General features: G+C 35.4%; 1 protein-coding gene and 1 pseudogene across 1 annotated transcript; one reads left to right on the plus strand and one right to left on the minus strand.

The window, feature by feature from the left end:
• Window positions 1-2,425: 2,425 nt before the first annotated feature.
• Window positions 2,426-2,827, minus strand: LOC124974222 (40S ribosomal protein S6-like; annotated as a pseudogene).
• Window positions 2,828-21,594: 18,767 nt separating this feature from the next.
• On the plus strand, window positions 21,595-29,046 carry LOC124974195 (putative ankyrin repeat domain-containing protein 19). The gene is made up of 5 exons (XM_047537647.1): window positions 21,595-21,773; window positions 23,759-23,873; window positions 24,040-24,213; window positions 27,482-27,588; window positions 28,905-29,046. Exons 1-5 carry the CDS (start codon window positions 21,595-21,597, stop codon window positions 29,044-29,046), a joined length of 717 nt encoding a protein of 238 aa, XP_047393603.1.
• Window positions 29,047-67,521: the final 38,475 nt, after the last annotated feature.

The raw sequence follows: 67,521 nt of genomic DNA on the forward strand, positions 1-67,521 counted from the left end.
TTGCTCTACCAGCTAAGCTATCTCCCCAGCCCCTTGTGTTCTCTTTTATTTCAACTAAATCCATGAGTGAAAAGACAGAATTGCCTAAGCAAAATAGATACATTACTTGCAGTTTAAAAATTGGATTGAAAACCATAAGATGAATATGTAAATCATATTTTCAATTTAACCTTTTTCTCATTTTAATATATATGCTACATATCACTTGCTTGACATTTTAGTGTGATATGCCCTTCATAATTTTATAATATATTTGTCACTGTTGAATTCAATGGTACTGGTAAAATATGCCATACATAATTTTTGTTAGTAGGTCATTGTCCTAAGACTATAAACCAGAAGCTATGCTGTGATTATTAGTTTATTCTGAGGAATTAGTTCTGTCACTCACTATTTTTACCATCTTAGGAAAAGTACCCCACCTCTTCATTTCTTAAACTCCCCATTTAAAGATACAATGACAAGCGTGGTACTCAACTTACAGAGCTGTTGTTAAGATAAGATAATTCGCAATAGGCCAAATACCCCAAGAGTGCTTGATAACCTTTAATGAATTAAATATACTAATCATTATCAAGATAATTTTCATCTTTAGCATCAGTAGCAAACACTCAACTTTGCATTTTATCTCAATTAAATTATGTAAGATATTTCTAAAATTTAAAATTGAACACATTTCCAATCTTATCTACTTTTCTTATCTTATTTTCTTTTAAAAATGTTGATTAAGATTCATCACAGTCTATTTTATAAGCGCATACACACACATATACACTTGCACATAAACATGCATGCATGTACTGTATATTTTAATGTTGGGGGAAGAAGGTTGGAAAATTTAAAAATATGATTTTGCATGTCTTATTTTGATTGCTTCAAAATTGACTTTCATAGTATAAGAGCACAGTCCTTATGACCCAGTGCAAAATTTTTAAATCTTTTGTAATACATCAATAAAGTATTGTGAAGGACTGACAGGGTCTAATTTCTGTAATGGAACCATAGGTATTCAGGTTCTGGAACATGGTTGTGTCTATGTGGGGATAAAATATGAATCCTAAAGCCAGAGAAGGGATGAATATTTAGTTGAAAATTGCCTTACATATTGTAATACATGAAACCATTTTAAATTTGGGGGAGAGTAAATAGCAGTGGAGATGTTTTCAGGCTTACTGTCATGCTAAATCTCCCTGTTGGTACAAATGAACTAAGGGAAAACAAAAATAGGAAAAGAATGGTATGAACTTTCTGCATTTTAATAATTCCTATCATTGGATGAAAAGTCTTTTTCATATGTATTGCTTTTGTTTTAAACTTGGAGTTAGTTGTACAAGTTTGCTCTTTTATATTGTGATTGATATCAATAGATACAGAATAAAATAAATATATTACTTCCAATTCTTCATAGAGAAACAATTTTACCTAGGTCAAGTTATCAGCTTAATAATAATTCTAATTAGAAAATTTCCATGTAAGAAAAATTAAGTTGCCTAGTAATATCAAGTATGATTGTCTCCTTCTTAGAACTTTTCCTCCCATTTTTTTTCTTTCTTGTGTTTTTCCCCCTTTTACTCCTTCCTCTAACTTTAACTCAGACCTAGCAAGAATTTTGTACATTGTTGCACAGGATGTGACAAAAGCATTTTATAAGTATTAGCCATTTCACAGAACAAATTCTCTCTGTCCTGTGGATAGGACTGCAACCTGTCCTCTGCTGCAGATTGGTATCTGAGTGTCTATTCTGGAAAAAACAAGGACTCAGGCAACATGACTTGGGAAAAGTCTCAAAACTGTGATAAATTTCTCACTGAAATCTTTTTACTAGGTCTTAAAATGAGTTAGTCTGCCTAATTAAACCCTATTTTTCAGGATTTAAATGAGTCAACTGTACATATCCAAAAACTCAGAAATCAGTGGAGATTCCAATCCTTTTATAAAACAGGACAGATAATTTCATAACTCAATAACACATCTGGACAAATATGTATGCCTGACTAAAAACAAACATTGTTAAAATGTGACATTTATTTATTTATTTGTTTATTTATTTATTTATTTATTTATTGAGACTGGAAGGAGTGTGTGGAATCTAGCTCTTTTTCTCTAAAGCAGAGATGAAGGACATTAGATATCATTTTCACATGGGAGCATATGTAGCTATAAATACAATGCATGCACATTTGCAGATGGGTAGATGGATTTTATTACTTTAAAAGTGTTTTATGGGTCACTTCATTTATTCATAGAATCCCAAAGCTATGTTTCCATAATTATATAAGCTGCAGTACACTTATAAGAATATGGATCTACAAGCTATTCCGTATGTGCTGTAAGCCTTTATACAAATTATTACAAATATGAAGGACAAAAAAGACTATTTTTTTTTGAAGGCCAGATCTTATTTATTTGTTACTCTTAAAAATTCTTATTTTTGACCAGACTCAGACTTAGAAGTAGAAGCTCTCAGAGAGGACAGCCTGTGTCTCTTGGCAATCTGTTCCTGGCGATTTTCTTTGACTTCTTTCATTCTCTTGCATCCACAATGCAGCCTCGAACAGATTTGCACTTTCTCTCTCCATTCACCTTGGTCTGTAACATGAGTGCTCCTTACTCAGTAGCAAACGAACATGGCCATGAGTCATGGGGAAGCCTTGTTTGTTGTTCCTGCCACTGATTCGGACCACATAACCCTTCCATTCTTCACCCACAGCGTCAGCAGCAACTTCTGTGGCCATAGCTTCTCATAAAAAGTGCGAAGTTTGCTTTCATAGTCCACTTCAATGAGTTTCTGGCAGCCAGTGGCTGGGAAGGAGATATTCAGCTTCATTTTGGAGCAGCTGATCTCCCACAAGGCGCCACCAAGACTGACTATTAATACCAACATATACCTCCTCGATGCCAGGATATGGAGACAAAACTCATCCTAAAAATGTTTTGCATAGAAATTACTCCATGATAAGAACCTGAGGGAAGATTTTTAATTTTTTCAAACTTAGTTTCTGTAAGTATAAAATAAGGATCAATATCAATCATTAGATGAGTGTGTTAAAGTTCATAAAGCACCACTGATTCTTCGGGTGCTTTAATGGAAAGGGTTACTGCATAGGAAACTGAGAAAATAAAGGAGAGTCAAAAAGATCACCAACAACTCAACCCCCTAAACCAATGCCATTATTTTGGATGATTTCCTTTTGTGACAGACTTTTTATTTTTAGGGGTTGTTTGGTGGTGGTTATTGTGTTAGGTTGTGAAGGCAGAAACTGACCTATCATCATCAATGACAATAGAAAGATTTTACATTAATGAACCAGTCAATACCTTGGAGCTCATATGTGGGTGTTTTTTTCCATATTTTTTTCTAGTAATACAATTCTGAAGACTCTCAAATAGCCTGGAATGTTCTTTTTAAAACATTTTAATGTAGCTTTTCTATAAATAATATAGATTATTTTTTATTAAAAAATGATTTATTTACCAATAATGGCAGTGTAAGCCAGTTTGAAAATAGCATCTATCATTTTCAGGAATTTAATTTGTGGTTTAGTAATTTACACCTCTTTCCCACCTGGAGATTACATGTTGTTGATTTCATGGCTGAATAACTTGAGAAGACTACTTCACCTCAGTATCATCTAGTTAAATTAGTTTTTATTTTCCTTCACATTGGAGCGTTTGACTTTTCTCCAAAATAATCTAAACTCTCACTTCTATGTGTAAACATAATGGTCATATAATCAGTCTTAAATTATATGGAACATTGTGGTGTAGTATATCTCTTCTTTATTATTAGTCATTCATCTGTTGTACCATTTTTCATTTCAACAAAAAATTACAAATTTATTTATTTTATTAATAGTTTTTACTACATTAAATCAATGAAGACATGAAATAATTTTCAAGTTCACTGTTTTATTTAGTTGTGTGACAATGCCAAGAAGTACTATACACCTAATTATAGCATGTTAATATCATAGATGAGAAGGTAACTCAGTTATAATCAATGGAATTATTCACATTATCTATCACATTAATTACTGCTAATTTTACTAAATATTGATATATGTGCTCAAAACTCAGTATAGAATGACAAAATTAACAACATCTCAGTATAGATAGTTCTCATTTTGAGGGTTTATGTGAATAAAATGATTGAATTTTAACTAGTTGTAATAATATCAAAATGCCTATAAGTTTTCCTGAAAATAATGACATTTCTGTAGTCATATTCTCATATAGTCTAAGCTGTTCCTCTATGTTCTATCTCTGTAACTTATTTTATTTAAAGTATCTTTAAATTCTTGGGAAATGGTTGCATGTTGCAAGTTTCAAGGACACATTTTAGAGTGTCTCCATTACAGCTATAATTTTGAGTAATAAACATGTGTCACAAAATAATAGAGTTATGCCTAAGGAATTCAAAATTAGAGTGGATTTGAAATCAGTGAATGTGTGAACAAAGGACACCAGATTCTGCACCTGTGCTTTCAAGTACCATTTGGTTGCATTTAAGTTTGCTCACTTGGTCTCTTAAGCTGAAAGAAGAATGGCTGAATGGAAGATTAATACCCTGATCTCAAATGTCAAAAATGACTCACTGAACCAAATTAATTTTGAACATAAAATGCTATGTTTCTTTGAATGTATAGCCCATGAAATTATACTTAAGGTTGCCAGTACATTAACAATCATATTCCAATGTCTAAAACTTATGAATTCACATTTTCTATTCATAAATTTATAAAAAGATACAGGAAAAAGACGAGTCTCTAAATATATTTCCCTCACTTTGTGTGAATAAAAGTGCTTATAATCAACAACGAAAAAAAGAAAAAAAACTAACTAACAGGTGAGACTAATGCACAAGATGAAATATCAGATCAGACTTTAATAAATAGAGATCCTATTTTGCTAATAATTTTAAAGATACTGGCAATGAAGAGACTTAGAAAAAGGAAGAAGTGGTCCAGGTTCTCCAGACCAGCTTTCTATATCTTTCCTTTCCAGACATAGAGTTTTGGACAGAATAATTGAAAAGATTCATAATTGAGACTTAGTGGTTTTACCCCATATGGCATGGTATTGTTTTAACCATGTATTAGTCTTTGTTATTGTAATGAAATATAGTAACATAAAGGCAAGTTAATTCACAAATGTGGTTTATTTAGCTCACAGTTCTTGAGGTCAAGGGCATGTTGTGGACATCAGGTTGACTCCAGTCAAGGCCTCAAGGTGGATGGTATCAGAATGGTGTGAACACAAGCAGGAGACAGAAATGATATCACCATCAGGAACCAGAGGGACGCTGCAGTCTTACAAACATTTTTAAGCACATGCATCCCATTGACCTGAGAGCCTTCCACCCAGACCCGTCTCATAAAGGTTCTATACCACCCCACAAATGCCACAAGAAAGCTTATGGGATGAAGTCACCATAGCAATCTATGGAACACCATTCTCCTTCTCTCTGTTTTTTAAAAAATGTAGCACACTGTTTTCTAGGAAACAATGTCCCACATATCTATGGATTTTGAGTTCCTTTGTTACAGTATTCCTAAGTATCTACATCCTGTTAAGAGTGTTCCATAGGCAAGTAATTTTCTCCTAAAAATATTTTTCTATATTTTCTGTCTCTCTCTCTTTTTTTTTTACTTTGTTTTTAGATATATTACTATTTGGTAACTTTATGAAACATTATGAAACTCTATGACCATTATACATTATATTATTTTATTTATATGCATTTGATGGGGGATTTTATGATTTTAGTGCATATATGTATGTGTGTGTATATATTTTGAAGTTACCTCTGATTTCAGAAATTCATTTGGCCATATATAGTAATATTATCTTCCATTTGTTTTATTTCTGGTTTATGTGTTTCACTACTTTGCTGCTCTGCACTCTGTTTTTCACTGTTATCTTTAGTCTTATCCTTCATTTCACTAATTTTTTCTGCCACTCATTTTTTTTCTGTAGGGTTATTCATTTCTTAAACTTATAATTATAATGTTCAATTGATCTATAAATATTGTATCAGTCACTTTTGAAAAATAAGCCATGTTCTATTAAAATACTTCCTGTCCTTTGCTATTAATTGTTTTCTATTTTATGTTATATAATTGATGTCTCCATTAATAGGAAATGAAGGACATTAACAATGACCTACTTTTTCTGAGGACTCTATGGTATAATTTATATATTAATTTATGTTTAGCAATTTGAGACTGTGATCTCTAAGTCATGAGTGTTGGAAACACTGACAACAAGAGGATTTTGTTTTTGCATTTGCTGGACCACATTGCTATTAAAACAGGTGAGTTCCATAACTACTTTTTCAATTTCCAGCTTTTGAGATCTACATATTATTTATGTAGGGATTCAATAATCACAATATCATTGGAAGAAAAATTTGTAACTAAAATTTTGGGGAGAAATATTCCTCCTTAATCAAATACCAGATAATATAACTTTCATTTGAAAAAAAAAATTCTTCACTCCCTTCCTCCTCCCTTCTCCTACCTATTACTCTGTATCTATATCTCTGGTTTTATTGTTTTTCTTCAAGGTTAATCTTTCATTAAAAGTAAAACTGTCAATGAGATCCCAATTATAAGTTATACTCTATGCAGTATAATATGTCAAAATACATTTTACTGTCATGTGTAAATATAAAGATCAAATTAAAAGAAAGTGAAAGTCTCTTAGCTTGATCAAGGATTATGTCCTTATAGCTAAGGACTATCAGCATTGCTTTTCTTATAACTTTCTCTGATAAGGAGAAAATAAGTGGTTTCTAACCCATTTTCTGCTTTGATTGGTATTATATTGTGTCCTTACTACCCAGTGGTAGCCAGCTAATGTTCATGATACACAACTCCTGCCATATGTAAAATGGCATTCTTTCCTTGTTGGAAAGAAGCATTAGATATGTTATTTCATTTACATTCTCTAGCACTTGCTTTTAACTATTGTATAGACTGAGTTATCTGACCATGTGAGGAAGCTTCCATAGAGTTTATAGGGTACTCTTTTCAAATAGATGACCAGCTGGGTGCAGTGGCACCTGGTTGTAATCCAAGCAGTTGGGAAGGCTGAAGCAGGAGGATTAAAAGTTTGAGACCACCCTCAGCAACTTAGCAAGGCTCTCAGCATCTTAGTGAGACCCTATGTCAAAATAAAAACTAAAATTGGCTGGGGGTGTGACTCAGTGTTTAAAAGCACATGGGTTCAATCACCAGTATAAATAAATAAATAAATAAATAAAATGACCAGATTTCTGACACATTGTGTAGTTTTTTCTTCATTGGACATTTTTAAATTTATTTCACTATTTCTGCAAGTAATGGCATCTGCCCCATATAAATTAAAAAATAGATCAGAAAAAGTTAATTTCCTTCCCCAGGGCCACACAGTAAATCAATCAGTTATAAACGGATTCCATGGCAAAAAATCCATGGACTCCATCTGTGGAAATAGAACATATTTAATGTCAATTAAACTTTTATCAGTCTATATAATATGAAGTCCTAAAATCAAATGTCTTTAAAAGCAGCTGTGCAAGTAAAAGTAGAAGAGGTGTTGCAATTAAACATATTCTTTCATTTTGTTTAATTTGAGAATAACCTATGACATTACTTTTGATAAAAGTATTGCATTAAATGAAAAATCACCAGATAAAAAGTGCTTATCAGAGTTAAAAATTCAACTGCCTTTTATAAGGCCTGAAATATTAGAAAACATTTTAATTTTTTTAAAAAAGGTCCCTGTCATCTCAATACAGTACAATATCTCTTGCTGTTTGATGTTTAAAGTAAATATCATTAGCTTTTCATGTGCTTATTTATTTTAGAATTTATTTTTATGAGTTGTTTTTCTGACAGAAATGGATTCAGAGACAATTAGGACTCCAAATTTGCCAACCAATTGCTTGTTAATGCTACATTGTTTCAAGTCTGTGTACAAAGGGGGCATACCAAGGAAAACACTTCTTTTTCTACTGATATTGGGTGTTAAACCTCCATGTAAACAGCCTATGTGGGGGAGCTGGGACTGGTCTTGTGAGAACTGCACTTACTCAGAAGCCCCACTGAAGTAACTGTATATGTTTTATGTCATAATGCATATAACAAGAGTTCCTTTTTTAAAATCTCAAAAGAGAGATCTGACAGCCTTGCAAGTAAATTATTAGTTATATTCTTTACAAATAATAAGACATAGACAATTTTAAGAAAAGAAAATCATTGCAAATATGCCACTGGAAATATTTCTTGCCCATGATGCTGCCCTTAATTACTGCTTTTTCTGAAAATGCTTCTGTTTACCTGCACTTTCCCCAGAGTTGGATTGTGGGGTGCACATTCTTCCACATTCTTCATAAGTTTCTGAAGCACCTGGTGATGGGGAAGTATCACACTACTAAAATTCCTGTGGACATTGAACGAGAAGAGAAGGCAAGGACAGGAATTTTCATGAATCTTAAGGGACAAGGAGAATGTAGCTGTTCACTTAATTCCTCTGTTCATTGACCTTTCAGGGGAATAATTTATTTTCTCTTTTATTCCTTTTCTTTTAAAAAAAAACCTGGTATGTGTCGACTGATATAACCAAGACAACTGAAATTTCAACCTTGGTAATTGGCACTAGATTTCTAAAGTATTATTATTATGTGAGTGCCTGGAGAAGCCTATTTCTTCTTTCAATGATCTTCCGAGACATGGTATTCTGAATTTAGTATTTGCATCAGTGTATCTTGCCACCTTAACCTTCTTCTAGTGCAGTTTGTCACATCATGACTTCTATATACCTTATCTACAATCATAGTACTTTTGAATTAATAACTACAAAATGGTATTTAAAGAGCATTTTATAAAATCTTATCATATTTTAGTTATCTGAAGCATAATTATCCTATCTCTACTATCTTTTCTATTCAAATGTACAAAAAGGAAAAAGAAAAATAGTTTTTCTTCAGTGATATTTTGATTCTGTCAAGGCATCCACTTCTTCTATGCTTCTTAACTGCCTGTTACTTGAAATTAAAACATTTAATCCAGGACAAAAATTCCTCTTTGTTCCATTTCTTATTAAAATAGTCACATTTCTATGACTTCTTAGATGTCTTAAATCCATCTCAATTTATGTATTATGACTTGAGTACATTTTATGATTCCCATTCCATGTTTATAGTAATCAATTCTCAACTGCAGGCATCAAAACATTATTTACATTTGACTTTACTCAAGAAACTTACATTCTAACATATTAAAGAATACAATAATATGCTACTTCCCTCTTGTCAATAAATCTAATTTTTTTAGAATTGTACTTTTCTCAATTTAGTCATTTAACATTTAGTTAAATATTTTAGTAAACCATATGAAAAATTATTTACCATAATCCAAAATTCTCAGACTGTTGAAGGAAACAGTATACTGCACTAGGAAAGCAAAGGCTGCTTTCCAGTGACACTCTAGATTGAACAAAAACAATGTCATCTGGTTGATAAAGGTGTACATATGTGAATGGTGGATGTTTACTTCTTAATTTCAGGTTCTTTGTATATTTTTGCACTTTTTCCTAAACATAGTTATATTTCATATCTCATTGTTAAAGTGGAATTTTGTCATTTCCTTTTTGTTTTTATTTGTTGCATCTTTCAGTACTCCAAAATATTATCTGTTCCTGATCTTGATTTCATGAGTTCATTAAATGGTTCAAAGTACACTTTTTATTACCTCTGAATATTTAGGATGACTGTGATTACAAGCAAACTTGAAGTTGTTCATTAGAACAGAAGATAAAAATATAGAGTTCTCTAACACCCCCAGATCCCCAACAATCTGTGGATAGATAATGTAGGCAGAAACAGTGAACAAAGCAGAAAGAAAATACCTCTGTGGAAAGTCTCGAGTTCTCATCACCAATATGCACTTATTATCTAATAATATTTGAGTCACTGTGATTTATAAAGTCTCAAGGGTTTATGTGGGGATTTCTCCTTCCAATTAATGGAAACTTTCTGTTATAGTAGTGCCCCCATAGTGAATTTTGCACAAGAATATATCCTACTAGCTAACATGCAACAAAGAACACACTTGAAGTTTGTTTGAAGATAAGAAAAATATCAGGTGAATATAGATTCCTTTTTTCTACAGAAAGTTTTATATTAGTTTTACTGCTTTAGACCACTTGTTAACTAACCTCCCTAAAGTCAGTTTCTTCATTTCTAATGTCAGAATAATGTAGCATCAAACTGGGCTGTATCAATACATAAATGAGCAGTATATTCACTCTTTACTATTGTATTGGACATATATCTATAAATGTTACATACAATTCCCTCTACCTCCTATTTTACATTCTGTGTCCTCTCAACCAGCTGATAAATTAATTAATGCAAATATGAAATTATTCCATCATACATCCAAAGTTGGTTTAAATACATTTTTTCTGCATGTGTGAATTTTTAATCATCCATTAACCCTTTACTTGGAAGTGATATATAATAGGCTATTTGTTCTCCAGCTACAGGAAAGATACTTTTTGTGTTGATAATCAAGAAAAATAATACCTTAACTGCTTATTTCTTTGGTTGTATAAGGAGTCTGAAACATCCAGGAGGAAAGGAGGAAAGTTTTAATTTAAAAAAATGATGTTGTTGATGAAGAAATCAGTCCTTTTACAAGGATTAAAAATTCAAATCAGTCCTTTTACAATGATGAAAAACTCAAATCAAATTTTAAGAAAACTTTGCAAATATGGCAGTAGATATTAAGAGTGAGAGTTTCCACTAGCCCTTTAATACATTGATTCCAGAATCAAGGTCACTCTCTATTAAACTATTATCCAGAACACATAATGTATTATTAAGAATAAACTTACATATTGCTGGTGGCTAACTGGTGCCTCATTAGGCATCAAGACACTTTCATTTCTGTTTCATATACAAGCACCCATCTGAAGGAGATGGGAGAAATACGGGTGTATGGATGTTGAGTATCAGTCCACAGTTCCTCTTTTCATGAAAATGTGTTCTTTGAATGGAAGTGGATTCCCATGGAATACTAAGTTGTAAAGGTTAAAATTAATATGCACTTTTGAATTCCTGTTTATTACAGACAATAACACAAATAACTCATGATGGAAGAGTAACAAATATATGAAGCCTTTCACCAGTATCTAAGTGATGGAGACTGTTGGAGACTATGTCAAAATGTAGAAAATATATTTGTATTCAATATATTTTTTAATACCATGTATCAAAATTAAACAAATCTCCATGAGGCAACCAATCATTGCTTGAGATCTTGGGACTTTTAGTATATGACTTATTAATATATCAAGGGGCAGAAAATTATTTTCATAATTGTTCTAAAATCTGAAATGTTACCAGATCCACAAATTATTAAGTGTTTCATGTTAATATTGAGAAATATTGTTGACTTGATTAACTTCTCTCCATTCTTTAAGAGTATGCCTTATTGCTTCTACCGAAAGTGATATTAAAGAATTAGTAAATACTTACTTGTCTGTACCACCAACTGGGAGGTGATTCCAAAGGCATATACTCAAGTATGAAATTGGATATTATATAAACCTTTTGCTTAATAGTGTCACGGTTACTCAGGTTTTCTTAGGAGAAATATTACAGAAATAATACTTGATTGATTCAATACATACCTCTCTTGCAATATTTTGCAAAGCTGATGAGTTTCATTTTATTTGAACATTCTAAATACAACTCAGAATTTCCACATACAGCTGCTGTCTGTCAATAAAACTCGTGTGAAAGCAAGCCCTGTGTATAGGCATACAATTGTTAATGAATATAAGAATTTAGGAAATAAACATTAAATGCTCAATAAAAATGAAATATTTCTTTTAGTGTGGAACATTGTTAAAATTGAAAATACATTGCTTAAAATAAATGTATGAACCTATTAATGAAACCTGTTATAAAATTTAATATCACTAGATATTTCACAAATTACAAAAGAACAGGTACTAGAACATATAATTATTAATACTATTAACCTACATAGTTAGGGAGCATATATGGAGTGGGTGGGAAATATGTTCACCATCTTCAGTGTAGTGATTATATATAGAAATATGGATTTTTAAGTTGTATCAAATGAAAAGGTATGACAATGTTTATAATTTTAATAACAATTATTAGGCACACACACATACACACATGCACGGTGACACCCATTCTATTTTTTCTCTGCTTTTTTCAATATTGAATTATTTTAAATCTAGATGTATGTATATGTAATGCATCATATATAACACGTTTCATATCATACATATTGCACATACATTGCAATAGGCAGATTAATTTTTCCCAAAAGATGTTTGTATAATTTAGGGTTCTCCAAAGAAACAGATTTATAGTGGGGATTGGCTTATATGAGTAGGAAGCTTGAACATTTCCTCAATCTGCTGTCTGCAAGTGGAAACTCTGGGAAACTAGTGGCATAATTCAAAGTCTTGAAGCTGGAGAACAAAAGTAAACTGTTGGTTCTGAAGACCTAAAAACCAGGAGTGGCAGGAGGAGACAACTTTCTTACCTCAAGCAATCAGGCAGAGTTAATTGAAACTTATTCCAACTTTTTGTTCTATAGCACTTCCCCACTTAACCACCATTTTACTCACATTGTTTCAATTACCCACAGTCAACCAAAGTAGTGTGAGTACAGAACAATTGTGATATTTTGAGAGAGGCAGAGAAAATCTACTCTCACCTAAATTTTATCACAATACATTACTATAATTGTTCTATGCTTATGGGTTATTATAGTCTCTTACTATGCTTAATATAGTAATTAAAATTTATTATACAAATGTATGTATAGAAAACTACATCAAAAATAGCTAGGATTTGTTATTGTCAGCAGTCTCAGGAATGTGCTGGGAATCTTGAAGCATATCCCCTGCAGATAACAGGGACTACTATATAGGTCTTCTTTGGGTTGGATGATGATCACTAACCCTGTGGAGGACCACAAAAAAAAAAAAAATTGGCCTGCTCGGAAGTATAATATGAATAGAATTATACATCACATCATGTATTTTGCCTGATTTCTTTTCTCAAAATTCCATGTGTTTGTAAGAATTACTGCCATTCATTATCCATTGACAACTGAATTAACTTTGTTGTCAGTAGCACACGGAACATTCTGTAAAATAGACCATACTCTAGGGCACAATGAAAATTTTAGCAGATACAAGCAAATTATAGAGAATTATTTGCACCCTATCAGATTGTTATTGATTGAAATCTAAAATGAACAAGATTTTTAAAAAGAAACTACTCTAACTCCTGAAGATTAAATGTACACTTTTAAATAAGACCAGAATTGCAGAAGAAATCAGGGGAGAAATAAGGTCTTAGAAACAAATGACAACAGAGTCAGAACATACCAAAATCTGTGAGACAGTGTGAAGGGAGTTCTATGAGGAACGTTTATAGCACTAGGTTCCTATATTTCAAAACAATAGATAGATACAAAATTAATGGCCTAATATTACACCTCAAAGTTGTAGAAAAAGAACAAATTAACACCATAATCAGTAGAAGACATACACAAATCAATAAATACTATTCACCACCTAAATACAGTTAAGAACAAGAATCACAGGATTATATCATCAAAGTGTATCTGATAAAAATGTAGATCTGATAAAGTGTTGATCAAAGCATATCTGATAAAATGCAGCACCCACTCAAGTTTATAAAACTAGAGAAACTAGGGAGAGAAGAAATTTTCTCAACATTGTAAAGACTATATATGGCAAACCCAGGCCAACATCATACTGAATGGAGAAAAGCCAAAAGAATTTCCTCTAAAATGAAGAACATGTCCAACATATCTGCTCTCCCATTTCTATTCAACATAGTCCTTAAAACCCTTGTTCATCAGGCAAGAGAATAAAATTAAAGGAATTCAGAATAAGAAATGGAGAAGTCAAATTATTTATTTGCTGATGGCATAATCCTCTATTTAAGAAAACCCCAAAAATTCTACCAGAAGATTTCTAGAACTGATAAATTAAGTTAGCAGGATACAAGAGCATGACAAATCAATCAATCATATTTCTTTACTCCAATAATGAATATGTGGATAAAGAAATTAGATAAACTATTCCATTCACAATAATGTCAAAATAACAAAAAACAAAGACAAAAGAACTTAGGGATAAATCAAACCAAGATGGTGAAAGATCTCTACAGCGAAAACTATAGAGGCATACATTTGTTTTTGAAGGTATTCATTTCTGACCACTCAGGGGAAGATCAGTATAAAGCTGCCAGAGCAGCTCTGGGGTTGTAACCCTGTGGAGATGTCAGGAATGGAAGGTGCCCAAAGTCTCCCCTCCTGATTATCCTGACCACTTCTTATCCATTGTGTGCACTACAAAATTCAGTGCTAACAGAATTCAAAGATAAGAACAATTCCACATTGGTTCACTTTACTTTTATGTAAATAGCATGAGACAGTGTGACATTTTCACAACCCAAGCCTCATGTGCTCCTTCTCTACTATGTTTAGCCGAAGCCATGCGGAGATTTGGGGTGTGTAGACAGGTGGTGGGTGCAGCCAACCACTGCTGCAGGCTAGCCACGTCTCACTTCCCTACACATGGGATTATGGAGATGATATGTTCTCCAATGCCTTCTCAGATGTGACTTTTCCAACTGCTGCCACCCACCCTCTCCACATACCTCAGGGAAGGACCTGATGACTGGGAGAGAGATTCCTTTTTGTCAAGGTCACCAGTTCACAGTAAGTCATGCCTACACTGGCTCAAGGGGAGTGAATCTCTGGACATATTAGATCAAGCCAAGTAAGTGCTCATCCACACTGACTCAAGGGAAGTATCTACCCTGAATAGGAGAGTGAAGAACAGTCATCTAAGATGTGCAGACAATGGTTGCTGTGCACCTGAGGCATCCCCTTTGTTTTTTAACCAGACTTTTATATGTTTTATCTTTGAACATCAATTATATTATATAAAAACAGGGAAACAATTTTTAAAGAAACATTTCTATCATCCTTGAAGCATGGGAGAAAGGACAGAGAAGTATAGGGCAATAGGGCAGGGAGGGGGTAGAGTCCCAGGGAAAACAGATCCTGATTTCTCTCACAGGTGGGAGAAGAGGAGACTCCTGATGTCCAAGTGGGTCCAGAGGTGCTCCTGGCTGGAACGCATGCAGAGAAACCTGAGCCAGTATGCACACCTGGTTCCTGCGGTTGTTTAGAGACCATGTGACTAATGCTATCCTATGATGTAAAGAATCCACAGAGCATAGATTCCTCTGACTGTCTGTCCATTGGTTTTGTCTGTCTCAGTTCTGCATTTATGCTGGAATCACCCTATTTCTGAATCTAGCACATTCAGAACCTCCCTGGATAAGAGCCACTTTAACTGACAAACAGCATGTTACAACACAGTTGTTAAAAGTAAACAGTAGTACCTCCTTGTCACCCTCTTGCATACTTTGCTGTTGTCCTGAGGTTGTCCTTGAGAGAAATTTGGGAGAAATTGAGGATCCTCCTGATTTTGACCACTTAGGACTCAGGGTCAGGCAGGGAGGCGATGCAGGGAGCAGAGGTCTTTGCATGCAGGGAGTGGACATCAATGAGTCCGGTTTAACCTTCTGATGCCCTTCTGCCCTAACTGCTTGGCTTCTGCAGGGAGTTGTTGCTCATAGGACAAGGAGAAGGTGTGGAGTGCAGACTCAGTGGCACACTTCTTTGATAGGACTGAGAAATTGGAAGGATCCATGTGTCATGATTGAGGCCCAACACTCTGATCCCCAGGCTTCTCCTGGAAAATGCAGTCTTGCCTCTGGGTGCATGTGGGACTGGCATATCAGGTGCATAGCCATTGCATCATCAAACTTTCTATTGACTAGAAACACCCAGGTCTTATATGGGTTATAACCCATGTCAAACAGGATTGTCATTATTCTGGGGTTTGGGTGTTTGGGGAGCGGCTCAATAAGTTGTTGGGCTGAATACTCCTTACCCTCACTCAGCCATGGGTGCTGAAGGATTTACTCTAAGGCAGGTCACTGCATGGAGGTTCTTGGTCAGCATTTTATGGATGAGCCATCCTTTTTGGGTGGGAACATGATCAGGAATGTGGTGCCTTGCCTCCATGATCTGTGTCACCAGCTCCCAAAGATCTTCATAAATGGTTGTCTCCATGAAAATATAACATACAGAATGACACCTAGGCTCCAAACATCCATGGGAGTGGGTGGAGACTTATATTCTTCCTGATGAGTGATTTCAGGGGCATGATATGGGAGAGTGGTCTGAATCCCAATCAGCTTCTGCTCAGCTGTGAACTTCACACCTATGCCAATATCAAGGAGTTTGAGGTTGTCTCTAGCATCCGCCATGATGTTCTTGACCTTCAGGTCTCAGTGCATGATGCACTTCTTGTGGTAGTTGCCCACTGCACACATGATCTTCCTGAATATTCCAGGCATCCTCCTTCCTCATGCCATCAAACTGGGTGTGGTAAAGTAGCTGTCCTCCCTCACCTGCATGCTCCATCATGATATAGATATTTTTACCTATTTCAACAAGCTGAAATAACTGAATCACATGGGAGTGTTCCAAGTCCTTCACCATAATCAGTTCAGAATGGACTGAGAAGTTCTCTTTTTCCTTTGACAGGACTTTAAGCACCACATCTGCCCCAGTGAGGACATCGTGGGCTAGTTTTACCTGGAAATACTCACCACATCCAATGGCCCTCAGAACCTCATAAAATCCCTGCAGGACATCTCTTCACAGGAGATGGGCCCCTGCAACACTACATCAGTTTGACTGCTCTTTCTACCCATACTGAGCAGGAACACCAACTAAGGATGCTAGGTGAAAAGAAAATACAAACCAAAACAATATTGTAAATAGCTTGTAGATCATGTAGCACCATGTAGAGCAGATGCCATCTACTCTGAGTAAGGAGCTTCCTCACAAACACCTAGGGACCACTAGGGTTGAGTTCACACACCTTGAGCTTCCATTGGTCTCTGCAGTGACCTGAGTTATGGTGATGGGGGAGGAGTTTGAGGTTTGGAGAAATGGAAAAGAGAAATGGGGTTTGGAGTTCCTGCCAGTTAGTTTTGTACCAATTTGCGTTTGTGTTAATAAATGTAGTGGTAATGTTTATAGGATTTGAGGATCAAAGTAAATGCCATGCAAAAGATACTTATTTACAGTCAGTGTGAATATAGAAATATGATATTTATTTCCTGCCATTTTCATTTATTTCTAATACTTAATTCAAACTTGATTCTCTGTAGTTTAGTATCCTTCTAGTGAGTTTCATTCCACTGCTGGTTGTGATGCTTATATATATATTTTTTCTTCAGCTTGGAATATTTCATTGTGTAAGATTTGTAGTGCAATCTATCTGGTTATATGAATTCTTTTATATTTGGCATGGAAGGTTTTTATTTAATTTTCAATTCTGAAGGACAATTTTGCTGGATATTTTAATCTTGGTATATATAATTCCAAACACTCCTTGCATTTAGGGTGTGGACTGTGAAATCATTTGAAATTCTAACTGGTTTACCTCAACATGTGACTACCTTTTTTTTTTTTTAATCTTGAGCCTTTAACATTCTAACCTTAGTCTGTATTTTAGGTATTTTAGTTATAATGTGTCTTGGAGAGGATCTTCAGTGATATTGCCCATGTGGAATTCTGAGATGCTTTTGAATTTGGATTTCCATCTCATTCTTAGTGTTTTCAATTTTTTCTGATATTTATTGAAAAGCTTGTACATTCCTATATTATGTATTTTGGGTCTTCCTCTGTGCCAGATATTCTTACCTCTGTTATCTAAGATTTCTTGGATATTCTGGTCTTGGTCTCGTAACATCTTTACTGTTGCTTTTATTTTTAAGATTATATAAAATGAAAAAATGTTCAACATCTCTAACAATTAGAGATATGCAAATCAAAACTACTCTAACATTTCATCTCATTCCAATCAGAATGGCAATTATCAAGAACACAAGCAAAAATAAATGTTGGGAAGGATGTGGGGATAATGGTACACTCATACATTGCTGGTGGGAATGCAAATTGATGCAATCATTATGGAAAGCAGTATGGTGATTCCTCAGAAAAATTGGAATTGTCATTTGACCTACTCCTTGATTTATACCCAAAGGACTTAAAATCAACACACTACAGTGACACAATCATATCAATGTTTATAGCAGCTCAATTCACGACAGCTAAACTATGAAACTGAAGTAGATGCCCTTCAATAGATGAATGAATAAAGAAAAAAAAATATATGATGGAATATTACTCAGCTTTAAAGAAGAATAAAATTCTGGCATTTGTCTTTAAATGGATGGAGTTAGAGAATATCAGGGTGAGTGAAATAAGCCAAACCCCAAAACCAAAGGCAGAATGTTTACTATGATATGTGGAAGTTAATTCACAATAGGGGGGGCATGTGGATAGGGTAGAATAGAGTTAGTTTATATTAAATAGAGGGGAGGGAAAAGGGCGGAAGGGGCATGGGGGGAAGAAATTATAGTAGAGGTGATCCTACAATATGTATAATCAGAAAAATGAGAGATTATCCTGTATTTATTATGTATGATCTATCAAAATATATAAATGCATTCTATTGCCATGTACAACTAATTAGAACAAATGGAATAAAAAAGTATAAAATGAAAAAAAACCTATTACTTAAAAAAAGATTATATTCTTTGTCTTCAAGTTCTGAGAATCTGTCTTCAAAGTGGTCTAGTTTATTGGTGATGGATTCCACTAAATTTTAAATTTGATTTACTGAGTCTTTCCAGGATTTGTGTTTGGTTCTTTTTTAGAAACTTTTAAAAAATCTTCTTTCGCTTCCTGTATTTTCTAGTTCCTTACATCTTCTTTTAGTTCACTGAATTTTTTTTTTTATAGAATGCATTATGATTCATTGTACCCAAATGGGATACATCATTTTCTCTCTATGGTTGTGCATGGATGTAGATTCATACCATTTGTGTAATCATACATGTACATAGGGTAATGAAGTCTGTCTCTTTCCACCAGTTTTCATACCCTTCCTCACTTCCCTCTATGTAATCTAAAGTTTCTTCATTCTTCTTTCACCTGCTACCTCACCACCCTCATTGTATATCATCATCCACTTATCAGGGAAAACATTCAGCCTTTGGTTTTTTGAGATTGGCTTATTTCACTTAGCATGATTTTCTCCAATTCCATCCATTTATCTGCAAATGCCATAATATTATTCTTCTTTACGGCTGAATAATATTTTAGCTATAAATTTTCTTGATTCTTTCTCAACATTTCCTTTACTGTGGAGTTAATTGGATCAGTTGTTGAAGTATTTTGGTCTATTTGGGGTAGTTGGTTTACTTGCTTTTTCACACTGTTTTTGTGTGTACCCATCTTCTGGGTTAATTATTGTTTCCACTTTCTCCCCGCCCCCACTTTGGTACCAAGGATTGAACCCATGCATGCTTAACCCTTTTTTTTTTTTTAATTTTTGAGTCAGAGTCTCCCTATGTTGCTTAGGGTCTCTCTATGTTGCTTAGGTTGGACTAGAACTTGTGATCCTCCTGCTAAACCTCCTGAGCCACTGGCATTACAGGCTTAAGTCTCCACACCTGGCTATTGCTTCTACTTTTATACAAGAGATAATTTAGTGAGCTTCTTTGTGTAAGTGCCCTGGGATAGGCAAATATCCAGGTATTGTTACTTTCACTCAACATGTGTCATATGCTGTTCCCAATTTCAGCATTACTGATAGAAGATACTAAACCGTATTTATTACAATGGATTCGGAGCAAACTCATGCACTAATAAAACTTAGGACATGGGGGACTTGAAGAAAATTTCTCTGCTCTTTTCATACTCTAGGAATAAAATTGTAACATTCTGGAATAGGTTGAGAATTGAGTTATTAACGTTAGTAAAATTACTATCACATTATGTAGGAGAAAAAAGAAGAGTAGAAATAAAATTGGCAAGAAAAAAATGAAGGAGAAAAGAAAAAATAGAAATGAATAATCCAAACCAAATTTAAAAGAAGAAAAAGATGGATGGAGGGATTTGTTGGTAGCAGGCAATGTTAGAGGGAGAAGAGTGACTAAGAGGAGCAAGTGTAAATCTGACCTAGGAAAACAAAAATAGAATAGTTTCCAGTTAATGCTTTAAAACATTTCAAGAATACAGTCAAATGGGTTGAGGGTGTAATATTGATAAAAGGTGAACATTTATTGATTTGCAATAAAAAGTAACATACTAGATCAAAATTGACATTAGAGCTACATATAATAATCCAGGTCAAAGTGGAAAATGTTCCTATTGAGTCTTGCTTGTGTGGATTTCATCAGGATTTGGGACCTTTAGAAGATGCCCACCAACCTTCAGCTTTAAGTTTGTTTCTCTGGGTGTGGCAATAGTGATCGCACCAACTCACTCGGAAACAATTCCAGGAGACTCCCTCTAAACTTTGGTTTAGCTAGGTACCTGTTAGCTTCCTGTCAGTTTGGAGGAGAGGATGTCTAATTTTCTGTGACTAAGCAGCCTGGTTACACCATGTTAGGAGGTATAGTCTTATGTGCCCTCCAGAAGGGAACTCCTGTCAAATCTAGGGTGTGGCACCCAGTGTATGTTTTGGAAAGTGTGAGGTGTGACTGTGTAAGGTGGAGGTATTTTGCCTGACGAGATGCTGGGTGGCCCACAGGGCAGGGTGGTATATGGTTGCTGCCGTCTGGGGTGCACAGGTCGCCACTCAGTACACTTGAGCCTGGGCACAGTGGGAGGTGGATGGTGTTTGTGGGGTGCTGCAATGTAAGTCCCTTTATGGAGTGGAGTGTCCAGTATGGATGAGGTTTTCGGTTGTCTGCTGTGGTTATCCTCAGAAATGACTTTTTCTGGGTCCTTGATGGTGCTGAATCTGGGTGACACCTAGTACTGGCTGTCCAGGAGCTCGGGAAGGACTTCTTGCCCTTCACACAGGATTCTTGGACTTGTATCAGAAGGTGTCTGCTTTCATTCAGCTCTACCTGAGCCGGCACTGCAAGCCCCCCCTAGAGGAGGAACTCTCCTACAATGGGACCTGGAGCCTTGCACCTCGAGTTTGGCTTCTAGCGCCTTTTCCACCACCTCAAGTCCTAAACCTCCACCTGAGGAACCCAAGTTGACTGAGCACAGGCGGTGCGCCTTCCCGGAGTGCTTGGCCACACTGGCCGCATAGGTGCTGGTCATCATGCAGGTGATGGGGGTTTCCTGATCGTGCACAGTTATCGACTCTCTAGCCTGGTCTGCCACACTCTGAGCAGGACAGCCGAAGCTGTCTGCATAGGTTCCAAGCGGGCCAAGGCCCTCAAAATGCGCATGCGCACTCAATCTCTGTGACGCGGGGTTGCTAGGTAACCATTCTTTTGTTGGGCTAACTGACCGGTGAGCGGTTCAGCCCGGACTCCTTGGCAATTCGTTGGCGAGACTAGGTTGGCTTTTCTGAATTTCAGAAGTATTGAAAAGCTCCGTGCAGTTACGGGGCCTCTGAGGCCTAGTCATGGACTCTAAATTATTTCCGGCCGAGAGTTTTATTGGCCGGAACTTCCGGAAAAGAGTATTGCGATATAAGGTTCCCTCCCGGATCCACAGGGCTGTGTGTGGGGGCGATGTGGAGAAAGTGAACCATATCCTTGCCTATGGGGAAGCTGGCGTGGATGAAAGGGACAAGAAGAACAGGTAATCGGGTGGGGTGGCAGGGGCCCTAGGGACAGGGTGCCTACCCAGGAAGGTGTGGCCAATATGGCAGAAGCCTCCTCCTTCCCACTGGGCCCAGGAGGAAGGAGGGAAATTGAGGCCAGCTCTCATTTCACAAGGAAACTTGAGTTTCCTGCCCTCACAGGCGCCTCAACACGTGGGATCTAGAGACTATGAAGGTATCTAGCACCCCGGCTTTCATATAGAGAACACTTGACTGACTGCAAATGATTTAAATCACAAAATTATGTACACAGCATTTTATTTTTAATGTAAACATTTTTAAAAACATGTACAGTGTAGAAAAGTGCAGGAGGAGGCAAAATGTTTCCCATAATACAGCAACTTAAGGGCAAAAATAATTCTTTGAATACTATCTGCAGTCCATTTGCGTCAGTGTACACCTGTGGCTATGTGTTCTCTACTGAGACCCTTACCAGGACATTTTGAAATGTCAAGATGACTCCTTGGTCTTTTCTGTTTTTTGTTTCTAATGTTATTTCACTCTAGCATATTTAGGGGTGCCAATTCCACTCAATAGACTTTCCGTATCTCTTGTATGCTCCACTTGGACTCATTCATCAACTTCTGAAAGGTTACTCAGTATTGTCTTGAGCAGCGAACCATCTTCATAACCAGATTTGTTGACAAGCCTGAATTTCCTGCAAGTGCTGCATTAATTGCCGTTAGTTCCCCTGAGAGAGACGAGAATTCACTGGAAGGTTTCACACTTAGTGAAGCAGCTAACACATCGAGATTTTTCAATGCATTCATGGGTGTCTGTTGTGCAGAAGGGTGGTATGGCAGCTGCCCTAGCCAAAGCCAGGGACCGAGCCTTCTCCTGCAGCCTCCTCTCAGTGTCCTTTGCCCTCAGGGAGGTCAGGGCTACACCTTGGAGAGGAAACCCCTGCCTGAGTGGGGGCCATTACTAGGGAGAAATGGACTGCGGTGCTGACACAGCCTGTCTCCTGGACCTTGAGGCCAACGCAGGTGCAGAAAGGGTATCCCTGGCATCCCACAGCTAGCTCCACCTGGATGGAGCATCCCTGACCACGACTCTGGGCTGCCTAGGATGCTAGAACCCAGGGACTCTAATCTTAGCCCAACCTAGTAGGACCAGAAGCATACTACTGCGTCTGTAGAAGACAGGCCCCTGGTGAAGGCCATCCATGATTGTGGGGTGCAGCAAAGCAGCCTCGATGTTGCTGAATTTGGGAGGTGTCTGGCACTGGTCTTCCACAACCTCACTTCTTGCCCTTCACTGAGGAATACTTGTATTGCCACCGGGAGGCGTCTGAATTCATCCAGCTCTACGTAGGTGGCCGCAGCAAGCATTGCTTGACTTTGCATAGCAAGGGGAACTCTTCTACAAAGGAATGGTCTAATGGGGCCTGCAGTCTTACACCTCTACCTGGGTGAAGGAGCCCAGTGCTGGCTGGAGTGCAGGTGGCAGGCCTTCCAGGAACCATTGACCATACTGGCTGCTCCAATACTGGCTCTTCTGCATGGTGGGTATGGGGGTTTCTTGATCATGCACAGTCAGCATGCTGCTGGATTGGCAGCCTGGATGATCATGAGTGGAGAAGGATCACTGTAAATCGTGAAGTTCTCTTGAAAAACAAAACTGAGTTTTTCAAGACCTCCCGAGTGTCATTGATTTCCAGTCGATCATGATGTGTTACATCTCAGAGCTATTCATAGTATTTACAGGAGAAGTCTCTCCTTTCCACAGGGCTGGAGTCACTTTGAGAGCTAAGTTTGAGCACGTACAGTGTCACTGTCCTCTGAGCTCTACAAGCTCACTTTAGCAGTGTCATTTGTGAATGACCATTCTGCCCTTGAAAGATAGCAGACCTTGGAGCTGCCTTGTTGGGATGCTGTGGCAGGCTAGGTTGGCTCACCTGTTGGATTCTGTAGTAGGTGAAAAGTGCTGTATGATCTCCCAGTGAATTTTCTTTCTTTCCTAGGACCCCTCTCCATTATGCCAGTACCTTTGGACATTCAGAATTGGTGAGCCTGTTAATAAAGAAGAAGTGCAACCTTGAACTTCTTGATAACTACTTCAGCACAGCACTGAATAAGGTACATACATTAGTAGCCTAGGGTTTCTGCAGGAGGTGGATTTGGTTGTAATGCTTGAATAAAAAGAGTTTAATATAACTTAAATATAACTAATTTGTGAACCCTGTGAAATGTTTGGCTTGCATTTCTTGAATTTATGGTATATTTCTTGGTATAATACCAACAGGCAGTAGAACACCAGCATGAGGAATGTGTAGAAATCCTTCTAAATAATGGTGCCAATCCAAATGTTCAGGACATTAATGGATACTCTTCTCTCCACTATGCCGTCTTTTGTCAGACAACAGCAATAGTAGAAAAACTGCTTTCACACAATGCAAATATGGAATTACAAAACAAGGTACATATCACCCAATTTTATTTCTAGAGTGTTTGAAATACATTTGTTTTAATAATGAGATATGTAGTGTCCATTTCCATATGTAGAAGCATAAGCACTCACTGCAGGAAAATGTTTTGAAATAAATGGACTGTCGAAGACTTCACTTTATTTTTTTAAATTTATTTTTGTTGTAAACAAATGGGATACATCTTGTTTCTCTGTACATGAAGTAGAGGCATACCACTTGTGTGTACATTTACATAGGGTAATGGTGTTTGATTCATTCCTTCCCCCCACCCCTCCCACTCCTCTTTTCCCTGTATACAGTCCCTCCTTCCTCCATTCTTGCCTCCCTCCCACCCCCCATTATGTGTCATCATCCACTTACCAGCAAGATCATTTGTCCTTTGGTTTTTTGAGATTGGCTTATCTCACTTAGCATGATATTCTCCAGTTTCATCCATTTGCCTGCAAATGCCATAATTTTATTATTCTTTATGACTGAGTAATATTCCATTGTGTGTATATACCACAGTTTCTTTATCCATTCATTAATTGAAGGGCATCTAGGTTGGTTTCACAATCTGGCTATTGTGAATTGAGCAGCTATGAATACTGATGTGGCTGCATCACTGTAGTATGCTGATTTTAGGTGAAGACTTCACTTTAAATACCAATACTGCAAGAGAAGAATTAGAAGGCACAGCTTTCTTGTATGCATCAATTGCAAATATTCGTGAAAACACTGAATGTTTAAAGGAAAAACATATCCTGTTTCCAAATTATGTGCACCAAAACTTTTTTATAAATAGTGTAAAACAAAACAGGGAGGCAAATTTTGCCCTGGAAATAGGCTTTATCTTAAAACTCAAACAAAACAAAAGCATTTTAAATAAATTGTGATTTTATTGCTGTGGGAAAAGGTACATAAAAGTTAATTATCCCTCTGTGGTAAGACTTGAGCAGGAACAATGGAAAAGTGGAAAATGTAAATCGTATTCAGGCCAATGTGGACTTTAGATAATTAAGAAAAAAGAGTTTTTTTTTGTAATTTTCCCCCCAGTTTCTGTATATGGATGATGTGCTATTCAATTTGGAGAATAACAGTACTTAATTTAGGAAAGGAAGATGCAGAGATGCAAACATATCTGAAGAGCAATTTTAGGAGGGTTACATATGAAACCAAGCTGCATTTTGAATTTACTGGTTCTTATTCTGTCACTGCCTAGGAAACTTACATAGAATATTTGGTAAATGACTGTCTCTTGTTTTTGTTTTTGTTTGGCAACTGCCCAAATTGTAAAGGGAATCATCCCTGTAAATGAGAGCTGAGATGAAGAGATGATTGTCTGCTCCTCTAGTTCTCTAGTAGAATGCTACCTCAAAGTGACCTGAGGAAGATTTTAACAATTTAGAAACCTAGGTTCTTCCTTGGAGGTTTATATTCAGTAAATCCAGGAGGACCTGGACATGGATATTTACAAATACATCCTGAGATTCCTACCCAACTCCTAGAGACTATTCACTAAATCGAGAAGTGTAATATAGAAATTCCCAGATCCCCCAAATCTGGGAGAATTGGAATTTGACTAAATCTCTACTTTCTGACAATATTAGTTTAACTTACATTTGTTTTTCTTTGTTTCCATGACTGGGAAGTTAAAAGAAGTAGGATTAGTGATAATTTTTTTGGCTTACAGAGTACAACTTTTTCCTTCCAACAACATTAATCATCCACCATCATTTAAAAAGTGTTGAGAAATTTTTTTATGGCCAGTCTTTCAATAAGCAAAGACTGACCTTTTAATGGTTTTATGTTTTTGTTATCATTCAGGTATTGGGTCAACAGATGCTGACTTTAAGGATGATTTTCTTGGTTAAAATAATACCAAGTATTGAAAATTTTAGCAGAGGCTTAATGCTAGACTATCTCACTAGATCTGTTATGTTTCTGGGACTCTAGCTTAATCAGTTAAGCAGTTTTAAAAACTGAAAACCATGTAGTAAGAACATAGAGGGGGGGATCCTCTTAATAACTTAGTGTCAGCATTCTGTGCAACTAAATTCTTATTAAAATAATAGTCTGGGAGAACAGTAAACAAATGGAGTGTTAGTTCATAGATGGTGTTGGAAAAAATCTTGAGATGACGATATTATGAATTTTTTGTATTACATTTTATGATCTCATTTTTGGGTAAAAATTGATATTAAAGGAAAAATTTTACATGCAAATACTTGCATTGTGCACGATAGTTTGGAAACATCCACAGCAAAGATAAAATTAAGGGCTTCAGACTAAATGTAACTCATGGATATTTTAAATTTGCTTTCATTCATTGCCTTCATTCATTCAACATTTAAAATCCAGGTGAGTTAGTGTTTTTCATGATGCTAAAATCAATCCATGTAGATTAATATAAACTTTTTGTTGATTCATAAAATTTTTGAAATAATAGTTTCAAATTGTAATTAAAATGGAACCAGAGTGAAATAGAATCTAAAAAGTAGATGTGCACTATGATAGTTATAATAATGAGAATCTAGGGTTATCATTTTAAGAGTGAATATATTTTGTGTTGAACAGGTAATAAAAACAAATTTCATTTTCTAATAGAAGCAAATGAAGGAACCAGTTAGAAATGAAATCAAAGTTATTTGAAGCCTCTTTTAATTCAAAACCCATTTCCTTGGTGATCCATTTGGAGCAGGAGTGCCTGACATTGGTATCTGGTATACTGACACCATAAATAGAATCAAGTGAGTTAGTAGCACATGGAGGAAGCTTCCTTCTTATTGGAAAGCTGTCAGAGCTATCTCCCTGCAACTCTTAATTCCTCCAGTGTGACTGTTTGATACACAAAAAATGGTCAAATTGGTATTAATGATGGCAAAGGACTTTAATACTGGATATACAATGAACAGTTTTATAATGTTTTCTCTAAGAATGGATCAAGGAATCTTTACAATGAAGTTGGTATTATTTGAAAAGTACTCATTCTTTGGAACATAGATGGATAAACCGTACTCTAGAAAAGAATATTTAGCTCATTAATGCAATAAAATACTTAAATTCTTTACCTTTTATATTTTGGGGTTTGGGATTATGGAGATAAAAGACTTAGTCCCTGTCCTCAAGAAGTTTTTGGTTCAGATGGAACCTGCAAACACACAACTTCAAGATACCATAATACTATGATAGAGGCCAAGATCTCTGGAACCTGGTAGGTCTTTTATAAGATTTCTGCTTCAGTTGAGAAATTTTGTGAATTATTTTGTTGTTTTCTAGGATGGGCACACGCCACTTTTACTTGCACTGAAGCACAATAAACAAGAAGTGGCAGAACTTTTAATTCAGAATAATGCAAATATACATGCCGTCGACAATGATAAAAGGTATAATAGTGATATTTTTTGAAGCTTATGGAATGATAATAAAAATTTAAGTAAATAATATTAAATTAATGGGAAGAAGAATATTATAATTATTGGGATAAAGTGAAATATATGAACATGAATCACCTTTAGAAAAGCAATTATTTGGACTAGGAAATACAAATAACATTATATAGTATGATTCAGATTTCATTATAATATTGGGTGATGTTTGTCATTTGTAATCTGAGTTTATTGATCGAATCATCAACCCTTTAGTCAAAGGAGTTTCACATTAGTTTCATCAGTTTTTAAAGTATGGGCTATTTGTTTACTTTTTCATTCAATACCGAAATGCTTAACCTTTTATCATATTTAAACTTCTGCTTCTTTGTATTTTTTCTTTAACAATGCTCTGTTGAACATAAGTAGGCATTGAAAATCATTTACTTTTGGTTGACCCTTTGCTTTAAACTACTTTCTTTGAAGAACATGGATTTTTGGTTATCTCTAAGTAAGTATTAATTACTATTGTCAGATTATGTTCAATTCCCCCTTTTCATTTCTAACATATTTTGATGGATGTATTTTTTAATTGACCTGAGCAAAGGGAAATAAGGTACCTTTATTGGGATAAATATATGCTAATAAACATAAGTCATATGTGGGTAAGAAAGAGACAAATGATAGGTTTAGAGCCAAACATGACTGGTTTGAATTCCTACCTTTTCTAATTCCCAGGTGTTTCACCTTGGAAGCATTACTCATCAAAATATGTTTCCTGACATGAAAATGTGGTTAATATATGCTTGAAAGATGGTTGGAATATTATGTAGATTGCATCGATTTCAGTTCCTAGCAAATGCTTATCATCATCATTACCTGAATCTGCAATGACTCTTATTATCACTGTTTTTATTCCTATTGTTAAGCCAGCAAATAAGCTTTTACTTTATAGTCATAACTGAGAATTATAACATATTACATTAGACTAGGGAAAAAAATGGATCATTCTTCATTTAGATCTTTACCTATCTCAGCTAAATGACCTCATCATAGTTATTGTCCATCAAAGGACTTCAAATTTGCCACTTCTGTTTATGTAATACCCCAGTGGGACAAGAGGCTTCCTGTTTTGGTTTTCCTATTTGACTTGGAGGTAATATGCAAAGACGAACGCTTTAAGATACTTATGTGTGTTAGTATATGTAAAGGTTTAGTTCTACACAACTAAATTAAATTGGTAAAATATATCAAATTATCTGTTTAAATAACTATATTAAAGACAATTCATTATTTAAAGTAACTAAGGTGAGGTTATCTCTTTGTTATTTTAGGACTGCCCTTATGCTGGCTACAAAATATGAAGCAAAACATATAATTGAGCTGCTTCTTCATGGAGGTATTGATACCTCTGCGAAAGATCAGTTTGGAAAGAACGCATTATCTTATGCTATTGCTAGTTGTTTCAATGTGTAAGTGTCTACATTAAAATACTAATTAAATGGAGGTTCAAAACTGTTACAACTATTGCATCTTACACATTAATGACATTTCATAGTTTAGGTACGTTTGGAATGCAGTGAGTTAGTCCACTTCTTCAGTCTGGACCCCTGCAAAAAGTCTAGAGTAGTTAGAAGGAACAATGTGTGCAGGATTCATTTCAGGACCTCTCTGTCTCTCTCTCTTTCTCAGTCTTGTTTTTCTTTTTCTTTTTTGCTAGGGATTGAACCCAGGGTCTCAGGCATGGTAGGCAAGCCCTCTAGCACTAAGCTATTCCACCAGTCCCTGTCTCAGGACTTTTAAAACCTTTATCCTTAGGAATCCCAGCAATAGCCATTACATTCCAAGTATAACCCCTTCATGTGGGGCAAAAATACCATCAAATCTTTGATTTTTCCTTTTGGCTATTTGGGTCATGCAGTGTCAGTTTAACAGAAAATCTCCTTACTTTTGCTGTGAACTAGCTGTTCACACATTCTCCTTGAATTTCTCTGAGGAGTTTCTTATGTCTAAGGAAGAAAATTTTCTTTCACCAGAGGGTGGGAAAACAAGGACTTTCCAGTCATTCTTTTGTTTCTGTCCATTCTGTTGCTGCAGTGTTGCATTAGAAGTAGTCCTGCAGTCTGGTAATGATTAACTTTAATACTAGGTTGTCCTGACTGATCCAGATCCCTGACTCTTCATGGTAATACCCCCTTAACTTAAAAGCCACAACATTTTTTCCTTTCACATGAACATTAGTTTATATCCTCAGCCATTGTTTCCCAGTAGGCACCTCCTTTGGTAGCTGGATTCCTAGCTTTATGGACCCCATAGTGAGCACAACAACGATCCTGCCCTTCAGCTTACAACCTAGACCTTCATGATGAGTGGTCCTTTGAGGCTTTTGTTTGTTATTTGGCCAGCACATATCATTTGGCATCATTCAAAACTATGGGATAGCCTCAAAAATGTTACAGGAAGAGGTGAGATTTCGCTTGTCTTTTTAACAGATCTGTACCACAAAGCCTCATTTTATCTTGTGAAGCACATTTTATTTGGTTGTGGGAGGCTCCAGGTCAGTTTCCAAGTGAGGGTGCCAGCTTTCAACTGGTACCTCATATGATTTGTTTTCCCTGTGAATGAAAATTTACCCAGCTATTTGGAGCTGTGCCTCATTTTTCAGAATATTTCAAATTCTTCCTCAAAAAGAAGACAGTATACAGAATTCTCAGAAACTAAAGTAGATTCATTGCATCTAAAAGAGTTAAGTCTCATCATGACTCATCAGTATCCATGTATAAAAGAGGGTTGTTTTTTTTTTTCAAGTTAGCTATAGATCAACATGGAAATTAAGCCTCACTCTGAACAAAGATCTGCTGTAATAGTAATATTCCAAGCCCAGTAATTGATTAGTTTCATTACAGTGAATATTTATGTCATTCAATTATATTTAAAAATAAATTGAGTTATAAATGATTAAATAACTGATTTGTCCTAAACAATAAAACACAGAGACTATCACTGCCAGTGACCCAATTGAAGACTCATTAGTATTTGTTAGTAATTATAATATCTGATCATTAGAACCTGTGAAAAATTGGATTTTACTCAGTTTCAAACAGAGTTCAACATTGATGTACAAATTATTATTCCATTACTTTACTATTTCTCTCAGCATGGTTTATATTCTCTCATTAAGTCTTCATAACAACATGGTGAACTAAAGCAGTACAATCCTTATTTTTTAGAAGGAGAATTTGAGCTAAGAGAAATGATGTGTGTAAGAACAAAGAGCTATTGGTTATAGAGAGAGGACATTTTCTGAGTTCAGGATACTTTCCTTTATGTCAGGCTAATTTAGTTAATGTCTTGAGTCTTTTTTTTTTTTTTTTTTTTTTAACGTTTACATAGGGTAATGATGTTTATTATATTTTTCCCCTCCCCCCCACCCCTCCCACCCCTCCCACCCCTCCCACCCCTCTTTTCCCTCTACACAGTCCTTCTTTCCTTCATTCTTACTGCTCTCCTTAGCCTAACTCTAAACCTAACCCTAAACCTAATGCTAGCCCGTCCCACCCCCCATTATATGTCCTCATCCGCTTATCAGCGAGATCATTCGTCCTTTAGTTTTTTGAGATTGGCTTATCTCACTTAGCATGATATTCTCCAATTTCGACCATTTGCCTACAAATGCCATAATTTTATCATTCTTCATTGCGGAGTAATATTCCATTGTATAAATATGCCACAGTTTCTTTATCCATTCATCAACTGAAGGGCATCTAGGTTGGTTCCACAATCTGGCTATGGTGAATTGAGCAGCAATGAACATTGATGTGGCTGTATCTCTGTAGTATGCTGATTTTAAGTCCTTTGGGTATAGGCCAAGGAGTGGGATAGCTGGGTCAAATGGTGTTTCCATTCCAAGCTTTCTGAGGAATCTCCACACTGCTTTCCAGAGTGGTTGCACTAATTTGCAACCCCACCAGCAATGTATGAGTGTTCCTTTTTCACCACATCCTCGCCAACACCTATTGTTGCTTGTATTCTTGATAATCGCCATTCTAATTGGGGTGAGATGAAATCTTAGGGTAGTTTTGATTTGCATTTCCCTTATTACTAGGGATGTTGAACATTTTTTCATATATATGTCTTGAGTCTTGAGCAGGTGAAATTAATTTCACCTTACCTTATTCTTCTTTGATTACAACTTATGGGTGCAGTGGCAAATGTTTCAACCCTGGCTACTTGGGATGCTAAGGCAGTTGGATCACATGAGCCCAGGATTTCAAGACCAGCCTGAAACCTCATCCCCAAAGGAAAACAAAACAAACACCCCCTCCTTAAACAACATAAAAGTGACTGTAAGGATAATAACCTGTAGTGAGAAGTTGCACATTTGTAATATATGGGGAAAGTACTGATATTAACTTTGATGCTATCTAAACACTATTCACAATTTGTTTGGTTAGTATTTCTCATATCAGCATTGATACTAATTTCATTACTTTTTCATACATTGTAATAGGAAAATAATTTTGGATCATACTAATGCAGAACATGCACATATGCAAACCAGGAAAGCAGGTAAGACTTCTCAAAAAATTTTTTTTACTTCTAAATGGATACAGTATTTTTACTTTTTTATCTGGTGCTGAGTATGGAACTTAGTGCCTTTTCATAGTGAATTACCCTTAGTATTCCTACCCTACATAAGAAAGAGTAAGAAAGTTTGATCACAAAGGAGTGGAAACAAATCAATGTGTACATGGCATTCATATTTTTCTTAATTTTCTTCTTAATATCCTGTAATTTAGAATTAAGTAATTGTAGGAAATTTATAATCTGAAGTTTAAATCTGTGCTTTCTGAAAAAAATTTTCATTATTTAAAATTTAGGCTCAGAAATCTTACCTGTCTTTAATATTTTAAAATTAGTATGTCGTATATTGCTTCTATAGTGACATTATAATAAATTGGGCTTGCTTTAAAAATGGACACTTTTTTGTTATAAATATTGACTCCTATTTTTTACACAAATGATTTCATTTCACTCTGACATTTCCATTCAGGGATATTATTCTTGAATCCTATCTATCCTGCCTACTTTGTTTCTCTCCCTTCTCTCTCCCTCCTCTAGTCTTCTTCCTCTTTCCTAGTCATCACTTCTATTTTTAGAGTATCCTTTTATTTATTGATTTTCCAAATTGCACATGTAAGGGAAAACACATGATACTTGACTTTCTGGTTTATTCTGTATAATATGATAAATGCCCTTCATTTTCCACTTTTTTCCCCCTCTTGGACTTGAAATACATCATTTTATACTGATTTGTTTTTTAAATTTTCAGTTTAAAAATATGTGTTCTTATAGGTTTGCCTGTATAAGTTGTTTGACCATTCTCTCTTGTAGCTTTCAATATTATTTCTGATTTTGTATTTTTGACAATTATATATGATAATATGATGTGGAGAGTTTCTTTTCTGGTCAGGTTCATTTGGGTTCTAAATGCTTTCTGTTCCTGCATGTCAATATCTTTCTGAAGACATGGTACATTTGCTGGTATTATTTTACAGAATAAGTTTGCTATGCCTACAGTCTGTACCTGTGCTCCTTTGTATGTACCCTTGATTCATAGTGCATTAATTGCCTATCAGTAATATAATTGATATCCAGTGTAGAATAATCTTCAGGAATGATCACAAAGGATTGCTTTTAAAAAATGATAAGTCATTATTTGTACTATTTTATATTTTCTATTGTTGATAACATATTTATTTCACCCTTTTCTTTTTTAGAGAGCGGTGACTCTTTAATCAGGTATGATTTTTCCAATTAAAAAAAATAATGACATTAATGAGGGCATGCAGACAAAAGGAAATAAAATTTGGTGGATATTCTAGTCCTAGCCAGACACCATAATATGTGCTTAAAACTTTCTTATAGTCATCACAGCACCTTTGAAAGAAGCTGTGCTCTTATAACTCATTAATCACTGATTAAGCAACTATCATTCAAACAAGTTGACTAATGGGCCCATGATCCCATAATTAACAAGTAGCTGGCCTGTGATTTGGTTATAAACCTGATTGATAAAATCATTCTATTGCCCTTTCCCATAGATTGATATGGACCTATGTGGCACAAAGGATCAAAATCCAGGTCCATATCAGATGAATTCAGGAATTCAAATTTAGTTGTCAGTATTTTTAAATTAGACATTTCCTGAAAATTGTGTTTATAATTGAAGAATTTGTGCTAATATTTTTGAAACTTGCAACAGCACACCATATATTTTTTAACTTCAAACCTTTTGGGGCAAATTTCACATAGCTGGGGTCATAGGAGCAATCATTTTATATAAGCAAAGTCAGGCAATTATTGGTGAAGAATTATTTTCACAAACATGAAGAATACCTGTGAATTGACTAATAGTATTAATTGCATTAATCTTTTAAAACACCTATTTAGAGAATAGTTTAATTGATTTTTCTAGTTCTTGATTTCTGAGTTTGATTTTCCCAACAGGCTAGAACACCTGTCTGGTTCCATAAACATTTTTCTTTTTTCATCTTTTTTGCTTTTTCCATGGCTGTAATATTTTCTTGAATTTTTTACACTTTCTGTTCTATTTCCTTGGTGTTTCTTTTGGATTTTTAAAAAATTACATTAGCTGTGTACCTCTTTTTTTCTATAGATACAATCAAAATCACAGAATAACAGAATTTAAAAGAATCTTAATAATTAGTCAAAGAAGTCTCTAATACTTCAAAATATTTTAAGCATTCTTCCCAAATGGTTGTTTTGATGGATAACCTGAAGCTTAAATATATTAAGGATATTATCTGGTTGTAGAAAGTAACAGCAATGAGATTTGAACTCATGTTCCTTAATAGTAGACCAATCCTCTCCTACATTGTCATATCACATATGAGAGTTTCAACAATAGAATAGGAGATTGAGTCTACTGAACCCAAATATGAATGATCAGAAGAGAATTAGTAAGTGAACCTGGAGGTAGAGAATCATAATAGAACTAACAGAGGGCGGGCATGTTTGAAGAGGAAAAACACTGAATTGGGTAAGAATCATTGTTTTTCCAAAAGCGATGAACATGTTGGGGTTTTCACCTGGTTTGGTGAAGACAAGATAGTAATTTGGGACGTGGATGTTGGGAACTGTGTAAAAATCATATTAAAAGGGAATTTGAAGGAGTCCAAAGCAGGTTGTTGCTTTCATGTTTGTAGGAATGACAGAATTCAGGGTTTCTGTTGAAAGTTATTAAAAACTTTTATGTTACTGGGAAGAATCTGTAGAATATATAGAAGTATGAGGGTGGTTTGCAGAACTTCAAGCACCAAGGACTAGAAGTTGCTGAACCACATGATCTATGACCCAGAGCAGACATATGCTCACTTCCACCACTTTTGTCAACTCTCTCATGTCCTTCCTATATACAGGTAGGGTAGGACAGGGGTACAATTTGGCAGAGCTATTGTGGAGTGTCAGTTGGAGGGTTGGTAACATTCTTATGCTGAGACCAGTGACTGAGACCCCATTTAGCTTGTTTTCTTGGAGCAAAGAAAGAGCAACTCCCATTTATGGTCCTTGAAGCCAACCTTGTTTCAGGAAACTTCATCTTCATAGGATGAAGATTTAGAGGTCCTGCCAAAGATGGACATGGGAGTGGAAACCCACAGGAAGGAAGATATTTAGGTAGTACTTGGGGAAACAGAAGTCCAACTAGCATTACTGTATTTCATAGGCAATCATTTGCATTGAGTGAGTGTCTGTGAATATTTTGAAGTGCTTGCTATGTTTTGTGACCCTGAATAAGGCAGGAGTTGTATTGGAAAATTAATTGAATTTTATAATTTATAATGTTTCAGTCTCTCTAAGAAAGGAATTCCCAGTAACAACATATACATTTGTTCTTTTTTTTCTTTTCTTTTCTTTTTTTTTTTGGATCTTCATCTTTCAAACCATTAAAATGTTTCAGGGAAATCCCTGTGTTGTTATTGAGTAAAGGAGTAAAAGGAAGCAAGAGAGACATTTTAGCAGGTGGTTTCCAGGCTGAAGTACCAAGGCTGACATTTTCAAGTTAGCTATCTTAGTCTCTTATCCAGGGGGAGACAATGAGTATATCTTTCTACTTTATGTTATTGTGTATGTGTGTGTGCGTGTGCGCGCACACGTGTGTTTTTTGTGGTGCTGAGGATTGAACCCAGGGCCTTGTGCATGCGAGGCAGGCACTCTACCAACTGAGCTATATCCCCAGCCCTCTACTTTATGTTAGATTATTAGGTTTGTTTCATTTCAGGCCACAAAGGTTATGTTGGCTGCTTATTGAATTTTTCAGTTCAGCCTTCAGGACAGACAGTTTTTGAAGATAAATTATTCTCAGACTTGACCAATATATTGGCTGTCACTCTTTGAAATGGAACCAAGTGTGACTTCACTGAATGATTTATAGAATGGAAAAAGCAGAGGCAGAAAGTGATAAACAAAAGTTTTCTTAAAATGGAGGTCATATTTTAATCCTATCAGTCAAAACCCTCATTTAATATAGTGATATCCAAACATTCACCAGATTTTATTACTTTAAAAACTGGACTAGACTCACCCATTTTTGTTATACATTTTTGCTCTCAAGATCTGCAAATAATCCTGATCCTGGTGATATCAAGACTACATCAGAAAAGGACAACAATAAATCTGATACCAAGGTAAATGCCCTCTTGTCAAATTAATTTTCTTGCTCTGAATTTTGTTTGTGAAGTGTTTAGTCTTACAGTTTAACAATGCTTTCCTCATCATCATCTTTGAAAATTTTCTCAGGAGAAATTATTTTGCACAATTGTGTTGAATTTTTATTTTTAACTGTGTAAATATCAATGTTCCATCTACTACTTTAGGGAAGGTAGGGGGCTTTTGAAAATACATAACAGCAGCAAAATTATACTAGGAGAAGCATTCGTTTTGAAAAAATATTTTTAGATGTAGATCAACACAATACGTCTATTTAATTTTATGTGGTTCTGGGGAGCTAACCCAGTGCCTCACACGTGCTAGGCAAGTGCTCCACCACTGAGCCACAAACCCAGCCCAGGAGAAGTGTTCTAATAGCACAGGAAATATGAGATTTGGTCAAGAATTATTTGGGTAAGTTAGTGTGACTTGTAAATGAACTTACATAATTTATTATACTCAGGACTAAGTAAATCTTTAACGGTTTGGATAAGTGTTTATGAGTCATGTAATTTTCCTGATGCCTTAGTTTGAATACTATAGAGAACATTGCATACCTTTTTTCTCTTGTATGCTTTATGTTTTAGTTCATAAACATTTTAGAAGAGCTTTTCTAAACCCACCTGGGTTCCATCCATATTTACATTTAAACTATGAGAAATTGTTAAAAAGGAGAAATTTAAAACCTGTTTCTCAACATTTCTATTGTAAAGGTATTGTGCTTCCTTTTCTGAACCTTCCTGTTAAAAGTGTATATAGATCTCTTAATCTAAATGAAGACTAGATATTTTCTGCAAATAATAACTAATTGTTGAAGCAGAAAGTCTGAAAAACCACATGGCATAATTTGAATTTCAGAAAACTTTTGCATTGTAGTGTTTTAAAATACACACTCTGAATCTTTATGTCATACTCTAGGATTTCAGGTATAGAAATTTGTTTACTTAGTTATTTAAATACTCATTTTAAAAGTTTTTTGTCACTCTGAACTACTGCAAGATAGAAAACATGTGGGTATGTCTTGGAAAACTGAGAATAGTGTTTAGATGTAAAAGACTTTTACATACTTTGTGAACATGAATCAATGGGCAGAAAAAGGATATCTACATAATGAAGTGTTTTAAGTAATAAGCCTGAAGTAGCTAAATATTAAGGCTTTTGGATTTCTGAAAATATGGCTGAAGCTTATATTCTCTTTTAAAGTTCAAGAAGTATTATTTCTGGTGAGTTATCATAAACTAATGTTATAAATAAGAAGCTAAGTAAGGACACGTAACAAATATGAAAGAAAGTAGCAGGATATCCCTCACTACTTCCAGCTTTGAGCTAAGATTAGGAGTTTTTGAGGCCCAACCCATGTACTATTAAATACATCTTTTTCAGTTTTACCTACTTTTAGCCTTTTTTTTTTTTTTTTTTGGCGGAGCTGGAGATCAAACCCAGGGCCTTGTGCATGTAAGGCAAGCACTCTACCAACTGAGCTATATCCCCAGCCCTTACTGTTAGCTTCTGATTACCAGTTTTCTCTTTCAGAGGGTAATTGGGGAAACTTCTCCCTACTAATAATGTGTTACAGATTTCATAGAATAGTTCATAACTATGGTTAACTAATTGAATTACTTTTATAATAACAAAACTGAATGCTTTATCATAGAAATTTTAATAGAAAGAAAATGATAGTGTAATAGAAATCAGTATTATCAGTATTATTTGTTTGGTCAAAATTCTGTGTTTGATTTCTTTCCATGCTTTGCTTTTACTTCCTTTCCTTTCTTTGGCTTAAACACGTATTCAATTGACTGGTCATGTCTCTATCTTTCTGTTTCGTTCTTCCTCCTCCCTTCCCTTTCTAAACATGTTTTACCCCTAGACTCAGTATTTCCTTTGAGAATACATTTCTTTAGGGTCTGTTCTTTTCAGCCACCTGTGCTTCCATGATGGCTTCTTTACTTAGTCATCCTATTTTCTATTTGCTTGTGTGTCTTTGGTTCATCCATCTTTGTCCTACAGGATTTATTCTTGCCTTTCTGGGATGGAACAAATGCATGTAATCATTTGTCTTTAGCTGTCTGACAAACAGGATAAAAGGAACTTATATACTGTTTGTGACCCTATCCTATATTAGTTACAAATTGTCCTCAAAACTCAGCTCTGTGTTTTTCCCCTCAAGAGGTAGTTTGTGCAAGTAAAAACTATGGAAAAGTTCAAAACATCACAAGTAATTACTTTAAATTTCTTAAAATGTCAGATATTTACAAGTGTGCTGAGCTACGGATGGATCATATTTTTACCCAATGTTATTATGCTCAAGAAAATAATCTATTGGATATCACAGTATTTATATAATAATTGATTAGAGGTAAGGGGAGTAATGTTTGGAACTGTCCCTCTCATCTCTTAAAATTCTCAACCCATGTGAAGATGCAGGTCATTGCATGGCAGAATTGGGGTTTGAATGTACATACGAATGATTCAGAAATCTGTGCTCTTTCCAATGTATCATGTAATAATGCTGAATATTATAATCATTTTATCAAATGTAATGCTTGTTACACATAAAACTTTTTCTTCCCTCCCAGAATGTCCCTGAAAGAAAAAAAGTATGTGATTTTCAGCAGTCCAAGAAAGATGGTAAGATACTTGAAGTCTGTTCATTCTTGTGCTGTTTATTTGACTTGAAATCATATACATTTTCACATATTCTTTACTTTGTTTTCATTCAAATAGAAGCAAAATATGACACTGAGAAACCAACAAATGCCATAAGTTGTACTTATTCAATTAGGGGCAATTTGAGGAGCAGTATACAAACATGTCTTATAATCATATAAGTGATTCTGAGTGTTCCACGAATGACACATCCCGATACATTCTATCATCAGCTTTGACATTTTGTCCCACAACTCCTAAGGTTGTGAGTGGCTCCTCTGATTAGGGAGCAGTTTGAGCTCCACTGATCAGCTTGTTTACATTGGTGAATGGACATTTTCCTATATATATGCATCTTTTTTTTTTAAGTACAGGGGATTGAACTCAGGGGCACTTAACCACTGAGCTACACCCCCAGCCATTTTTGGTATTTTATTTAGAGACTGGGTATCACTGAGTTATTCAGGTCCTTTCTAATTTACTGAGGCTGGCTTTCAATTTGCAATACTCCTGCTTCATCCTCATGATCTGGGATTATAGGTGTGAGCCACCATGCACAGCTCCCATGATATTGTCAGTGGAAACATAAACTTGCTATTGGAATCTTAACTTTATGTTTCATTAAACCTGTATTCCTGGTTTTTCTGTAGTATATCTCTGTCATGTTTTTTTCCCTAAACATAAAGAAAAAGCCCAAAGCTAAAGTAATCATCATCAAACCATGCATAAGGATTCTCCTTTGTATGAATTCTGCATGAATTTATGGTTGTTTTTGATACGTCGTTGTATAATTGATTATCTGTCCCTTTTGCTTTTCGGTATCTCAAAAGAAATGTCCCCAAGACAGGGTAAAATATTTCCACTTTTACATAGAATCATTAACTATACATTGTATGATATGTAAAATTTTAATATAATATCTTGTTTCCAAACCCATCAAGCCTTCCATTGAAGAGACAAAGCCAATAAAGGTAGTGGAAGTGAATGCTGTAAGGACATTCAAGTCAGATAAATTTTGCTATAAAATTTTTCTGGGAAGAACTACTTTAAGCTCTTGAATTGTAATCAATCTTTCTAGTCCTTATTTTGTTTCCAAATTTTATGGTAGGATTTCACATAAAAAATTCAAATGTTAAAGTCAGTTTCTATGATTAAAATAAAAGTTATTTATGAGTGCAGCAAAATGATTTTTTATAAATGCAACCTTTGTCTTAGATGTTTCTACATTTAAGCCTTTGTAAAAATGTTTATTAGAACATTATAACCATATATAATTTTGTGGTTTAGTTTTGACGTAACTATTCATGCATGGAATATAATTTGCTCCACTTAAGTTTCTAGGACCACTTTCCCTCCCCTCCTCCCTTACATTGTTCTTCTTCCACTACTCTGCTGGCCTTCCATCACTTTATTTATAGTCTTTAAAATTTGTGTTTGTCCATAGACAGAGAAGTGAAATTTTTTCTGGTATAATCATATATGTGCCTAGCATTATTTGATCAACTTTCATAGATGCTCCCTTTTCCTTTGCCTCTTCTCTCCACATATATCCCCTTCTTCTATCCACTGATATCTCTTCCATTTTTGTAGGCTTCTCCCAACTTTCTTCATTTTTCTCTAACTTCTGCATATGAAGGAAAAACATTCTGCCCTTAACTTCCTGAATTTGACTTATTTCATTTAATGATGTTCTCCAGGTCCATCCATTTATAAGCAATGCCATAATTGATTTGTATGGCTGAGTAAAAGTCGTTGTCTGTATAATACCACCTTTTCTTCATTCATTCATCTACTAATGTGCACTTGCACCAGTTCCATATCTTAGTCTTTTAAATTCCAGTGCTATAAAAATTGAGGAGACCTTAGCATTGATTTGTGCTGATTTTAGTTCTTTTGGATAAACAGTGAGAAGTAGGATAGCAGGGTCATTCCATTCCTAGCTTTTGAGAAGTCTCCATACTGTTTCCTACAGTGACTTTATTAATTTTAAGTCCCCATCAACAATGTATGAGTGTACCTTCTTCCCCGTCCTTTCCAGCATTTATTATTGTTTGTATTCCTGAAAATTACCATTCTAATAGAAGTGAGATTAAATCTCAATGTGGTTTTGACTCGCATTTCCCTGATTGCTAGAGATGTTGAACTTCTTTCATGTGTTTCTCGGCCATTTGCATTTTTCTTTTGAGAAGTGTCTGTTTATTTTCTTGCCCCATTTATTCATTGATTTATTTCTTTATTTTTTAGTATTAAGCTTTTGGGGTTCTTTAAATATTCTGGATATTATTCCCCTGTTGGAGAAGCAGCTGGAAAAGGTTTTCTCCTATTCTGTATACTCAGTTTTCATGCTCTTAAGAGTTTGCCTTGCATGCAGAACTTTTGAAATTTGATGCCATCCCACTTACTGATTCTTGATTTTCTTTCTTGAGCTTAAGGTTTTCCTAAGACATTTGGCAACTGAGTCAATAAGTTGTAGTGTTGACCCTGTCTTTTCTTTTAGCAGTTGCAAAGTTTCTGGTCTAATTCCTATGCCATTGATCCACTTTGATTTGACTTTTGTTCAGGTTAAAAGATATTTCTTCTGCAATGTATTCAGAGTTTTTTAGCACCATTGGTTATAAAGGTTATCTTTTCTCCAATGTATGTTTTTGTCAAGTGTCAGGTGACTATGTGGATTTGTCTCTGTGTCCTATACTATCCCATTGGTCTCATGCATGTTTTGATGCCAATACCCTGATGTTTTTGTTACCTTAGCTGTGTGGTCTAATTTGATATCAGGTATTGTAATGCCTTTAGCATTTCCCTCCTTGCTTAGTGTTGATTTGACTATTCTGAGATTTTTGTTCTTAAAAATGAATTTTAGAGTTGTTATTTTCCAGTTTTGTGAAGAATGTCATTGGTTTTTCGGTGAGATTGAATTGAATCTGTGTAACAGTTTTTATAGTATGTTAATTTTGACAATATTAAATCTGCCTTTCCAAGAATAAGAAAGGTCTTTCCTACTCCTAGTCCTTTCCTCTCTTCTCCTTCACCTCCTCCCTTTATTCATATCTTCTTGAATTTATTAATAGTTCTATTTAAGTATTATTAGCATATCAACTATTCCTGGACAACTTGCGACTGCCTCCTCAGAGGTTACTTGTAAGCTTCTGTAAGACAATTACATGTGGATCAGAGTAATCAAACTTATAAGAGAGTCATCTTTCCAGTGGGTCATTCTGTGGAAGGAAAAGTCTTGTTTGCATCACACAAAGAGAGAAGAAATAGCTGACACTAAAAGATTATCAAAAGAGGATTAGTGAGATTAATCTCATGGATTTCTATTAAGCACTTCTCAATGAAAAACTGGGTTTTCTTTGTAAGTATTTGTCCTCTTGTCTGTTTCTTGTATTTTACCATGCTAGTAAGCATAATTCCCACAGAACTAGCTTCCTTGTGGTGAGGTGTTTCATCCTAACTAGTTTTGATTGAAAACCTGGAGACAGTGTTGTGTACCCATGACCCAGTAAGTATAACCCTTATAATTGTTCTACTGACACTATTCCAGAAAACTCCTGCTATTTGGCACTATTAGTTATATACTAATGATTTTGCTTGTCAGTCTTTTAGCATTCACTTAGGATTATGGGCATGTACACATCAGTTTATGAATCAAACATTGATGAGTGTTGTTCTTTGTCCTTTCTTTTGATAAATCCCAAAAGAGGGGACATAAGAGTTCTTCATGCCTTAATTGCCTGTCACTAAAATAAATAATTTTCATTCAAGAAGAGTGGCTAGGAATGGTCCCAAAGAATACTTTGTAACAAAATATCAGCATCATATCTTTTACTATTTCATATTTTATATACTGTTGATTAAATTTACTGTTTTCTTTAATAACAGATGAGAATCCTGAATATGAAACTTCAAGACGGTAGGATTTTACAGATTTACAAATTGTATTTGTTAAGTACTTATAGCATATAGAGAAAAGGAGGAAGTTTGGAGTGTTCTGTTTTTAGCTAGAGAACCTATCATGTGCCTGGCACTTTTTTTTTTTTTTTTTGGTTGTTGTTGTTATTGTTGTTGTTGTTTTTTGTACCAGGGATTGACTCCAGGGATACATAGTCAGTGAGTCATATCCCCAGTTCTTTCTTTTTTTAAATTTTATTTTAAAACAGGGTTTTGCTAAGTTGCTTAGGATCTCACTAAATGCAGAGGCTGGTCTTGAACTTGGGATCCTCCTGCCTCATCCTCCCAAATCACTGGAATTAGTGGATGCTCTACCACACCCAGGCATTTGTTTTTTCTTATAGTAATCACAGCAGCTTGAAACTATCTGCGTTATTATAATCTATTATTTACTAATGAAACCACTGTCATTCAGAGATTTTGACTGACTGTCGTCCCATGATTCCCTAATTAACAAGTAGCTGACCTGTGATTTGACCTTCTATAAGCTTAGCTGACAAATCCATTCTCTCATCCCTGTGCACAGTTTGATAGAGACCCGTGTGCCATTAAGATCAAATGTTGATCCATACCAGACAAATTTGGAAATTCAATCTCAGTTATGTGTTCATTTTGATTCAGATTTTACCTGGGAAGTCTGAATATAGTGCAAGTTTGTCTTAATATTTTGTATAGTTGCATTGGTTACCAAGTACCTTTTTAAACATCAGATCTTTTGGGGAAAAATCTCACATAGCTATGATTATAGGACCATGGATTTCACATGAACAAAATCAAGCAAGTCTTGGAGAATAATTACTTTATTGGAAGTGTGGAATGGGATGTGTAGGTCATGTTATGTCACATTATATTAATAATATTTGGAATCTTTTTAGAAGGATATTTTAATTGATTTCTCTATTTTCTGATTGTTCAGTTTGGATTTCCCTTCAGGTTACAACCCCTGTCTAGTTCTATCTAGACACCTCTTTCTTTATAGTCTTTTTACTTTTATATGACAAAAATCTTTTCTTGTTTTTTTATTGTTGTCATTTTTTTACTTTCCTCTTCTAATTTTCTTTGTGTTTCTGCTGATATATTAAGAAAATTCTGTCGGCTAAGTATTCTTCTTTTTCTATATACTGACTCAAGCACCCAGAGATTTTAGGATTTCAAGGAACCTTAGCAACCAGAGTCCCTCCTAGCACTTCATAATGTGTTTAACATCCTGGCCAAATGGTTGCTATGATTAAAAACTTACAACTTAAAAATATTAAATTAATTTTCTGTATATAGTAAGTGGCCACAGTCAGATTTGAACCTTAAGTTCCTTAATTATTAGCCCAATATTCTAGAATTTTACTGTTCTGTATGTTTTTTTTGTTCATTTATTTTTTTGATTTGTTCCTTTAAGTTATTCATGATGATAGAAATCACTTGATAGAATTATAAAAACATGGAATATATTTCATTCTAATTCAACCCCCAGTACCTCTTCTCCCTGCCCCCTAACCCCAGCACCCCTCCCTATATTCCACTGACCTTTCTACCATTTGTCCATTGATATTTTAAAAATTAATATCTTGCAGATGTACACAATGGCTTCATTGTTGGATATTCACATATGTACATAGGAAAATTATATCAGATTCATTCCAGTGTCCCCCCTCTGATCATCCCCCTCCCTTTCCTTCACTTCCATTTGTCTATTCCACTGAAATTCTATTCTTTTTTTTTTTTATCCTTTCCCCCTTTATATTGGATTAGCTTCCACATACCAGAGAAAATATTTGACCTTTGGTTTTATGGGAATGGCTTATTTCAATTAGCATGATATTCTCCAGATCCATCTGTTTACTAAAAAATGCCATCACATCATTCACTATGGCTGAGTAATACTCCATTGTGTATATATACCTCATTTTCTTTATCTGTTTATCTGTTGAAGGGCACCTAGGATGGCCCCATAACTTAGATATTGCTCTGCTATAAACATTGATGTGGCTGCCTCAATGTAGTATGCTGATTTTTGTTCCTTTGGATATATACCAAGGAGTATTATGATTGGGTCAAATGGGGGTTCCAGTCGGAGTTAGAGGAATCTCCATACTTCTTTCCAGAGGGGTTGTACAAATTTGAAGTCCCACCAATAATGTATCAGTATGCCTTCTTTCCCACATACTGGCCGACATTTATTCTCAGTAATTACTTCTATTCTCAATAATTTTCATTCTGGTTGGAGTGAGATGGAATCACAGTGTATTTTTAATTTGCACATAGCTGAGTGCTTTAACAATAGAATAGGAGAGTGTGTCAAGTGAACACAACTGAAAAAGAGTGAAGTTATGCATGATCTCCATCTAGAGGATCAGAATGTAAGTAATAGAGGAAGGACAAATTTGAAGAGGAACAATGCTGAGTTTTGGAGGCATAGGTTTTGGAAAACAGATCAGAATATAAGGTTTTATGGCCAATTTGATCAAGACCAAACAAACATTAATGACAGAGGCCGTTGGGAGCTATCTAGAAAGACATAATTGAAAATTGGTGCCCCAGGGAGTGCCGAACATGTTGTTGCATTCTTTTTTGTTTATTGGAGGAATGGGGAAAATCCAAATATCTTTGGAAGGATGTTAAAATAACTTGAGCCACTGGGAAGAATCCCCAGAGCAGAGAGGAATGTGAGAATGGCTTAGAGTCCCTCAAGCATCATGGGACTTGAAGTTCCTGAGCTTCATGGTTCTACTTCCCCTAACAGATATTTGCTCATCTTCATCCAACTCACTGATACCATTCCTATGTAGGGTAGGGTAGGAGTACGATTAATTGGTAGAGCCATCATGAAGGTTCAGTCGCACAGTTGGGTAATATGTTCATACTGAGGCCAGTGAGTGACACTCCATTGAGCTCATTTTCCAGGAGCAGGGAGATAGATCTCCCACTCTTGGTCCTTTGAACCCAATCTTGTTTCAGGAATCTTCATCTTCATAGAATGAAGATTTAAAAGTTGGAGAGGGTATTTGGAGTGGGAGCCCACAGGAAGGAAGTTATTTAGATTGTACTTAGGGAAACAGAGTACTCTACTTTGCCAACAGTCTTTGCCCTTGAGGGTATGAATACCTACAGAATTTTGAATTACTTCTATATAATGTGGTACTGAGTAAGATAGGACCTACATAAGAAAATGAGTTGGATTTTATAATGTAGAGGGCCTCCATCTCTCAGAGAAAAATATTTTCAGTAACAATATGCACATTTGTTTTTCACTATTGTACATTCATCCTTTAAACAATTAAAATGGATCAGGTAACCTCCTATGATATTTCTTGGTAAAGGGAAGCAATAAGTTCTTTTCCGTAGGTGTTTTCCATGCTGAAGAACTTAACCTGCCATTTTCAAGTTAATCTGGCTTAGCCTTTGATCCCTGGGAGAGACAAGGATGAAGGAACAATGTATCTTTCTACCTAATCTTGGATATCAGTGTTTGTTTCATTTCAGGTAATAAAAATGATTTACATCGTCACTTGGATTTTCAGTTCAGCCTTCAGGATGATTTTTAAAAACAGTTTATTCTCAGGTTCAGCCAACATATTGGCCATCATCTTTGAAGTGGAAATAATAATGCTTTCATTTCATATTACATAGATTGGGAAAAGTGGAGGCAGAGATAAGTTAAAAAAAAAAAAGACTTCTAAAAACAGAGGCATTTCCTGGTAAATTGATGGAGCTGGAGAATATCATGCTAAGCAAACTAAGTCAAATCAAAAAACCAAAGGCTGAATGTTTTCTCTGATATGAGAATGTTAATTCACAATAAGAGGACAGGGGTAGGAAGAACAGAGTTACTTTATACTAGGTAGAGAGGAGTGAAGGAAGGTGAGTGTGTATCAGAGTAGGAAGGATAGTAGAGTGAAAGACATTATTACCTCATATACATATATGACTGCATGACCAATGTGATCCTACAATATGTAAAATCAGAAAAATGAGAAATTACACTCCATTTATATATGATCTATCAAAATGTATAAATCCATTCTGCTGTCAGGCACAACTAATTAGAACAAATAAAAATTAATTAAAGAACACAGAGATCATATGTTAATTATATCAGTCTAGAAACCACAATTAATAAAGTGATATCCAGACATTCACCAGCTTTTATTTCTTTGAAAACCTGGGTTACTCATTTTTTGTTATTCATTTTTGCTGTAATGATTGTCCAGTGAATCTGGTCCTGTTGAAGCTGAAACCATATCCAATGGGGGTGACAATAAATCTGATACCAAGGTAAGGTGCACTTTTGTGAAATGAATGTTCTTGCTGTGAATTTTGTGAAGTGTGTACCATTAAAATTAGCAGTGATCTTCCTGTTATTTTCTATTGGAATTTTGCAAAAAAAAGCAATATTATGTGGACTTTAAATTGTTTTTCTTTTTTTGATTTAAATAGCAGTAGTCTACAAACACTTAAGGGTAGTAGGCTCTGGAAAATAATGTACTGGGAAATTGTAATAATACAGGAATTGCATTAGGTAGAGGCTTCTAACTGCAGAGAAATAATGAAATTTGGTCAAGGATTGTTTTGTTTCATTTAGTTTACTGTTACCTATGTCCTAGTTTTGTTTTTTTTTTCCTCTGAAACACTTATATTTTAGTATCATCTTATTTTGGAAAGAGCTTTTTCTCTATTTCAATCCTTGGTTCTATATTTACACTAGAATAATATTAAGAATTGTGAAAATTTAGAAATTTTATATTATTTTTTCAAAATGTGTATTATAAAGGGTATTGCTCCATGTTTTCTGAGTACTTCCATTAAGAAAGTATTTAAATCTCTTCATCTATATGAAGGATTTATTCTAAAAAATAATAACCAGTTCTAGAAGCAAAGATTCTCACTAATCATTTTGTGTAACGTTAATTTCAGATTGTTTTTGTATTGTTGTGTTTTAAAATATCCACTCCAAGATCTCATGTCACATTCTAAGATTCAAATTTTAGAAGTTTCTGTACTTATTTATTTAAATATTCATTTTAAAGTTTTTTTGTCACTCAGAGTTACTGAAAGTTAGGAAACATAGTTTTGTTTATCTTGGAGCACCTAGGATACAGATTTGAATGTAAGAAAGTTATTGATACATTTGACATGAGTAAATGGGCAGAAAACAAGACTTCTACATAATGAAGTTTTCTACATAATATAACCATGAGGTAGCTAATAATTAGGGTTATTGAACTTCTAAAAATATGACTTAAATTTATGTTCTCTTCTAAGTTTTATAGGAGGTGAAATTTCAGGTTACATTGAAATAATGTCATAAATTGGAAGCAAACAAATTAGAGAAATGTCACACATATTGAACTAGATTCTAGAATATCAATAGATTCTTCCAATGCCAAGTTTAGGTTGTGGTTTTAGATTATAATACCTTAAACTTTTTTTGACATCCCACCCATGTGCTATTAGATATGTCTTTTACCACTATACAAAATGCATGACATTTTAGAATTCTGATGATGAGTTCTTAAGAAAATTTATGAAATATCTTTTTTCATTTTTCTTTGTCTCTTCTGATAATGATACAGATTTCATGCAGAGGTTTATAATAATATTTAACCATTTAATTACTAACTTTATAGTAATAAAACTAAGTACTTTGTTATAGAAATATTAACCAAAAAACAACCATGATACAATACATAGCATTATCAGTATTTATTATTATTATTATTATTATTATTATTATTATTTGTGGTGCTGTGGATTGAACTCAGGGTCCTGTACATGTGAGGTAAGCATTCTGATAACTCTGCTACATCCCCAACCCTATCAGTAATATTAATTTGAAAAAAAGGCTGAGTTGCATTTCCTTCAATACTTTCCTCTTAATTCCTTTCTTTACTTCCTTACCTTAAACTCTTATTCAGTTTGTAGGTCCTATCTCTCTCTTTTTGTTTATTCCTCTTCTTTGTCTTTTTAAAAATTATTTATTCCTCAGCTCAGTATTTCTTTATAGAAAACCTTTTTGTTAGAGTCTGTGATTTGAACCATCTCTGTAGCCATTGGTGGTCCTTGTATTGTCTTCTTCTGTCTTCTTCAATTTTGTTTTCATCATTCTGAGATTTTGCTTGTATGGTTATATCACCTCCTTGATTTGGGTTATTCCTATGTACAATTTTTCTTCTATTGTGGGTGCAGTTATCCAGATTTCATTCTCATTTGGTTTGTTTTTATTTTATAGATATATTATTTATATTTTTATGTTGATTTTGTTTTCAGGTACTTTACTAAATTTTTATCTCATCTTAAATTCTTCTGGTGGAGGAGCATTTAGGATTTTCTCAAAGAAGATCAGATATTCTGTAAATAGGGATAATTTGACTTCTTATTTTTAGTTCCTTGTCTAATTTCTTTGACTAAAACTCCAGATGCTATTTTGGGCAGGAGTGGTGAGCATGCACCTCTTTTTCATGTTTCTGTTTTTAGAGGAAGTACTTTCAATTTTTCACCATTCAGTGTGCCATTGGCTTTGGATTTGGCATACATTGCCTTTGTAATACTATAGCAAGTTCCTGCTGTTCCTAGTTTCTGAAGACTTTTCTCATGAAGGACTCTTGAATTTTGTCAAATGTTTTTCCCTACATCTATTGAGATGATCATGAGATTTTTCGTTCATCTTTCTCTTTGTGGTGAACTGTATTTATTGAATTGCATTTGTTGAACCATCCTTGAATTTTTGGAATTAAACCAATATTATGATATTATATGATCATTTAAATGTGTTGTTTGAAATTGCTTTCAAGTATTTATGAGGGTTTTTGCAAATATGTTCCTCAAGAATATTAGTAAATAAGTTTCTTTGTTAGTTTTTTCTTATGCAGTTTTCCTATAAGGATGACACTGGCCCTATAGAATGTGTTTGCCAGTTTCCCCCCTTTTCTATCCCATGTAGTTTTGTGAGAAGCATCAGTGTTAGTTCTCATTTGATGGTCTGGCAAAACTCTGCCATGAATGTGTCTGGATCTTGGCTTCCATTTTTGGAATGCTTTTCATTAGTTCTTAAATATAGTGACATCTTATTGGTCTGTTTAGATTTCCTATATCCTTTTGATTCAATTTGTAGGTCATATATGTCTAGAAATTTAGCCATTCATTCTATATTTTCTAATTTTTATAATGTAAATCATCCTGATAGGCCTCTGAATTTCCCATTTATTGACATTTCATTTTTTAAAACAGTCCTTAATGGTCCTCTGGATTTCAGAAAGGTGTCTGAGATACACTTCTTTTGTATGTAAATTTTATGATTTGTATCCTCTGTGTCTTTACCTTATTTGGTTCAGGGTTTATTGATCTTGTTTATCTTTTCAAATTCTCAACTCTTTGTTTTATTTATCCTTTGTATTGTTCAATCATTTTCTATTTCACTAATTTTAGCACTAATATTTATCATCTTTCTTTCTTCTAAATTTGGAGTTGTATTGTTCTTGTTTCCCTAATACCTGCAGATTCATCTATAGGTTATTTAGTTGAGATTCCTCTGATTTTTTTAAGTTACTTAGCCATACTTATAAATTTCCTTCTTAGCACTGCTTTCATTGTATCCCACAAATTCTGAAATGTTTTTCTCTTTTCAGTTGATTCTAAGGGTCTTTTAATACTTATACCCTGATTTCTTTGATGATCCATTCATCATACAAAAGTATATTGCTCACTCTATAATCATTGTATGATTTATTTTTTCACGATGTGGTTTTGAAATGTTATTTTATTATGATTAGATAATATGTAAGGAATTATTTTGATTGCTTTGTGGATTTGCTAAGGATATTCTTTATGGCCCACTAGTGAGTTTTAGAGAATTCTATGAAAAGAATGAGTATTCTATTGACTAAGGAAATATTTCATAGACATCTGTGAGGTTTCTATGATCAAATTATGGTTGAACACTCGAGGAACTGTTGATTTTTTTTGTCTGGATGACATAGCAATTGGTGATAGTGTATATTGAAGTAACCCATTCTGATTATCTGGGGGCCCCTCTGTCCCTTTTGAGCAGTTTTTGTTTCATGAAATTGGGGGCACTGATGTTCGGGGCACAAATATTTACAGTCATTAAAACTTGTTGGAGATTCCTTTTGCCTTTTATAGGTAGTTAACTTCCTTGTCACTTCTGACTCATGGTGGTTGGAAGTCTTTCGGAAAATATAAGAGAGATACTGTTTCTTGCCTTTGGCTTCCATTTGTATGAAATGGAAATACCATTTTCCATTCTTTCATTCTGTTAGTCTCTTTGAATGTGATGGGTGTTTCCTGCATTCAACATATAGTTGGGTCTAAAGGTTTTTCATTTCATGTTCCAGTTAATGTCTTTTAATTGAGAAAGGAATCCCATTATTATTCAGTATGAATGCCAGAGAGGTATGAATTTCTTCATTTCATTTGTTTTTTTTTTTTTACAATTGCATTTCCTGATAATTCACATTTCCTTACCTACTCTAGTGAGATTTATTCTTTGACATGCTCTGTGTCTGGTTTTTATCTTCTTTAATGTGTAGTATTATTTTGATTACTTTGAGCAGGCTGCCTTAGTGACCATGAATTGTGTTAGTTTACTCTTATGCACGTGATTTACAGGTGTTAATTTTGTATCCTGCTAGTTTGCTTTATTTGTTCATGAGATCCAAAATTTGTCTGGTTCAGTTTTTTTTTTTTTTTTTTTTTTTTTTTTTTTTTTGTGGTGCTGAGAATTGAACCCGGGGCCTTGTGCTTGTGCTTGACAGGTAGGCACTCTACAAGGGCTAGGGATATAGCCCAGCCCAAGTCTTCTAAATAGAGAATCGTGTTGTCATCAAACAGTGATAGTTTTAGATCTTCTTTTCCTCTATGTATTCCTTTTCTCTCTCTTTTACCTAATATCTCTGCCTAGAGTAACATGGACTGTGTTGACAGAAGTGGTGAAAAGAGAGCATCTTTGTCTTTTTCCAGTTTTTAAAAGAAACGCTTTTAATTATTCTCTATTTAGAATTGTTTTTGTCTTGTTTTTAGCTTTTCCAACAGTGAGGTATATTTTGACTCTCATGTTTTTGACTTTTGAATCTTTATTTTGTCAAATGCCTTTCCTACATAAATTGAGATAATCTTGTGATACTTGTCATTATGTCTATAGATTTCCATATGTTGAACCAAACCTTCATCTGTGGAATGAAACCCACTTGAACATGGTGTGCTATCTTTTCAATGTATTTTTATGCGATTTACCAGTATTTTATTAAGAACCTTTTGCATTTATATTCATCAGGATTATTGACCTGAAGTTTTTCTTTGATGTATCTGTGTCTGGATTAGGAGTCAGGGTGATGATAGCGTCGTAGAATGAGTTTGGAAGAATCCCTTCCTTTACGGTTTCATAGAATAGGTTGAGGAGGTTTGATGTTAGTTCTTCATTGAAGGTCTGGTTGAACTCAGCTGAGATTCTGTCAGGTCCTGGACTTTTCTTGTTGGTAGACTTTTGCTAGTATTCTGAACTTCATAGTTTGAAATTGATCTATTTAAATTTTCTGTTTCTTCCAGGCTCAATTTTGGTGGGTAATATTTCTCTAGAAATTGTGAATATTTTCGTGATTTTCTATCTGATTGGATTATAAAGTTTTCAAATAGTTTCTGATTATCTTCTATATTTCAGTGTTGTAGATGGTGATATTTCCTTTTACTCACATATTTTAGACAAGTGAATTTTTTATTTTTTCTCAGGTTAGCATTGTTAGCATGGCTAAGTATTTGTCCATCTTATTATTTTTTCTTTTTCCTAAAGATTCAACTTTTGTGTATAATTGATTCATTTTAAACTTTTTTGTTTCCATTTCATAGATTTTGGTTATGATTTTAATTATTATTATTTTTTTATTGTAAACAAATGGGATACATGTTGTTTCTCTGTACATGGAGTAAAGGCATACACCATTTGTGTAATCATAAATTTACATAGGGTAATGTTGTTTGATTCATTCTGTTATTTTTTCCCTTTCCTCCCACCCCTCCCACCCCTCTTTTCCCTCTATACAATCCTTCCTTCCTCCATTCTTGCCCCCCTCCCTAAACCTAACTCTAACCCTAACACTAAACCCTCCCACCACCCATTATGTGTCATCATCCACTTATTAGTGATATCATTCGTCCTTTGGTTTTTTGAGATTGGATTATCTCACTTAGCATGATATTCTCCAATTTCATCCATTTGCCTGCAAATGCCATAATTTTATCATTCTTTATGCCTGAGTAATATTCCATTGTATATATGCCACAGTTTCTTTATCCATTCATCAATTGAAGGACATCTAGGTTGGTTCCACAATCTGGCTATTGTGAACTGAGCAGCTGTGAACATTGATGTGTCTGTATCTCTGTAGTATGCTGATTTTAAGTCTTTTGGGTATAGGCCAAGGAGTGGGATAGCTGGGTCAAATGGTGGTTCCATTCCAAGTTTTCTAAGGAGTCTCCACACTGCTTTCCAGAGTGGATGCACTAGTTTGCAAACCCACCAGCAATGTATGAGTGTTCCTTTTTCCCCACATCCTCGCCAACACCTGTTGTTGCTTGTATTCTTGATAATCGCCATTCTAATTGGGGTCAGATGGAATCTTAGGGTGGTTTTGATTTGCATTTCTCTTATTACTAGAGATGTTGAACATTTTTCCATACGTTTGTTGATTGCTTGTAGATATTCTTCTGTGAAGTGTCTATTCATTTCCTTAGCCCATTTGTCGATTGGATTATTTGCATTCTTGGTGTAGAGTTTTTTGAGTTCTTTATAAATTCTGGAGATTAGTGCTGTATCTGAAGTATGATTGGCAAAGATTTTCTCCCACTCTGTAGGCTCTTACTTTGCATTTCTGATAGTTTCCTTTGCTGAGAGAAAGCTTTTTAGTTTGAATCTATCCCAGTTATTGATTCTTGCTTTTATTTCTTGTGCTATGGGAGTCCTGTTGAGGAAGTCTGATTCTAAGCCAACATGTTGAAGCTCTGGACCTACTTTTTCTTTATAAGATGCAAGGTCTCTGGTCTGATTCTGAGATCCTTAATCCATTTTGAGTTTAGTTTCATGCATGGTGAGATATATGGGTTTAGTTTCATTCTGTTGCATATGGATTTCCAATTCTCCCAGCACCATTTGTTGAAGAGGCTATCTTTTCTCCATTGCATATTTTTGGCCCCTTTGTCTAGTATGAGAAAATTGTATTTATTTGGGTTTGTGTCCGTGTCCTCTATTCTGTACCATTGATCCACCTTTCTATTTTGGTACCAATACCATGCCGCTTTTGTTACTATTGCTTTGTAGTAGAGTTGAAGATCTTGTATTGCGATACCCCCTGCTTCACTCTTTCTGCTGAGGATTGCTTTAGCTATTCTGGGTTTTTTATTCTTCCAGATGAATTTCATAATTGCTTGTTCTATTTCTGAAAGGTACATCATTGGTATTTTAATTGGAATTGCATTGAATCTGTGTAGCACTTTTGGTAGTATGGCCATTTTGACAATATTAATTCTTCCTATCCAAGAACATGGGAGACCTTTCCATCTTCTAAGGTTTTCTTGAATTTCTTTCTTTAGTGTTCTGTAGTTCTCATTGTAGAGGTCTTTCACCTCTTTTGTGAGATTTATTCCCAAGTATTTTATTTTTTTGATGCTATTGTGAATGGGGTAGTTTTCCTAATTTCTCTTTCTGAAGATTCATCACTTATGTATAAAAATGCCTTAGATTTATGTGCATTGATCTTATATCCCGCTACTTTACTGAATTCACTTATGAGTTCTAAAAGTTTTGTGGTGGAATTTCCTGGTTCCTCTAAGTATATAATCATATCATCAGCAAATAGGGATAGTTTGAGTTCTTCTTTTCCTATTCATATCCTTTTAATTTCTTTGGTTTGTCTAATTGCTCTGGCTAGAGTTTCAAGGATGATATTGAAAAGAAGTGGTGAAAGAGGGCATCCTTGCCTTGTTCCTGTTTTTAGGGGGAATGCTTTCAGTTTTTCACCATTTAGAATGATATTAGCCACGGGCTTCGGATACATGGCCTTTACAATGTTAAGGAATGTTCCCACTATCCCTATTTTTTCTAGTGTTTTGAGCATGAAGGGGTGCTGTATTTTATCAAGTGCCTTTTCTGCATCTATTGAAATAATCATGTGATTCTTGACTTTAAGTCTATTGATATGGTGAATTACATTTATTGATTTCCTGATGTTGAACCAACCTTGCATCCCAGGGATGAAACCCACTTGATCATGGTGCACTATCTTTTTAATATGTTTTTGTATGCAATTTGCTAAAATTTTATTGAGAATTTTTGCGTTGATGTTCATTAAGGATATTGGTCTGAAATTTTCTTTCCTCGATGTGTCTCTGTGTGGTTTAGGTATCAGGGTAATATTGGCTTCATAGAATGAGTTTGGGAGGGTTCCCTCCTCTTCTATTTCATGGAATACTTTGAGAAGTATTGGAATGAGCTCTTCTTTAAAGGTTTTGTAGAACTCGGCTGAGAACCCATCTGGTCCTGGACTTTTCTTTCTTGGTAGGCTTTTGATAACTTCTTCTATTTCATTATTTGAAATTGGTCTATTATATTGTGTATGTCCTCCTTGTTCAGTTTAGGCAATTCATATGTCTCTAGAAACCTGTTGATGTCTTCGAAATTTTCTATTATGTTGGAGTATAGATATTCAAAATAGCTTCTAATTATGTTTTGTATTTCAGTCGTGTCTGTTGTGATATTTCCTTGTTCATTCCAAATTTTAGTCATTTGGGTTTTCTCTCATCTTCTCTTTGTTAGTGTGGCTAAAGGTTTATCAATTTTGTTTATTTTTTCAAAGAATCAACTATTTATTTTGTCAATTTTTTGTATTGTTTCTTTTGTTTCAATTGCATTGATTTCAGCTCTGAGTTTAACTATTTCCTGTCTTCTACTACTTTTGGTGTTGATCTGTTCTTCTTTTTCTAGGGCTTTGAGCTGTAGTGTTAGGTCGTTTATTTGTTGAGTTTTATTTTATTATTAAATGTGCTCCAGGAAATAAATTTTCCTCTAAGTACTGTTTCATAGTGTCCCAGAGATTTTGATATGATGTTTCTTTGTTCTCATTTACCTCTAAGAATTTTTTAATTTCCTTCCTAATATCTTCTGTTATCCATTCATCATATAATAGCATATTGTTTAATCTCCAGGTTTTGGAGTAGTTTCTGTTTTTTACTCTTTCATTTATTTCTAACTTCAATCCATTATGATGTGATAGAATGCAAGGTAGTGTCTCTATCTTCTTGTATTTGCTAACATTAGCTTTGTGGCATAATATATGGTCTGTTTTAGAGAAGGATCCATGTGCTGCTGAGAAGAAAGTGTATTTGCTCTTGGTTGGATGGTATATTCTATAAATGTCTGTTAAGTCTAAATTATTGATTGTGTTATTGAGATCTATGGTTTCTTTGTTCAATTTTTGTTTGGAAGATCTGTCCAGTGGTGAGAGAGGCGTGTTAAAATCACCTAGTATTATTGTGTTACGGTCTATTTGGTTTCTAAAATTGAGAAGGATTTGTTTGACATACATGGATGAACCACTCTTTGGGGCATAGATACTTATGATTGTTATATCTTGCTGATTTATGCTTCCCTTAAGCAGTATGAAATGTCCTTCTTTATCCCTTCTGACTAACTTTGACTTGAAGTCTACATTATCTGAAATGAGGATAGATACTCCAGCCTTTTTGCTGAGTCCATGTGCATGGTATTTTTTCCCAATCCTTTCACCTTTAGTCTATGGGTATCTCTTTCTGTGAGGTGAGTCTCTTGCAGGCAACATATTGTTGGATCTTTCTTTTTAATCCAATCTGCCAGTCTATGTCTTTTGATTGATGAATTCAGGCCATTAACATTCAGGGTTATTATTGAGGTATGATTTGTATTCCCAGTCATTTGGTTCATGTTTTAAAGTTTATTTATTTATTTATTTATTTTTGACACACCTTGGTTCCTCCTTTATTTTACAGTTCCTTTAGGATAATTCCTCCCTTTGCTGATTTGCTTCTTTATTTTTTATCTCTTCCTCATGGAATATTTTGCTGAGAATGTTCTGTAATGCTGGCTTTCTTTTTGTAAATTCTTTTAGCTTTTGTTTATCATGGAATGATTTTATTTCATCATCAAATTTGAAGGTAAGTTTTGCTGGGTATAAGATTCCTGGTTGGCATCCATTTTCTTTCAGAGCTTGAAAAATGTTGTTCCAGGCCCTTCTAGCTTTTAGGGTCTGGATTGAAAAATCTGCTGATATCCGTATTGGTTTCCCCCTGAATGTAATTTGGTTCTTTTCTCTCACAGCCTTTAAAATTCTGTCTTTATATTGTATGTTAGGTATTTTCATTATAATATGCCTTGGTGTGGGTCTGTTGTAATGTTGTGTATTTGGAGTCCTATAAGCTTCTTGAACTTGATTTCCATTTCATTCTTCAGATTTGGGAAATTTTCTGATATTATTTCATTAAATAGATTGTTCATTCCTTTGGTTAGTTTCTCTAAGCCTTCCTCAATCCCAATAATTCTCAAATTTGGCCTCTTCATGATATCCCCTAGTTCTTGGATATTCTGATCATGATTTCTTACCATCTTCTCTGTTTGTTCAACTTTGTTTTCAAGGATAAATATTTTATCTTCAATATCTGAGGTTCTTTCTTCCAGGTGTTCTATCCTATTGGTTATGCTTTCTATGGAGTTCTTAATTTGGTTTATTGTTTCCTTCATTTCAAGGATTTCTGTTTGTTTTTTTTTCAGTATCTCTAACTCTTTATTGAAATGATCTTTTGCTTCCTGTATTTGCTCTTTTAACTGTCGATTGGTGCGATCATTCAATGCCTGCATTTGTTCTTTCATCTCATCATTCAATGCCTGCATTTGCTCTTTCATCTCATCGTTTGCTTCCCTGATCATTTTAATTATGTACATTCTGAACTCCCCTTCTGTCATTTCTTCTTCCATGCTGTCATTGGATTTTATTGTTGTAACATCTAGATTCGTTTGGGGCATTTTCTTCCCTTGTTTTCTCATATTGTTCAGGAATCAGTGGGTCATTAAGATATTGCAGATTTCCTCTATTGACTTACAATGTCCCTGAAGATTGCCAGTATATCCCCTCTTATCCTTCAGTAGCCTGCAGTCTTGGCGGAAGTTGATAATGTGGTGCTTCACAAGGAAGTTGCCTCTCTATGGTTGGTGACCCTCAGGTGGGGTATATTCCGTGCTAGTGGGCAGAGGTGCCTCCACTTGTTGACCAATGGTCATCCGCAGGGGAACTAGGCTGCAGGCTGAGGCAAGGCCTGTTTGAGTCTGTGTCTCTGGTTTTACCGTCCTTATGGGAAAACCTCACCCGGCAGGGAAGACTCATCCGGTGGGGAGGTCTTGCTGGTCAGTTCCCCTCCTAGAGTTTCCCCTCAATCTACAACTACCGCCTGGGCTGGGCTGTCTTCCTCTGCAAGGTTCCCAGGGGCCCGGACCTATGTCCTGAGCCTGGGAGCCTCACCCTTTGCAGATGAATCTCCTTAGGCTGCCTCTCCTCAGAGAATCTGCCCGCCGTCCTGGAAACTTAGCTCCGCCCCTAGGCGTGTCTCTGTGCGGCTCTTCCACCCAGAAGCCGGTCCTAGGACCCTGCTCTGCACCTAATCACCTGGCTATGCAGCCCCTTCTCTGAGCCACTACCTGGAGCCCCGTACAATAGCTCCGAGACCCAGAGACCCGCCACACGCCCGGTTTCCGACACAGTCACTAGGAGTCCAAGCAACTCACTTCACGTCTCCTCCTCCCGCCAACCACTCGTAGTCCTAGGCAGTCACTCCAAGTCCAAGTGACCCACCCTGTTCGTCCTCCTCCTCGGTGGGGTACCCCCCCGGGTGTTCAGGAGCAGTAGCTCGGAGACCAAGCGACCCACCGTGCTCCTCCTCCAGGCAGGCCACCGGTGGTCAGGAGCGGTCGCTTTGAGTCCAAACAACTCACCACTTGCCTCCTTCTCTGGCAACTGCCTGTGGTTCTGATGCAGTCACTCCTAGACCAAGGGACCTGCCGCGCTTCTCCTCGTCCTCCGGGCAATCCCCTGGTGTTCAGAAGAGATCGCTCTGAGTCCAAACAGCTCGCCACGCAGCTCCTCCTCAGGCAACCGCCCGGAGCCCCAGTGGTTGCTCCGAGTCCAAGCGCTGTGCTGAGCTGCCTCCTCTACGATGATCCCAGTGGTCAGTGTTTACCGCTGGGGGGGGGGGGGGGAGGGGCGTCTCGCCGAGCAACTCTACTTCACAAAGTTCCCTGCATTTCGGGGCTACCGCCCCATCCGGGACGCCTCCCCAACGGGAGAGACTCACCCGGCCGCTTTGAGTTGGTCCCAAGTCTCTCACTATCTCCTCTTTTGAATCCTGCGTCCTGACTTGCCCAATTTCAAAGAGCAAAGAAAACCTTCAGCCCTGGTCTGTTTTGACTGATTCACAGAATACTAAGACAAAATGTATGTCTCAATTGGATTCAGCTCCTCCCTTCGGCCCTCCTCGGGATCCAAGCACTGCCCCCAAAGCCTATGATTTTAATTATTTCTTGTCTTGTGCTGCTTTTAGTTTTTATTTGTTCTTCCTTTTCCAGGTCTTTGAGATGTAATGTTACATTATTTATTTGGAGAGTATTATTCTATTCTTTTAATGAATGAGATCAGTGCTATAAACTTTCCTCTGAGAACCACCTTCAGAGTGTCTCAGCGATATGCATATGTTGTGTAGTTATTCTCATTTACCTTTACGTATTTTTAAATTTCATCCATGATTTCTCCTGCTATTCATTGGTCATGCAATAGTGCATTGTTTAGTCTAGAGGGGTTGGTGTAGCTTCCATTTTTCATTATATTGTTGATTTCTAATTTCATTCCCTTATAATTCGATCATATGCAAGGACTATCTCTAATGGTTTGTAGGCACTAAGAGTTGCTTTGTGACCCAAGATATGGTTTATTTCAGAAAATAATCTGTGTGCTGGTGAGAAGAAAGTGTACTGAATGCTTTTTCATTGCACCTATCATGTTTTTGTTTTTTTTCCCTTCTAGGATGTCCATGAAGGAGAAGTTTGTGGAAATTCCTGGCAATCCAAGAATGATGGTAATCTCTTTGAAGACTGCCCATTGTTGTTCTGTTTGTTGACTTGAATTAACAGAGAGTTTCATGTATATTTTGATTTGTTTTATTACCATAATAGAAAAATGTATCTCTAAGAGAGAAGAAGATCGAGACTTGTATGACAACAATGATTCGGAGAGTGCAACGAAATGTGTGGTTTCAGCCCTTCGTACTAGACTCATCAAAGTAAAGAGCTTACATGAGACCCCTCCGTCCTCCTCCTCCTCACCTGACATAAATGTAAGGCGGTTTGTCATACTTTTTTCCCACCCATTTTTTAACATATCATCTCCCATATCCTCATAATGATGACAGTGATCCTAGAAAGAAATATAAGGCCCCTACGAGTTGACAATGGCATGTAAGTATGAGAGACCAAGAGAAACACATGCGTAGGACTGAGATGTGTGGAAGTTGGTGGGAGTAAACAGTTGTCAGGTATTGTATTGGGGAAGGAAATAAATAGAAAGAAAACCAAATGAACAGCTTGGTGAATCTGAAGGTGAGAAGGGAGAAAGATGGAAAGTATTCTTTAAAAGAGAGCAAAATAAATATCTAGATTGAGTAAGAGAGTGAAGAGAAAGGATATAATACAATCACAAGGAATGGAGTGGAGTTAAGGATGGCAGAAACTGTAGACTAGGTTCTTCTGAAAGAGTTGAAATTCATTTTAATTAAGAAGTGAAAGAAAATGAAGCAGTTGCAATAGGTGCCAGATAATGGGCTTTGCTGGAGACCAGTTTAGCACCTGCTGAGAGTGAGTGAGGTGTGCAGTTAGTTTTAAGCGGTCCTGGTCCTTCATCTACTGTTCCTCGAGGCCTCTTTGGAGATGCAGCGGGCAGAAGAGGGCTGGTCTTGAGGGCGCAGGGCGAGCGGGCTTTCCCCTGCATGCCCAAGCACCCAATATACACACAGCTTGAGGGGTTACTCCCATAGCCACAGTGAGAAGTAGGGTCGAACCAACCAGGCTCAGTAAACGTGGTTCAAACCTGAAGCTGCTTTGTTAGGCCCCAAATTTGTATTTTTTGCAGTACATGTTGATAACATGGGACAGTGACCTCCCAAACTGCACATTGTGGTTCAGATTCAGGGATGGATTTTGAGGACTGGTCAATGTATTGTTAAGTTGATCAGACTGAGAAAGAGTAGTTGCCCAGGGCTGTGGAGTGGAGTTAGTGTGGAATGGAGAGTGACAGCTAAGGGCTACAGGTTTGGGGGAAGGGGCTAAAATTGCACTGTAGTGACGGTTGCACACCCTATAAATTGTATGGTATATGAATTACAACTTCTAAAGTTTTACTTTAAAAAAAATGAAAATGAAATTCTCACTTCTTTTAAATTCATGGAGTATTTTTGTAGTTCTGATGTGGATAGTTGTGTTAATGGATTCTGGAATCAATGAACATCTTTTCATTTAAGTTGACAAGTAAAGGAAGGGAAGGAACCAGTCACATAAATGTCTAGGGGGAGGACATTCTGGACAGACGGAACATTTTTCTGGCATTCTTTTCTCAAGATTCTGGAGTGAATGGGAACAGGGTGTCAGAATACATCACCACAATCATTTTATGATTATAAGGTATGGAAACATATGCAAATATATGTCTATACATTTTAGATACTTAATAAATAGATTACCTTACTTCCCTTCTTAAGATTTGAAATAATTATTTTATGTTATCACTAATGAAATATAGACTGAAAAGGATAAAGTTAGCCAAAGTTTTGTACAAGTGCACATTTTTTTCTAAAGAATAGAGGGTTCCCTGTGGCATATATGTATACGCATATAACTTAGTTTCAAGAATGTCACTCCCTAAATATAGCAATAACATTCCCTCCTGTTCCTGTGCATTTCTGCACCTCACCACTAATGTTCTTCCTTCAACTTTCATAATGAGCATTTCCCCACATGAAACGTTTCCTTCTGAGTGTTCTTTATTTTTTTTAACATGCTGCTGCCCAGTTACAACCATTGTCCTACACATGACATAATTTCTATGGGGGAATAATAGTCTTTTGTATGTATGCTGGCAATAGTTTTTCTACAAATAATGGGATATTTTATTGTTGGAAATATGCTATTTCTATTTTTTATGAGTAAACTCCACCCTGATTCCCATAGTGGATGTAATAGTATGCATCCTCACCAACAATGTTGAAAAACTCTTATTCCCCACTTCCTTATTAGTGTTTATTATGTGTAATGTTTGAACATTGCCTTTCTACATGGGGTAAGTTAGACTCTTAGTGGACTTTTGATTTGCATGTTCCTTTTGACTAGAGATAGTTATTATTAAATCATATAAGAGTTGATTGAATATATATTTTCCTTTGTGAAACTATCTATTCATGTGCCATTGCTTAAATGACTTGTTTCTCCTTCTAGTGCTGGTATTTTTCAGTTGTTTATATATTTAGTACTGTAATCATCTGTCATAGAGTAACTGGCAAGGAACGTCTCCCATGCTATACACTTTCTTCTCACTCCATTAGTTGTTTTCTTGGCTCTTCATAAGATTTTATTTTGATGCATTCTACATTGCTCTTATTTCCTCAGCTATCATATTCCTCTACATAAAGTCTTAGTCTATGACTATATGTTGAGGTGTTCCCCTGCATTTCCTACAAGGTTTGTAATGTTTGTATTCTTATATCTAGGTTTTCTATCCCTTTGGTGATATCTTGCACTTGGGGGAGCAATAGAGATGAAGTTCCATTCTTCTGCATATGGATAGCCAGTTGACACATTGCCATTTGTTTTGCTTTTATAGTGCATTAGGCTTGCACATAGGAGTTGGATTCATATTGATACTATCATTCATGTATGTTATTTAACCATTCATACCCTGATTCCCATCTTCCCTTTTCCTCCAACCTTACCTTCCTCTTCTGTACTTGTCTACCTTTTACTTCTTTATTTATTAAATTTAACTGGTGCTTTATAGATATACCTAAAGTTGGAATTCACCATGATATTTTTATACATGAAAATAGAGTAATTTTGTCAAATTCATTCCACATTCCCTCTCATTCTCTAACCCTCCTCCCTCTCTCTCCCTATTTTTCTGCTCCACTAATCTTCCATTTAACTCCATGATATCCATCCCTACTTTGTTCCTTTTAGTTTGGCTTAGGTTCTGTCTTTGAGAGGAAATGTTTCAACACTGATTTTTTCATATGACGTATTTCATTTAGCACATTATTTTCCTGTAACATCCATTTGTTGGCAAATGGCATAATTTCATTTTTTAGAACATAGGAAAACATCTTCATGTATATATAATATATTTTTTAATTCATTCAGTATGTCTTGGCTACTATGAGTTTGCTGGAATAGATATTTATGTACTTCAATCCCTTTTCGCCTGCTGATTTTACAACTTTTGGACATATATCCAGGAGTGGAATAGATGGATCATATTGTGATTCCTTTATAGTTTTTTAAGAAATCTCCATTTGTTTTCCAGAGTCATTGCACTAATTTGTATTCCCACCAACAATGTGTGAGGGCACCTTTTTCTCCACATCCTCATCAACATTTATTATGTATATTTTTGATGGTTGCCATTCTGACTGAAGAGAGAGGAAATCTCTGAGTAGTTTTGACTTGTGGTTAATGTGATTGCTAGAGATTTTGAACTTTTTTTCAAATGTATTTGAACATTTGTGTTTCTTCTTTTGAGAAATGTCTGTTTAGAAATAATGAATTGGGTTAATTGTATTTGTGATGGTAAGTATGATATTAATGCCCTCTCAGAGGAATAGTGGACAAAGATTTTCTCCTATTCTGAAGATTCTCTCTTCATGCTTTTTATCTTTTGCCTTGCTGCCAGTCCCTTTAAAAAATAAAAAAGATAAAAAGCTGTCTTTTCCATACATCTGTTTTTGGCACTTGTGTCCGAGAATCAGATGAGCGTAGCCAATTGAGTCTGTCTCTGTATCTTCAGTCAATTCTGATTTGTGTGTCTGTTTTAATGCCAGCATCATGCTATTTTCCTAACTATTGCTCTGTGTTTTGCTTTGAAATTGAATATTGTGATGCCTTCTGCATTGCTCTTATGTCTCAGGTTTCCTTTGTCTATTTTTGGTCTGTTTTTCATCCATATGGATTTCAGGATAATTTTTTCCTATTGCATGAAGAATATCACTGGGTTTGATAGGAATTACAGTAAACTACTTTGTGTGTGTTGATATTTTCCCAATGCTATGTCTTCCTTTTTAGGAATAATAGTGTCTTCTTCAATTTCATTTTCATCATTCTTCAATTTTGCTTGAGTAGTTGTATCACTTCCATGGTTGGTTTATTGCTATATGTATATAGATATATATTTTTTTCTATTGTGAGTGGAGTTGTTATCCTTATTTTGTTCTCAGTGGGGTTGTTTTTATTGTATAGATATATTATTTATATTTTTATGTTGATTTTGTTTTCAGCTACCTTACTAAACTTGTTTATCCTAGAAAATTCTTCTGGTGGAGCCTTTAGGATCTTCCAAAAGGGGATGTGATAGTCAGTAAATAGGGATAATTTAGCTCCTTATTTTGTTTTCCTTCCCTTGTCTAATTGCTCTAAAATTTCCAGTGCTATTTTGTACAGGAGTGGTAAGCATGCACATCATTTACTTGTTTCTGATTTGAGGGAAAATGCTTTCAATTTTTCATCTTTTGGTCTGCCAGTGACTTTTTATTTGGCACACAGCTTGTGTTATGCTATAGCAAGATCCTGCTGTCCCTAGTTTCTTAAGACTTTTCTAATATAGGACTGTTGAAGGCTCTTATATGTCTATTGATATGATTATGGTATTTTTGTCCTTGAGTCTCTGTGTGGTGTACTGCATTTATTGAGCTATATGTGTTGAACCATCCTTGCATTATTGGAATTAAACCAATATTACGATGTTGTATGACCATTTAAATGTGTAGTTGAAATTGTTTTCAAGCATTTCATATGTTTCTCAAGAATATTATTAAGTAATATTCTTTCCTTGTTATGTTCTTATACAGTCTTCATACAAGGAAGATATTGCCCTCATAGAATGTGTTTGCCTGTTTCCTCCCTCTTCTCTCCCATGTAATTTTTTGAGGAACATCAGTGTTAGTTGTCCTTTGATGGCCTGGGAAATTTCAGCCATGAATGTGTCTGGTCCTGGGTTTTTGTTTTTGGAAGACTTTTCATTTTTACTTCAGTATAATGACTTACTATTAGTCTGTTTAGATTTCTTGTATCTTCCTGATGCAGTTTTTGTAGGTCATGTGCCTAGAAATTTATTTATTTATTTGTTTCTTCTGCATTTTTCATTTTTGTAATGTAAGTCATCCCATCAGGTCTCTGGAATTCCCTTTTCTTAGCATTGAAATTTTCAATATAGTCCTTAATATGGTTCTCTGGATTTTAGAAAGATTTCTTTTCAAGATCCACATTTTTGTCTGAATTTATTCATTCATATCTTCTGTTTACTTTGGTTAGTTTAGTTCAGGGTTTATCAACTTGTTTATCTTTTCAAAGAACAAACCCCTTGATTCATTTACCCTTTGTATTGCTTATTCATTTTCTAATTCATTAAATTTGGCACTAATACTTATCATTTTTTTCTTCCTACTGGATTTAGAGTTGGATGGTTCCTGTTTCCTTATGACTTCAATATTTACCTGTAGTTAGTTTAGTTGAGATCCTTCTGATTTTCAGGTACGTAGTTATTTATAAACTTCCATCTTAGCCCGCTTTCATTGTATCCCACAGATTCTGGGATGTGTTTCTCTTTTCAGTTGATTCTAAGGGTCTTTTGATACTTCCCCGGATTTCTTTGATGAGCCATTCATCCTGCAAAAGCATATTGCTCATTCTTAGAGTGCATGGATTCTGTCTTTTTGGTTGGTGTATTTTTGAAATTTTATTTTGCTCATATAATATGCAAGGAATTAATTTGATTGCTTTATGTATTTGGTAAGAATAGCTTTTATGGTCAATATAGAGCCTGTTTTAGAGAACATTTTATGAGAAGAATGAGTATTCTACTATTGTCTGAAGAAATATTCTATAGACATCTGCAAAGTTCTTTTGATCAGAAGTATATCTGATCTCCGTAGCAAGGGTTGAATTTTAGTCTGGATGACATAGCTGTTGGTGAGAGTGGCATATTGAAGTGACCCACACTGGTATTCCTGGGGCTCATCTGTCCCTTTTCTTTTGAGTGATTTTTGTTTCATGAAATTGGGGGCACTGATGTTCATGGCATAAATATTTACAGCCATTAAACTTCTTGTTATATTATTTCTTTTACCAGAAGGTAGTGATGTTCCTTGTTATTTCTAGCTCATGGTGGTTTGAAGTCTTGGCAAATATGAGAAGAACTACTGCTCCTTACTTGTGGCTTCCATTTGTATGAGATGGAAGTACCATTTTCCATCCTGTCATTCTGAGTCTCTTTGCATGTGTTGTGTGTTTCCTGCAGACAAGATACAGCTGGGTCTTGATTTTTTCATTCTGTATTCCACTTCCTGTCTTTTAATTGATGAATGATGCCCTCTTACATTCAGTATGAAAGTTAGAGTGGTATGTATGTCTTTTTGTCATTTTACTTTATTTTTAATATTGGATTTGCTCATAATACAAATTTGCTTATCTTCTCTAGTGATATTTATTCTCTCACATGCTCTATTGTGTGATTTTCATCTTCTTTTATATATGGGGTTCTTTTGAGTACCTTCAGAAATGCTTCCTTAGTTGTCATGAACTGTTTTAATTTACTCTTATGCAATTGACTTATTGGTGTTAATTATGTATCCTGCTAGTTTTCTGCATGTGTTCGTGAGTTCTAGAATTTTTCTGGTGCAGTGTTTTGCTCTTCTACATAGAGAATCACATTGCTAGGTTTAGCTCTTATTTCCCTGTATGAATCTTTTTCTTTCTGTTATTTGCCTAATAGCTGTGGCTAGAGTGATGAGGACTGTTATACAGAAGTGGTCAAAGAGGGCATCCCTGTCTTGTTTCAACTTTTGGAGGAATACTTTCAGTTTTCCTCCATTTAGAATTATGTTGGTCTTTGTTTTAGAATAAATAACTTTTGAAATGTTGAGGTATGTTTATACTCTCCTTTGTTTTTCTTGTGTTTTGAACCTTCATTTTGTCAAATGCTTTTCCTGCACCCACTGAGATAATCATGTGATTCTTGACATTATATGATTTGATGTGGTGAATCACATCTATTGATTTCTGTATGCTGAACCAACCATTCATTCCTGGGATGAAACATACTTGGTCATGGTGTGCTACCTTTTTAATATGTTTTTGTATGAGATTTACCAGTATTTTATTCAGAACTTTTGCATGTATGTTCATCAAGATTACTGGGCTAAAGTTTTCTTTCTTTTATGTGTGTTCATCTCATTTTGGAATCAGGGTGATCTCAACTTCATAAAATGAGTTTGGAAGGATCCTGTCCTTTTCTT

Source organism: Sciurus carolinensis, unplaced genomic scaffold (genome assembly GCF_902686445.1).
Source record: "Sciurus carolinensis unplaced genomic scaffold, mSciCar1.2, whole genome shotgun sequence".
NCBI classification, from domain to species: Eukaryota; Metazoa; Chordata; class Mammalia; order Rodentia; family Sciuridae; genus Sciurus; species Sciurus carolinensis.

Bases quoted from the DNA above. Each gene is read 5' to 3' on its own strand.
- LOC124974195 (XM_047537647.1), top strand. From the start codon at position 21,595: ATGGACTCTAAATTATTTCCGGCCGAGAGTTTTATTGGCCGGAACTTC. The intron at 21,774-23,758 runs GTAATCGGGTGG...TTTCTTTCCTAG, and splicing joins GAAAGGGACAAGAAGAACAG to GACCCCTCTCCATTATGCCA. The intron at 27,589-28,904 runs GTATAATAGTGA...TTGTTATTTTAG, and splicing joins GCCGTCGACAATGATAAAAG to GACTGCCCTTATGCTGGCTA.